The following is a 72,089-nucleotide window of genomic DNA, read 5'->3' on the forward strand; positions in this document are numbered from 1 at the left end:
GGGGGAGTCATATTGACCACAAAAGGAAAAAAGCAGCTCTTGGATTGTGGGGAGCCGGCTAGTGAAGCCTTTTGGTTCGCGAACGACACATGACTAATGGGATGAGATGTGATGTGAGGGGAGGGGAGGGGTCGCTCATTGACAATGAAGCGGCAGCTGGCCGCAGGGAGCCTGCAAACATGGACATGGAGCGATAACGAGAACGCGGCGCCATCTGCACAGCGACAACAGCATCTGCCTCATCTTTTGTCCAACAACAAAAAAATGACTTCGCCCCCTTCAGTAACACCAACACTGTTCTATTTTAATACGTGGTTCCATTGAAGCCTCCGGGAAAGTCTTACCTTCGCCGCAGTGTCAGAGGCGTCCCCAAAAGCCGCTCAAGGCGCTCGCTCGTCGATCTCTGGACTGGCACGCCGGCGTTGTTGGGGATAAGCCGCGGCTTGGTTCTCTCGCTTCCCCCTTTGCGGCATCAGCTAGTCCCGCCGAAGCTCCAGCGCGGCTGGCGGTGCTGAAGTGGACAGCTCACCCAAGAGTTATCCGAGCTGGGGGGCTGGAGTGGGGATGCTGGAGAGGGAGGAAGGCAAGAGGAACGTTTCCGCCCCCACGGTAACGTCTACACAGCGCCCTCTGTCGAGGGGGATGTTCACAATCCTACTGCAAGATCATCCATGATGGCATCATCTACTGGAGCAATGGAGACGTGCAACGGACGGTTGGTTTGGCGGGGGTCGGCAACCCACGGCTCAGGGGGTCCCATGCAGCTCTTCAGCAATGCAGAGTGTCTCTCTGGCACTTTGGAAATATGTTAACAAATTGAAAAAAATGGGGGAAGGAAATATATTTTGGTTTAAATATGGCTCACCAGCCATATATAGCTATTTTCATGAGTACATGCGGCTTTCTTCAATAGAGTTAAGCGTTAGAGCAAATTTTAGCACATGCAAAGCCCGTATGATACTGAAATTTAAAGTAGTTCAGTCCAGTATATTTAGGGCCCAACCTCAATCTTAAATAGATATAACAATATTTGGTGGCTGACTTTGCATCACGGCTTTGGTGGTGGAGTTTGATAGTGTAAGAGAAGGAAGCTTAAGGAGAATGCAGACAAGAGTAAGGTAATGAACGCCGTGTTCGAAAGGTGGTGAGGTAGGCGGTTTAAGGATTTTGTTGAATGGTGTAAAGTTGCAGGAGGTAGATGGTTTTAAGTATTTGATTTTGTATGTGGCAGCAGGTGGTGGTTTGATTTTTAAAAGATCTACATCAAACCTTGAGGAACTTTAGCATTTTTGTAAGAAAAATGTTTTTATATTTCTGTTTCAAAATGTGAAGAACATACAGTGACATACCCAAAAAGACGTGTTACTGTGATTGTGGCAAAAGGAAGTTGCACAAATAATTAACTCAACATGAGACAATCTTTTTTTTGTTAGCACAATGAGAAATGTTGAAAATAATTTGGTTTCTTTTCACAATTGTGTGAATATTTTTTTAATAAATTGAGGTGCCTCTTGGAGGCGCTAAATGATAAACAATGTCTCTTTAAAGGCAAAGACTCACAAACAGATAGCAGTGACAGCCATTCAGGGCACCAACCTATTTTTGGGGGCCATTAGATGTGCAGTGTCTTGCCCAAGGACACTTACACAAGTTGACTGCTCTACCTCCTGATCTACCACCGCAAAGTGGGTGTTGGTTTGATTTTGTATGCCTAGCTCCCCGTCTCCAGAGCGCTTTCCGTTTTTTATGCTTCCGGTTGGTGCTTGTTGGTTGCCCACTGTGTGCAGTTCGGCCGTTTTTTTGTCTTGTCCCTTAGTTTATTCACGGCCAGCTTTGCGTTTATCACCCATAGCTTTTGACACCTTTCGTTGTTGGTTCCGGGTTAGCCTGGCTGTTCACCGTGTGTTTTTTGATCGGCCAACCTGGCGTTAGGACTGTTTTGCCGTGTTCCATGGTTTGTTTATTCCAGGCCTGGCTGCTCACTGTGTAGAGGTAAGATCTAGACCCACACCAACTAACTTTATTTGAGGGACCGAGCACGCGTCAAACCTGAATTTACAGATTTTATTTGTGAGGACTTGGGAGAAGGAGGGGTGATTTAGAATTGACTGAACTAGGAAGAAGAGGTCAAGCAAGACATTATTGCCATCAACTGTGGGGAAAAAACAACTTTTTTCTTCTTAGCATTATTTTGCCAGGTGCAAAGGCCCACAGCCTACTGAAAACTGGTCCGGGACCCACTTTTGGGTCCAGACCCACCAGTTGAGAAACACTGCTTCAAACACACACCTGGTATATTTCTGTTGAGTAAATTATACCACAGATCATTTAAGAACTCAAAGAATCAGTTGCAAACAAAACAGCATAACATTTTATTTTAATAGTACATGATTTAATACAGAAAACTGAAAAAAAAATTAAGAGTACTTGGTGTCGACTATCGTGGCGCCATTATTAAAACAATGCCAAAACCCCCAAAAATGGCACATCTCTACTATATGGAGTGGTCCAAGGTGGAAGAGGCGTCTCCCTGGTTGACTGCAAGGGTGGCCTGCTCGGGTAGCAGTCTCGGGTCACTGAGGATGGATGTCGTTGTGCTCAGGAGACGGAGTGAACCCAGGACCACTGTGTTGAGATATGCAGATAATCAAACATCAGAAGATTGACCAAATTTGGACAAATTGGCACAAGGACACTGACTGGGTCTCAGAGAAGTCAGGGAGCAGTGTTGGTCCAGCCAGGACAAAGTGGACTGGCACAGTTGTTCCACACTGGCGGTCGACACCATCCCGTTGTAGGACTCAAACAGCGGCTCAATGATGATGCTGAACTGACTGAAGGTTAAGGATCTGAGTAAAAGATGATTGAGGACATTTTGCTGATGTTGACGGTTAAGGATACAATCCAGAACTTCCAGTTCTGCAGTGTTTGCGCCTGGACGTATTCTCGGAACTTTTGCCTCATACAGTCGAATCGCTGGCGCGTGATGGGGACACCCGTGGCCGGCAGTTGCTGTTGGCATGCGCTGTAAAATACTCAATATTATAGCGCAGTCTCGGAGTTGTAGTTTCATCTACAGTGCCTAGCGGACGTATTGCCCTCCCTAGAACTTTTTGCCTTATTGCCACATTTCAAGCTTCAAACCTAAAAGGTAAAAAATTGATTTATTTTTACAATGGAAAAACTGAAAAGTAGGTGTTGCAACAATATTGCTCCCCTGTTCTCTCAGCTGAGCCAACTGAATCCAGAAGTTCCCTGATGACCTCTGAATGATCCAATGTAGACCTGCATGACTAACAATGATAGAGTCCCCCCATGTGCCATTAATGCGCCTGCACTGTGATGGGCTCAGAGGTCTGTGAAAAGAAACACTGGAGCACAGACAGCATTATGAAGACCCAAAAAACACACCAGGACTGTCCGGGGTAAAGTTTTGGGAAAGTTCACAGCAGGAGTGGGATAGAAGATTTTGCACCATTTACACATCTCCCATAACACTGTGCGAGCAATGTTATCAAAATGGAAAGAGTATAAAACCACTGCAAACCTACCAAAACCTGGCCATCCCTTTAAACTTTAGTTTCCTCCTTGATTGGGCCTAATGTGGTCGCAATCTGCATAAATCTGCCCTATATGGAAGAGTGGTAAAAAAGCCCTTTTTGAAAGAATACCATCAAATGGCCTGTTTGGTTTTTGCAAGAATCCACAAAAGAAACACAAATAGCATTGAAACAATGTGCTCTGGTAAGATTAGACCAACATTTAACTTTTTGGGCTGAATGCAAAGCGTTACGTTTGGAGTATTAGGAACACGGCACATTAACTGGAAAACACCATCCCCGGTGTCAAACATGGTGGTGGTACCTTCATGCTCTGGCATTGCTTTTCTTTAGCAGGGACTGGCAAGATTGTTAGTTGATGGGAAGGTTAATGGAGCCAAATTTAGGGCGACAGAAAATTAGTTGGCGTATGCAAGAGACCCGAGAATGGGGTGCAGGTTCACCTTCCAAAAGAACAACGAACAAAAGGAGATCTTTAATTGAATGGTCTAAAACTACGATTTTTAAAAGATCACCATCAAACATTGAGGAACTTTAGCATTTTTGTAAGAATGTTTTTATATTTCTGTTTCAAAATGTGAAAAACACACAGTGACATACCCAAAAAGACGTGTTACTGTGATTGTGGCAAAGGGAAGTTGTACAAATAATTAACTCAACATGAGACAATCTTTTTTTTTTGGCTAGCACAATGAGAAACGTTGAAAAAAATTTGGTTTCTTTTCACAATTGTGTCTCCCATTTTGTTGATTCTCAATTTTATGAGTTTTTTATCTATAAGTTTGAAGCCTAAAATATAGCAATATGTCGACAAGTTATCGAGGGGCCCGATACTTTCGCAAGGCACTCTAATTGACCTTCAGTTTTTTTTCCTTTACTAGCACATTTTTGCCAAGCAAAGGACCACGACTCACTGAAAACTTTTGGGTCTCGACCCACCAGTCAAGAAACATTGTATTGTAAGTTTTAACTTTTGAAATAAGGCTTTACCTGACAGTGTAAAGGAATAGTTTCATTGGTTGAGTTTTTGCTAAGGATTTTCTCAAGTTCTTACTTGATGGCGGAATTGAGAAGCTGAATCTCATCGCGGAGCCTCTGAACTTCGTCGTGCAGCAGCGCCCTCTCCTGCTGCATCTTGCCGATGTACTCGGCTGTCTTTTGCAAGGTTGTGGCCTTGCTGATCTAAACAAGAAAGATGAGACATCGCATGTCAGCGCTCGTCCCCATTCGCCAGTTTTTCTTATAGAATTATATGAAACACCGGTGAAAATAGTACATTTTAAGTTCAAATGTATCGATGTAGTGCATTTGTAGAGAAAATGAAGAAGCCAGATCTATGATGAATGGGTGCCCTTGTTAACTATCCAACCATCCATTATCTGCACCGCTTATCCTCAGTACAGTCGCGGAGGTGCTGGAGTCCATCCCAGCATTCGGGCAGTTGGCAGGAGACACCCCAACTGGTTGCAGGCCAGTCGCAGGGCTCACAGAGAGACAACTTACTCGCTCATTCACACCTAGGGACAATTTGGACCGGCCAATTAACCTGACATACACGTTTTTATCTTGAAATGTGGGAGGAAACTGAAGTGCCCAGAGGAAACACACACAAGCACGGGTTTCTTCCAGCCACTCTGTTTTCCGCCCACATTCCAAAAACATGAATGTCAGGTTAATTGGCCGGTCCAAATTGTCCCTAGGTGTAAATGAGCGAGTAAGTTGTCTGTCCCTGTGTGCCCTGCGATTGGCTGGCAACCAGTTCAGGGTGTCCCCTGCCCACTGCCCAAAGATGGATGGGATGGGCTCCAGCACCCAGCAGTGAGGATAAGCGGCACAGGCAATCCATGGACACATATGGATATATAAATTAACACCGTTACAGAAACCACGCATATTAACCAAAATAGAATAAGTGGACAAAAAAGCGTGCAAACGAGCACACCATGGTGTTTACAATATTTTATATAAAGAGATATTTTAATGTTGTTTTGATTAACCTCATATATATAGAAGTTATATTATGAGGAAATTTTACTATATTCTAATAAGAGATTATGTGACCCTGGCGGGACCAATCAAACCCTGGCGGCCAACCAGAGACTTCCTATGCTAAGGGAAACACTGCATTTGCTGTCCCTTTCCTCACACCTTGGCGCTGGGCTGAGAGCTGAGCATGGTCACTAGGTTATGCAGAGTGTCAAATCCCACTTTGATGTTGAAGCGCCGCTTTTGCTCAGCTGAGATGTGCGTGGTCCTCCTGGTGTCTGTTTGCTGCAGGACGTATTAATAGACAGAAAGTGCTGAAAGCCATTTACTTCCATGAAAAGGTGCGATTGATTTGTCCTGACCTTATTTGTTTCGATGATTCCGTATCGAAGGAAGCCGGAGCGTGAAGATTCTTGATTTGAAGATTTCTCGAGCAGGTTTGGGGGTGATGTTTGGCTTAGGTAACCTGGGAAATCAACTACAAAAAACACTCATGTTTATTGGACACTTTTAGAATGTCATATTCTTAGAAAATCTTACCAAAATTACTATAGGAGAGCTTTACTTTACATAAACTATAGGGTCTTAACCACAGCACAACGCACTTCACCACACATTAGGGTTGCAGATATAATAAAAAAGTGCAATATTTGCACATTGATCAATTGGAATATAACTCGTTCTCGAAATTAATCCATTTCACCTGAATGTCTGGCCTCATACCTGTAAGGCTGCTCCTGTCGGTGCCGTAAAGCCGGCCGGGCGAAAGTTCTTCAGTCTTGGGGATGAGATGCACCACATTGCTGAGCCCCGGATCAGGTGCCGCGGACCCAATAGATCTTGAACTCTGGCTGTGCAACGCCGGGATCACTTGCTTCCAGTCAGCGTACTGCTGTGATTGAGAAGATCCTGCAGAGTGCCCGCTAGAGGAAGCTTGCTACAGAACACCCATGATTTCATTTTGTATTATTTTTATTAATAGCTTCGAGGAGATGATTATGGAATGGAGGTAAGATCGGGCCTTTTGACTTTTTTTTTTTAATTATCCACCTGTCATTGTTCCTTGTTTCTTTTTCTTGATCTGCACAAAGGATTCAGGCCCCCTCTCGCCCCACCGAGAGCGCGAACCCAACGAGAATGCGGTCTTAACAAGTGCGAGGATCCTCTCCAAGAAAAAGAAACTATAAACAATGACAGGTGGATAATCTTTTTTTATAATGTTAGCAGGAGAGAAGCCGGGTTGAACCCAAATGTAATGAAAGATATTTTAGTCTTGATTCAACCAGAATTTGGTGTCCGGCTCGGGCTTAAGACCTTACCTCTACTATGGAAGCTCATTCCCGCCAGTCAAAAAGTCCATATATCTTTTTTTTTTCATTTAATGGAAGGAAGAAAATCTATGTTGGCGAAAGAAGTTGATTTATTCTAGGGTTGTCTAACTCAATTTGGCTCTGGGACGGATACAGACTTTCCGTTCTAAAGCGGGCCGGAACAATAAAATGTTAACTTCTTATTTTTAGCTTACAAGTTTTTTGGTTCTATGCCTTATCTAGACCTCAGACCTGTGCTGCGGACACGCTAACCACTCATCTGCCGTGCCGTCCTTGATCTATTCTATTATATTTTATTCCCGCCGGTCAAAGAGTGAATATGTTTTTCTTAACGCAATAGGTCTTATTACGCCAGTGGGGGAAAGAAAGTCTGTGTTGGTAACGTAAGTTTATCTATTTTATTCTCTTCTATTCTATTCCCGCTAGTATGGGGTGGTGGGAGTGTCAGGGACGTTCTTTTTGCTACGGTCGTAGATCTTTTCTATTCTTTCAATTTCATTTGATCCTATCCTCACTAGTCAGTCTTTTTTTTATGTTAGAGGCCTTATTACGATAGTTTGGGGGACGGGGAAATGTCTTTGTAACGGTAGTTGATCTTTTCTGTTCTATTCCATTTTATTTTATTCTCTTCCCGCTAGTCAAAGAGACTTATTACGCTAGTAGGGGGAAGAAAATGGTGTAGAGTATTCAACGTTTGGTCAGAATTCCGTTTCGCTATGTCAGAAAATGATCAAACAATGTCAAGACATGTAAAGTGAATTCTGTGTTTTAGGTCAATCACATAGATATGCTATCTGACAGATACTAGTGGAATGTGTTGGCGTCCGTTTGTAACATAAATTGATCTATTCTAATCCATTCTATTTTATTATATTTTATTGACTTGTCCAAAGTCCATTTCTTAGTCGGCTTCTGGATTTAAAAATAACATCCTTCTTTGCAGACCCCAATGAGGCATGTGCAAACCATCCATTCCGTGGATGTCATGGAAATCTGAAACAGTATTAGTCTGACTCAACTGGAATCAAACAAAAGTTGATTTATAAGGGTACTATACCGTGGCATAATATGACATGATTTGCCATTTATTAACCACTATAATTCAACTATAGTCTTATAAACAGTTTCAAGGAATAAAAAAACATTAACACGAGTGACTCTAGATTCTAACAATACAAAATAAAAACTTTTTTTTATTGCTGGGTATTATTTATATTCACTGCGATATTTTAATTTATTTTTTGGTGGGAATGAGCTTCCAAAGATGACTGCGAAAATTGAGCTTGGATTGCTGACCGGAGAGCTGGGTGATGGTGATCTCTGGCCTTTAACTTTCACATGAGTACTTTCCACTCCAACGGATGACTTCCCTGAAAGAACAAAACAGTTGCCGTAAAAATCAGACAATAAGGCGCATCTGATTTTAAGCTGCACCGATTGCTTTGGTAAAGGAAAACACATTTTGTACATACATAGGCTGGAAGTGCGCACATTGTAGCTTGTGATAAAGATTAATTATATATATATAGATATATATATATATATATATATATATATATATTACAGTGAAGAACATAAGTATTTGAACGCCCTGCTCTTTTGCTATTCCTCCCACTCAGAAATCATGGAGGGGTCTGAAATCTTCATCGTAGGCAAATGTCCACTGTGAGAAGGATAAACTAAAAAGAAAAATCCAGAAATCACAATGCATATTTTTTTTTAACGATTTATTTGTGTGATATAGCTCCAAATAAGTATTTAACCCCTGAGAAAATGAATGTTAATATTTGGTACTGTAGACTTTGTTCGCTATTACAGAGGTCAAAAGTTTTCCAGTAGTCTTTCATCCGACGACAAGATTTTCTCCCATGACTCCTCATCCAAATGGTCACATGCAAACTTAAAACGGGCCTTGACATGTGATGGTTTAAGCAGGGGAATCTTTCGTGCCATGCATGATTTCAAACCATGACGTCTTAGTGTATTTACCTACAGTAGTCTTGGAAACGATGGTCCCAGTTCTTTTCAGGTCATTGACCAACTCCTGTCCTGTAGTTCAGGGCTGATTCCTCACCTTTCTTAGAATCATTGAGACCCGACAAGGTGATATCTTGAATGGGGCTCCACTCTGAGATTGACCTTCATGTTTCGCTTCTTCCATTTTCTAATGATTGCTCCAACAGTGGACCTTTTTTCACCAAGCTGCTTGGCAATTGCTCCGAAGCCCTTTCCAGCCATGTGGAGGTGTACAATTATTTATTTGGTGTCTTTAGACAACTCTTTGGTCTTCGCCATGTTACAAGTTAGTCTTACTGATTGTATGGGGTGGAGAGGTGTCTTTAGGCAGCTAATGACCTTAAACAGGTGCATCTGATTAAGGATGATACATGAAGTGCAGGTGGACTTCTAATGGGCGGACTAACAGGTCTATCAGGGTCAGAAATCTAGATGATACGCTGGTGTTCAAATACTTGTTTGCAGCTGTATCACACGAATAAATCTTTTTAGTTTATCTCTTTCAAAGTGGACATGCACCTACGATGAAAATTTCAGACCCCTCCATGATTTCTAAGTCGTAGAAATAGCAAAATAGTAGGGTGTTCAAATACTAATTTACTTCACTGTATATACAGTCATATGCGAAAGTTGGGACACCCCTGATAATTTTCATGATTTTCCTTTATCAATCATTGGTTGTTCGGATCAGCAGTTTCAGTTAAATATATCAAATAGCAGCATACACACGCCGGGTGGGGTCGGCCAAAATGAAATGAAGTTCATAGGATTTTCAGAAAGTTTGCAAATATTGCTTAAACAAAAGTAGGCAGGTGCATAAATTTGGGCACCCCAACAAAAAAATTCCATCAATATTTAGTAGATCCTCCATTTGCAGAAAAAATAGCCTCTAAACGCTTTCTATAGCTTCCAATGAGGGTCCGGATTCTGGTTGAAGGTATTTTGACCATTTTTCTTTATAAAACATCTCCACTTCAGTCAGGTTTGATGGTTTCCGACCACGGAACGCCAGCTTTAAATCACACCACAGATTTTCAATAATATTTAGGCCTGGGGACTGAGATAGCCATTCCAGAACACTGTACTTGTTTCTCTGCATCAATGCCTTAGTAAAATTTGAGCAGTGTTTGGGGTCGTTGTCTTGTTGAAGTATCCAGCCCCAGCGCAACTTCAGCTTTGTCACTGATTCTAGAACATTGTTTGCAAGAACTTGCTGATACTGACTGGAATCCATGCGACCTTCAACTTTGACAAGATTGTCACTACCCCACAGCATGATGGAACCACCGCCAAATTTCACTGTGGGTAGCAAGTGTTTGTCTTGGAATGCTGTGTTCTTCTTCCGCCATGCATACCGCCTCTTGTTATGTCCAAATAACTCAATCTTAGTTTCATCAGTCCACAGCACCTTATTCCAAAACGAAGCTGGCTTGTCCAAATATGTTGTAGCATACCGTCAAGCGACTGTTTGTGGCATGTGAACAGAAAAGGCTTCTTCCGCATTCCTGTCCCATACAGCAACTCCTTGTGCAAAGTGCGCTGAATAGTTGAACGATGCGCAGTGACACCATCTGCAGCAAGATCATGTTGTAGGTCTTTGGAGCTTATCTGTGGGTTGAGTTTGACTGTTCTCACCATCCTTCGCTTCTGCTTATCTGAGATTTTTCTTGGCCTGCAACTTCGGGCCTTAACTGGAACTGTGCCTGTGTTCTTCCATTTACTCACTATGTTCCTCATATTGGAAACTGACAGCTGAAATCCCTGAGCCACCTTTTGGACCCTTCCCCTAAACCATGATGTTGAACAATCTTGGTTTTCAGGTCCTTTGATAGTTGTTCTGAGGCTACCATGTTGCCATTCTTCAGAGAAGATGCAAAGAGAAGAACAACTTGCAAATGGCCCCCTTAAATACCCTTTCTCATGATTGGCTTCACCTGTGTATGCAGGTCAAGGGTCAATGAGCTTAACAAACAAATTTTGTGTTCTGATAATTAGTGCAAAAGTTTTTCAAGTCAATAAAACAACAAGGTTGCCCAAATTTATGCACCTGCCTACTTTTGTTCAAGTAATTATTGCACACTGTCCGTAAATCCTATGAACTTCATTTCACCTCTCAGATATCATCACTGTGTTTGTCTGCTATATGATTCAGATTCAGATTCAGATCTACTTTATTGTAATTCTAGTACACGTGTATACAGAACGAAATGTCGATACATCTGACCCGCACAGTTTCCTAGAATGTACAGATATAAATAAAATGTTGTATTGAGTTGGAGTGATATATTATGATATATGATATATATATATGATATATATGATATATCTAACTGAAATTGCTGATCAGAACAACCAATGATTTATAAAGGAAAATCTTGAAAATGATGAGGGGTACCCAAACCTTTGCATACGACTGTATATAATTATATATATTCACCGTTCAAAAGTTTGGGGTCACCCAGAAAATGTTTTTCATGAAAAAGTCACCTTTAATTATCAAATGAGTTGTCCAATTGACTGGGTTCCAATACCGATTTTAATCTCTTCTTTTTGTTTGCCAATCTCAGATGGATCCTTTTTAAGTTTCACAAGAAAGTCTTTTTTCTGGCCATTATGAACCAGATACTTGACAAGCTCAAAGTAAGGTCTGTTTTATAATTCAACTTATTTAGTCTCCTTAGAGAAATTCATTTTCACTGACTATACTGAAAAGGTACAGTCAATGTTGTTGCAGCAGGGCGTCCGCCAAATGACCTATTTCCAGCACCTCCTATTACCAGGTAGTATGGCCGTAAACAAATTGATTGCATAAGGGTTTTCCAATCATCCATAAGCCTTCTAACACAATTTCGCAAACACAATGTACTGTGTATTAGAACACCGAAGGGCTGGTTGCTGGAAATGGGTTATACACCTATATACTTGTTGCGTTAAAATCAGATATTTACAGCTAAAATAGTAATTTACCGTATTAAGAATGTATGAGGTGCATCTTTGGTGACTTTAATGTTATCTTCGTTGGAGAAAACAGTAATTTTTATTAAAAAATAAGGACATTTCCAAGCGTTCCCAAACTTTTGAACGGTACTGAGTATATATATATATATATATATATATATATATGGCGGCGCAGTGGTTAGCGCATGTGTGGCACAGTTCAAGTCATGGGAACCTCCTGCGTGGGTTCAAATCCAGCTCCAGACTTCCTGTGTGGAGTTTGTATGTTCTCCCCGTGCTTGCGTGGGTTTCCTCCGGGCACTCCGGTTTCCTCCCACATTCCAAAAACATGCATTTCAGGTGAATTGGCCGGTCCAAATTGTCCCTAGGTGTGACTGAGCGAGTGAGTTTTCTGTCCCCGTGTGCCCTGCGATTGGCTGGCAACCAGTTCAGGGTGTCCCCTGCCCACTGCCCGATGATTGCTGGGATGGGCTCCAGCACCCCCGCGACCCTACTGAGGATAAGCGGTGCAGCTAATGAGATGAGATGAGATGAGATATATATATGTTGCTAGGACCTTATACAAAGTAGGACGTAAATGATCCATGAATTGCCGCATCATAGTTCAACATCTAGGACAAAAATGAACAACTTTAAGGTCTTTTTTTTTAACAGTTGTCATTTTTGTGTTATATTTCAGACTAATTCCTCCCCCAAAACAAATGAAAACAAACTCACGTTCATGGGCACTTGCTGAAAGCAGCTTGGCAAGGCAACTGCTGGTGGCGGTGGACGTAGACTGAAGTGGACTTAAAGTCTTTTCTGCTGATCTCTTTTGCTTGCGTTTCCCCCCAACTTCTGCACTCGACACTCCTGGAAGCGCTAGGCAGTATGAACCGGCGGACTGAGGAGGCTGGATCGTATGAACCTGGTCGGACCTGTAGCTGAAGCTGTGGCATGCTGCTGGAGAATACACATCTGCCGATTGGGGGTAGCCGTGACCCGATTGCAAAGCAGGGCCAGTGTGAGCGATGACGGTAGGGTTCGGGCCGGCATGATATCCCAACTTTTGGCCTAGGTCAAAATAAGGCACAGCAGCAGAGAACCCTTGCTCCACGCCTGAGGAGAAGGACGCGGGTAGAACGGAATCAGCGTACGACTCGGGCTGATACAGCATGCTGCTCGGGTGGTAGCCGCTGCAGTCCTGAATAAGCCTGCTTTTTTCCGTTGCAGCTGTTGATGTTGACGCGCGAGGCAGGTCTTCAGATCTTAAATCAGCCTGGAGAAAAAGCCCCTAATGATTATATTTTTCAGATTGCAATTTCCCAAAAAAGCAATACCTGGGTTTCAACTAGGAGTTGAGGAGCTGCATGCGCAGTTGTTGCCAGTGCGATGCCGGATGAACTTTCAAAATAGGCCGAGTTGGCAAAAGCTGTCTGGTCACACGGTTGGATCCCAGAGTTCAAAAAAATGTCTGGGAAAGTGCCCAAGAGAAAAAAGTATTACTACAGTGCGAATTGAATGTGTGTGATGACTAAGCACAGATAACACAAACTCATGTGATTCCAATCATCAGGTTCACAAATATTCATTGAAATATCACATTGCTTTAGAGCAGCGGTGTCAAAGTCAGACGACCAACTAAAAATATGGCTACATGCTATGGATGATCGAATGTTGACAGTTTTAGAAAATGGTGCTGTGGTTCTTAACTGGTCGGACTTCAGAACCTACCATTCCACCCTAATGACAGGCTGCGACTCAAATCGCGAAAACAATTCCACTTCTCAAATGTGTCCAATGAAAGGATTGTGACGTTTTGAGTAGAGATCGAATATATTCTATGCACATTATTTGAACATATAGACATTCATTAAAATTCACAATCTTTGATTTATCATAAACCTGCTGTATTTCAATGCATTTCCAATGATTTTGATATTATTCTCTTCAGTGCCGTGGAGTCAATTGTTCACACCACTACACCAGCTGGTAGCGCCAAATAATTGCCCAAATAAAAATTTAGCATGCAAGCCACCTATTGGTGTCGTTTTACAGTCAATAAGATTGGCATGAAATAAAAACTAAATTGTGACCACTTTTTGACAAATTCAATAAAAAATTGAAAATCGACATTTGTATGGATAGGTCTATTGATACTGAACTTTTTGAGTGGTTGGAAGTAAAAACATTAAAAAATTGCTGAGTCATTAAACTTTAGATCACGTCCAAATGATGTACAGACATGGCATAGGGTCACACAAAGAACGCAAGCCACGAGGGTTAATAATCCCAAAAAAAGGACATGCATGTACCTGGTACATCCATGAAATCCTCCAAATTGGGCTGGAGAGGAGTAAGGCCTGGCTGAATCATATCAGCATTAGTAGTGTATGCTGAGGAGACAGGGAATATTAGTAATACATTGAGTGAGAGAAAATGTTTCGTTAGTGGGCAAATGCGGGATTCACATCAAATCATGTTTATTTGAATAGCCCAGAACAAAAACAACATCCCGTGATCTTTAACTTACACGAGGGCAAGGAAAAACTCAAAAAAAAAAAATCACAGGATGAGGAAAATTAAGAGACTTCGAGAAGGGGCTGTGCATAAGGTAATACCCCTTTTAGGATGACCAGGTTGCAACGGATGTTGCAATAACAAACACAATAACATACACAGGCATCATCAACATTAAATAGAGGTAGTAACAGAGTTTCCAGTTGACAGCTTCCTGGCCCAAAATCTTGACCAATGCAGAAGACCCGCAAATATATCTGCAATTTACATATGTGATTTTAGATCTTGCGGGTGCATTCACTAAGACATATTATTTTGGCTGCACATATCACGGCCGCTATTGGGAAATGTGAAGCACAATGTAAAGCGCTTTGGGAAGTCATTGACTTGAAAAGCGCTATATAATTGCAGATCATTTCATTTATTTTCAGGTTTTGAGTAAATCATGTGGCCTACATTTTCAGTTGCAGGAAGGTCTTAACATTACAATTTCACACTAGGAAATGCTACCTTAATCTTTTCCATGGCCCATAATAAATGTCCATAATTGATATGTAATCCTTGGATTATACACATTCCATAGTGCCCTGTTTAGGTGTAGCATGCACCAGTCCTCTTGAGTGCGACAACGCTTCATAGGAAAATGCCATACCAACTAATGCCAGCTGACGTTAATCATGAGGGAAGAAGCAATTCAATGGCAAAGCAGCCACCATAGAGCAGTGTGCGTCATTTTCAAGCAGACTTGCTGTGAAACTGTATATGCTTGCAATAATTGTCCTAACGCTTCAACACTTTCCAACCGTTAAACACGCAACACCAAAAATCAAGGATTTCCAGGTTTTCATGCACCTGTACGAACCCAGGCACACTGTGAATGAGTTAAACATGTTATTTTAGTTTTTTATGGCTACTACTCACTGTTGTGCCAATCGCTACTGGCCCAGGGGAGCGGCTTCTGTGTCATGGTGAACAAGGTGTCAGAGATGTCAGACAGCAGGTAGTCCAGGTCAAACATGTGGGCCTCCTCTGACGTTGCCTCAGGCTCCGGATACATCTGACTGGACCATTTCTCCAACTTTGCCTGGCAAACCGGACCCTTGGGTACATCAGAGAAGAGATGGAAGCCAAGGTCAATTCTTTCTTATCCAAGATGCAGAGTCCAGTCAACCGACCTCTCGCTTGAGACCGTATCGGAAGCTGCATAAGAGGTCCATGCACAGCTCTTTGCTCCTGACAAAGAAGAGCGGCTTCATTCTGACAGTCCACGTTTGAGATGTCTTTTATAGGGAAGCCCGGGCGAGCTGACGGCCTGTTATGATTAAGCACCACTTCCTCCTGTAATTTATTTTTGGCCTCACGATTGGCCGCCATTGAAGAATAGTGTGCATGTGCAAGTCGAAAAGTGCAAAGATTACTCTGTGTGTGTGTGGTGAAAAACACAAAAGTGGTCAACGTGTTCAAAAGCAAACGCCCCTCCCAGGCCATCATTACCCCAGGTTAGCTCTTTTTTTAATGATGTCACACCATTACAATAGGCAGGAATGCAGTCTTTTATCCCTGACCTAATTCTGCCAAAGTGGTCGACCTCACGTGCGGATAAACTTAAGGTCCCCATCAACTAAAATGCCAAGTGCAGGAAAACAGACGTAAGTGAGCAGCTTGCAATTTCCCACTTCCGGTCATCGCCTTTTGTGCGATTTTATGAATGAATGTGGGGATGAGAGAACAACAAAGATGAAGATGAAATCGAGGTTGGGTTGCAACACAACACTGAGGCATTCTCCACAAAAACAAAAACTTGTCACACTTAAAACACTAAACTCAACACGTAAGCGAATCTGGTGATTGCCTTGCTAGGGTGCCGGTGTACCCAGGATGACGAGACAGGTGGTCTTTAAAATGCATTACATCTGAAATTAACTATACGGATAAAATAGATATAGATTTTATGCAAAAACCTATTTCCTCATATTTTGTATGTTACAAAAATTGCTAATAAGAGTATGAATTCTACGTGGGTGCGTTCATAAGGGTAAGAAGACTCATACTATTCAAATGTGTGACATAGAAAGTAAGGCAGCAAATTTGGATATTGATGAGGTCAGATGGTCACTGAAAGCCTAGCATAGGCACGTGTCGTCACTGGAATACGATGGCGGACGAGGTGCTTCGCGAGTGATCGTCCCTGTTGCCGCCAACAACCCACCCCCTCCACCACCGCATTGCCTTTCACTCTGTTGATTTCTACCCAGCGCTTTGTCACTGTTCAACGTGCACTTTACTCTTTTTTTTTCCTCTTTGATCAGCGATCTACAAAAGTAGGTCAAACTTGATGAGATTTGAAACCTTTTCCATCACAAAATAAAGACGAGGTCTTAAGAAGACGAGGTGTATTGTCACTGCTTGCAGTGAACCTGCGTCAATTGCCTGCACATGTTGGCCAATGACGCACGTACTGTTGTTCACGTTTTTTTGTTTTTGTTTTTTTATCTCAAACAACAATTTGCCTTTACAGTTATCCGGCAGATGCTGAACCCGGAAGGTAAAAAATCCGAATGGGTGATCGTACAATATGCTGTTGTAGTCAAAAGGTAAACAAAACTTCAAGCCCAAATGAGGTCCATGTCGACAGATCCAATTTAGTTTTCTGGGGTCAAACTCCATATTTGTGTTGCAGTGCATACTTAGTGGTCATATTATTAGTTATTCATTGAAAAGTCTAGAATTTATTTCAAAATACATTTTGGCTTTTGACCATATATAAGTATATATACATACGTGTGTTTTGCCTCAGTAAAAAGAGCTAGTTTCAGTATTTAAAAACAAAGAATTTGGAAAACATCAGGAAAAAAAAAACTCAAAAAGGAGTTAACCGGACCGAAATTGGTATTTTTACAGCTACATGGAGTAACACAGTTTATTATTTTCAGTACCTTACATTTTAAACCTTCAAATGTTTTAACAATCCAGGTCAAATTTCAGCTACCAAGTGTTTTTTTTAGGTGCTACATCTTTGAACCAACCTATCAGAAAATTAAAAATGGGGAAAAATATTATGTAAATGAGCTAGAATTAAGGATCAGGCATATTAGAGCTGCCTCGAAAGTGTGTTATGATGGTCCACCTACCCAGACTTGCTACAGTCACTAAAGCAAGTTATCAGCACAGCCCAAAAAAGAACATAGCCCACAGTGACTCATTGACATCATTTTACAAATAAAAATGTTGGTCGGATTGCATCACTCCACGTAGTTTTTAGAACGTCTGGATTTGTCATCAGAATTGTGAGCCGGGGGCATTAAACGAATGATTAAGCATAAAAAAACATACATCATAACATTAATATAGTAATCCAATTTACTTGTTCAGTGCCATAATGTGTAAATATGTTTTCACAATTTTTGTCTCCGAGTGCCACAATGTCAAAATATGTTTGTATTTTTAAACTACCATAAAAAGGTTTGTCAAAGTCCATCACAGAGTATCAAGCCTCTAGAAAGATTTTAGTATGAAAATATCACAATTAGATGGCAGGAGTGGCTTTGATCAGATCTTTGTCCACACATCGAGGGAGGCCCCAGTTTGTTGTACCCGGCCCCCATTTGGCGAATAGGTATTGAAGTAGTGTGCGGTCCCTTCTCAATGTTTCTTCATTTTCCTCATATTTAGGTTTTTAAGTTTTTCCTTGCCCTCATGCAGGTTTTATATCAGGGGATTGTGTAACAATACTCTAGTTTGCAATAGTCAGTGGTCTGTGCAGCCCTTTGAATCTCCTTGTGATTAAGTGTCACAAATAAACATGACTTAAGAGACTTAAGTAAGTGAGTATATGGATCAGTACAGAAAGACCCGTTTTCTTTCTAAAAATAAAAAGATGTCCTTTCGTCATCATCGGGGCGGAGAGGGATGACGTTTGTTGCACGCCTGCAGGAAAGCGATCGCCATGGGACCAAAATCGAGGGATCACGTTACAGAAAACAAAGTTCTTGCAGAGTTCCTGCATAATTACAAATAGGGATAAACTGGCCAAAACAATATTTGTTGCAATAGACAGGATTCGTACACCTTTTTCATGGCCAATTTTTAATTTCTCCAGTACCTCTCTTGTGCGTAAAGCCATACAAAATATTGCCTGCTGCCAATAGTCACAAGGAAGAAATGCAATGGTAAACCAAAAGCCATCAGAGCAGGCATGTAGGCGTCATTTTTAAGCAGACTTGGTTTATTTTTCTTCTATTAATGCATAGTCTATCGAGTCAGACTGCTGGGAAAACAAGGCAACAATTTCAAGCGTTTACAAGCACTTCACCCAAAATCAGAGCACGTTTTAAACATGGAAAGCGCAGCATTAAAATGTAAGCATTTTCAAGGATTTCAAGCACTTGTACGAACCCTGATTAGGAATCGAACTCGCATGGCAGGTAAAATAAATTACATTAAATCAGATGACTCTGTCATCAATCATAGGACTTTTTAAGGATGGCGTGCACGCAAATTAATTCCAATCTTTTTACTATTTTAGCTACCTATCTAGCTCCCTTTTACTTTTTTACCCGTTTACCTTTCTAGCTAACTATAAAGGTACCATTTCTCCATTTAGCAAGCCATTTAGCAAAGTTGGTATTTTGGAAATACATTTGAAATCGGGTGGCCTTTCTGCTAATTAGTAAAAATAAAATTGCTTACAGCTTAAAAAAGGTTCGAGATCCCTGCCCTTGGGCAACTCCGCTCCAACTCTGCCCACTGCAACATACTCTGGTCGCTATTGAGACGTCATCACAGCGATCTGCGTGCCAAGATATTATAAGTCAAAGTCACCAAATGAATTAATAATGTTTGATGGTATTGTAGTTCTCAATGTGGCGATTACATGAACTGCTACAATCGATCTTGTCAATTGGCATCCTAGTTTTACGATATTTACTATATATCATGACGTATGGGCTGCAGGTGACAATTCTCCACCCTGATTGGCTAGAAATGCAGAACTTTGTTTTGATTCATCCTTTGCTGTATCTTCCATAGGTGGTGATTCTTGCTTTTAGAGTTAAATGGACCTATAGACAACTACTCCAGCCTGCGCAAAATCCTTATAAGACCTCACCCCCTAAACTTTTCTTTGGCTCTACACAATTCACGCAGGTCACCCTTTGTTTTCTTCTTTGAAACAGCAAATTTGACAAAAGGTGAGATCTTCATGCATGAATTAATGAACCTCATCATTATCCATACATTATAATGTACTTACTTTTAGTCATTTGTCGCCAAAATATATTCCTTTATCTGGTCATTGTACAGACTCTACATTCTTATCAAACCACTTGCACGATTCAATCTGGACGTAACACTCGTGTGAAGCATGTGCCTTGGAAATTTGCCGCTAACTTTTGTGTTACGCCTCTTTGGTGTACTAGGCAGGCATTTTCGAAGCACACTTGTGAAGCTATTACAGCATCGTTCTGTACTCACACCAAAGAATATTCAGTTTTATATGTTTAATTTGTTACACAAACCTCAAACTTCTCACTACATCCCTTGTTTTTACCCATCTTGTCTCGCAACCCGGATATTTATTCAAACACGCCGAGGGAGAAAAGGTCTGTCCTCCATGAGCTATCGCTGTTTTGTGTTTTACCTAAATCTTTGCTTTTGTGTATTTTTGGTTTAGCAAAGTTTATTGTTAGGTGACTTTATATCGACAGCAGAGATTTTGTTACGAGCTTCAAAAACCAATTCCAAAAGATACGTTTTGTGTCAGTGTTTGGAATGTAAGCTACATTAGCTAATTGTTCATATGTGTTGGTTTCAGCTTTTACTGTTGAATCTGGAGAAATATGGTAAACCAATACGACTTAAATTATACACTTTGATTCACGATCAAACAAATGGATAATTATGGACTACAGCTCATTGAAATAGGAAATGGGTTTCTGCGCAAGTTCTATAGTAGAGTCAATTTTTTTCACATTGCTTATTGTACAAATTAACATTACTGTGTGTTTTTAAACAGCATTGAGGACATTTATTTTCGTACCAATAACCTTCCCAAAATATTGTGATATAAAGTATATTGTCATGTGAGGGTCAGATTGGGGATATGCATCATTTCAGAAGTTTGAATGTTTTTTGACAAACCAATCAAAGGAATGTTGAGAATGGGCGCTTGTATTGTATAGTCTGTATGTGTAGTAACAAACAGGACTTCAACTCTTCCTACCTCTTGTAGCATTGATATGATGTCCTCTTTCTCTTTCTGAAGCTGAAAAGGAATGAAGAATAGAGGCCAAATGTAAAGGTGGAACCGGAGAAAAACATTTAACTGAAAGCAGAGGAATTAGTAATGAAAAAAAAATACTCTTTTCTTGTAATAAATCCTCCACTTGTGATACTCCTTGATCACCACCTCGATTTGCCTCTTCCAATAGCTGCCTTCTAATACAATTGCCTGTAAATGAATCACAATATGGTCAGGTACTGACATGCTGTCCACCAACATCTGTATGGATGCCAAACGCTAAATGCTAGGATACTTGTCAATCACACAGTGCCTTGCAAAAGTATTGGTAACATTTACACATCTCCCAGAGCACTGTACAAGCGATAATATCAAAATGGAAAGAGAGCATAACAACTGCAAAGCTACCAAGACCTAGCCGTCCCACTAAACAAGGAGGAAACTAATCGGAGAAGCAACCAAGAGGCCTATGAACATATTGGATGACCTTCAGGCATACACAACTGAGGTGGGAAAATCTGTGCAGTAGAAAACTATTAGTCATGATTTGCATAAATCTGCCCTTTATGGAAGAGTGGCAAGAAGAAAGCCTTTCCTAAAAGAATACCATAAAAATGCCCGCTTGGTGTTTGCAAGAAGACCCAAAAAACATGTGGATCAAGGTGGCCAATATTTTTGCAAAGCCTGCAGTTTTTTATTTCTTATTACAATATAAAATGTTAGCAAAATTTGCCCTCCCTTTCATGTTGTTCATTCTTATAAAATATTTTGAACTTGTATAAGGTTGAAACCTGAAAAATGGCAATAGGTCAAAAGGTTCTTGAGGGGCCAATAGATTTGCAAGGCACTTTAAATTTTGTATGGAAATGAAATCGACCATAAAAAGGAAATAACCTACTGTACAAAAAAACAAATATCTTACTTCAGGTTTTCGATGAGCGTCGGCCTCAGATCCCTCCAGTGGGGTGACAAACCCACACACAGGATTTTTCCTCTTTTCCACATCTAAATGGCATTTAGATATTCCCACTTTAAGTTCTGAATATATGCTTTATTAACAAATATAGGGGACTCACACTGGATGAACCACGCTCTCCAAATTGCGTTGTTCAGGCGGATTTTATCTCTCCACAGTAACCGCAGTCCCTTGAAGGACTTCCACTTAGGAGAGACAATCTTGCCACTAAAAAGTGAATAAAAAACAACGACAACATTGATGCTTTCCTTCACAAAACTTGAAAATGAAAATTTGCAATGTTTAAGAAAAGCCCCATGAACTATTCCAGATGTTCTCAACCTGTATTGAGTCAAGGCACATATATGCATTAAAAATATATTGGACCACACCACCACGTAAAAAATAAATAAAAAAATAAAAGATCTCGGATCCAGTTTCGTTTATTAATGTTTGAATTATCAAACAAGGCTATAGTGTAGCTTAGGTTGACAATAAACATCCATCCATCCATTATCTGTACCGCTTATCCTCAGTAGGGTTGCGGGGGTGCTGGAGCCCACCCCGGCTATCTTCGGGAAGTGGGCAGGGGACACACTGAACTTGCCAGCCAGTTGCAGGGCAGACAATAAACATGTTTCGTGTATTATTTAAGGTGCTTTTCTTGATTTGAAATGTTTCTGCTTGTTGGTGCCTACTTCTGGCTTTAATCCTCATTGCAGCTTCTGCCATGCTGATTGTGTGGCGTGTGCAAGCCAGTGCATATCTGAAACGCTTGAATAAAATCTTTTTTTCCATATTTTAGAGGGTTTGGGTTGGCGTTTGGACTATTTGAATCATTACTTTCGTTACATCACGTTCTTGCTACACCAACAGAAAACTGAGCACGAGCATGAAATCACTCTACACCCCTCTTTCCTGCGTCCTAATGTGTTGCGAGTCGCGAACAGCTCTGATAAAATATCAAAGCAGATGGGCGTGGTGGGAAATGATGAAGGCTGTTTGAACTCAGTTGGGCATTTCAAAGCACTTATCAGGACACCCAAAGTTGCTGTACACAGAACATACAACATCAATTAAACAAGAATAAAACAAACAATGACTAAATACAATAATACAAAATAAAGTAGAGTTAAGTCCAGGATGCAAACATGTAACAATTATTGCAAAAAAGAAATGAGCGCCAAAATGCTCTGGCATTGTTTAGGAGGCCGGACCAAATGTGGAAGCAGGCCGTACCCGGCTACCAGAGCGTAGTTTGGGGACCACTGTGTTAGCTGAGACACTTTCGTGATGTTGACTAATAATGGCTGCCTCTTTTTAATTTTCCGGAGTGAGAAAGTGCAGAGAGTGTCTCCTAATGTGAAGCACTCGTGGAGTTGCTAGGAAGCTGTGGCGAAAAGTACATTTTATCTTCCTTCTAATGAAAGGGGGAGCGTCAGGGCTTCTCACGCGCATGCAAAAACAGGACAGATGGCAATTTGTTGAGGGGGGAAAAACTGTTTACTCCAATCTAATTATTGGGAACATACCAGTATATGCAGCCGACCACATCACAGGTGAAAGGTAAAAGACACTTTATGATGGAAAAATTATCCTTCATTACTTGGTAGTAGAGCAGGTTTTGTATCAAATAATGTAATTCACCCTGGTCATCCTGAAAGGGGGATTACCACTTGTGAGGTCCCTTCTCAAGGTTTCTCTTTTTCCTCACGCTGAGGTTTTGTGTTGTTCCTTGCCCGCATGTTGGTTTAAGATCAGGTAATTGTGTCATTGTAATCCTGTGCAGTCCTTTGAGACATTTTTTGTGATTAAGGGCTATATAAATAAATGTGACTTGACTTGAAATAATCTCTCGGCCAAGAAAAACACATCTTCATTCATTCACTACCATAAACGGACAATTATATATTTTCCGCCGTAGTAAATATCCACAATTAAATCAACATTTGTTTTAAGCCAACATGAGTGAAAAAATAATCCCCTGGTGCACTGAATTGGAGACCCACCAACTCACCCTAATTACAAGGAATAATATAATATCATATAATATAATATCATATAATATATAATATCATGTATGTCAGCAGACACTAGCATGGACTCTCTGGCGCCCAACAGCATAAACCATCAGCCCAGTCCCCATGTAATATGAATACGTCACTGTTGCCGCGCATTTGAAATAAAATAAATTAATCTTTGAGAAAGAGAGGGAGTTTTTGCTACCTTCCATTTATTCGTATGGATATACACAAGTGGTTTAAAAAAAACACAGTCAGACTCGGCTACCAGCCCACATGTTGTCAGTGGAACAAAAGGAGGAAAGGTGTCTGAACTCGAGGACAGTGCTGCCTCCACTCAAAGTAGGTGCCGCGTATTGAAGTGATGGAAATTCTGTCTCTTTTACGAGAAGCGGTTCTTTCGCCTTTGCTCACTAAAAAGAGATGTCTCTTTCGGCTCCTAAAAAGCTCTTCAGATTGTCTTTGTTGCTAGATTTTATATAGTACCGATTTTTATTTAGTCACATAATGCACAAAATACCCTGAAAAGGGGGCAAAATTAAACTAAGCAGACAAAAATGAAAAAAAAAAAAAGAATTATGGAAGAGAAAAAAGAAGAAAAAGGCAGGGAAAAAAGGAAGAGAAAGAAGAAAAGAAAATGAAAAGCTATGAGAAAAGGATGAAAAAAATGAAAAATAAATAATGCAGGAAAAAAACAGGGGAAAAAAGAAAAGAAAAGAAGTACATCAAAAAATAAAAGGAAAAAAAAGACATGTTTTAGGGGGTCTTTTTAATCAGGATACTAGCAATAACAATGGAATATTAGGCAAAAGTGAATAACTTTTTGGATTTATTATTGTACTAAATTATAATAGCATTTATTTTTTACACTCTCCTGTGATTTTTTTAGCTCATCTAAATGTTGAACCTTTTTATACAAAGCAAATTTTAAGTCATAACTGGACTCCCTGTGCGAAACAACAGCAAAAAAAATACAAAATATAAGAATAAACAATACAGTTTAAGAAAATGCCAAGCATAATACACACTGTCCCTGAAAAACACAGGAAGCATGAATAAAAGAATATTTACACATTTTAAAAATGAGGTAAAAAAAAACAATAGGAGTGTCTTAAAAACTCAGCAATTTAAGTCAACAACACAGAGTTAATGGGAAAATGCATGTTGACCAATCACAAGAGGGAAAAATGGCATCTATAAGGGGCTGCTTTTGGTTTTACTTATTTTAATTCATATATTTTTCAGAGGATTTGTGTCTAAATTGGTTAAAATAGAATTATGAATTGCTATTTTTTTGCGTTTTATCATTTCTTTATAGCACTGAAGAGTTAATATTTTAAATTTGTATTACATTGTTTTGTGTTGTTGTTCTACTTTAAACCTGTCCAGTGTGTAAAACCCTAATTTGTTTTGTATTCTACAAATATTTTGTAGATCTGTGAATATTTTAATTTATATTTCATGTGTTATTCAGGGATCCAAATGAAATTAATGAATACATATGAAATGACTAATAACTAAATAATTTGGTGCATAATGTTTTGTCATTTTTGAAATGCATCATTAAAAAAACAAAAATCTGAGGAGCCATTTGCGAGAGAAAAGTACCGTTTTTCTAAATAGAGCTATCCTCTTGAGTGCGACCAGTAAGGCACGGCTTTACATAACAGCTTCATAATGACAAGCCACCAGAGCAGGCGTGTCCGCATCATATTCACGCACTTGTTTTTTTCTTCATACGTGGTCCATACTGCCGAGTAACATGGCATTGACAACAATTTCAGGCTTTTTCAAGCACTTCACCCAAAATCCGAGCATTTTCCTGACCTTGAAAACACAACATATTATTTCAAGCATTTCCAAAGATTTCAAGCACCCTTACGAACCTTATATGATGTATTCAGCACATTATGTATATGTAAATATAGTTTTAAATAACATTACAATCCTACTAAGTAATTCTAATTGAATTAAATGTAAATGCATTTTGATTATGTCTTTGTTTCTGAAACTAACAAAACACAAATACATTGTTTTGGTATCCTAATGACGTAACGCTGTTACATGTATTCCGTTACTCCCCAACCTAGTCCGCCAGTTGAGAAACACTTCCTTAGTCAATCTTAACAAAAGGCTGATAATAATATTGCATCACCTCAATTAAACTCAAATTTCTCCACAACAGCCATCGAGAATCAAAGTCCAGTTTAAGGTCAGTTTTCAAGCAGTTGCACAAGCGAACAGTGCAAAACATTCTCAATTTCCGCAATACGCATGAGACCACACAAACAGGCAGGAATGGTTTAAAATAGTCGGGACATATTAAAAAAATCAATATTAAATCATATTATTAATAGCTTGGTGTATGTATAGCATAAATGAAAGCATGATCAAAAAGGTGAATGCATTTAGGTTATTTTTAGGGGTGTTGAGTAGCAACTTTTTGCAGACTGAAACAGATAAGAGCACAATTATTGATTACTCAGAGAGATACTGATTCCAATTGACAATACTATTAGGACTTTTGACGGTCCAACATATAACACAATAAAACACCTAGGTAGCTGAATACAGCACATTTAGTTACATGACCTTAATCCAAATTTTCAAAGATTTTTGTCAATTTTTGCATGGAGAGTGATTGAATGCCCATCCCGAGGTTTTTTGTTAGTGTAGCCTGAAAATGGTAAAAGTAAGAAAATGCCTGACACAAACATAGTCCAAACACCACCCCAAAACCCAAAAATTATGAAAAAAAGAAGAGTTTATTAGTACTTGAGAATTGGGCAAACTTAGGCTGCGTTCATGAGATAGCGACAGAGAGAAGCAGGATTTCAAGTTCCAGAAACCACATTTAAAACACATTTCGTCCAGAACACAATAAAATGAGCAAGTATCAAGTTTTGATACTATTAGTCTTTTTGACAAAAATAGTATGCCAGATCCACTGTTATAACTAGACCACAAAAGATCTCGATAATATATGAAAAGAGATTTTATTTTATTTCATCATCACACTAGTTTTGCTCATAGTAACACGTTGTTTTGGCTTAACTCCTTCCCATAATGCTCCATTACAACATTGTGCAAAGTGGGACTAGAGTAAAAATAGTGTGATGAAGAGATAAACTATAAAGCCTTTTCCTTGGTCATCTCCCATCATAGCGGCCTAGTGGTTAGGATTTATTGCTCTCAATGTCGTAGTATTGCCCTTTACACATTGGTTAACTGCTGTTAAAAGTGTCGATAAAAATTGTTCAAACCTCATATTGTTATAATATGATATAATGAAATTGTGAATGTATTTAATTGCTGTTAAGAGTGTCGATAAAAACTATTGTTGGAATATGCTATAATGAAATTGTGTTAAAAATGTCGGAAAAAATTGTTAAAACGTCATTGTCAGATATAACAAAATTGTGAATATGCTTAATTGCTGTTAAAATTGTCGAGAAAAATTGTTCAAACCTCACATTGTTTATTTGCTGTCAATAGTGTCAATAAAACTGTTCAAACCAAAAAAAACACTGTCGCAGTCAAGGTTTCATTCATGTAGTATTCACTGACAAGCAAATGAGATAACTGTCGACTTATTAACCAATGCTTAATTACGATGATGTACTCGGTATAACTTCCGACCATATGTACTCGCATCCAAGCAGTATATTTAACTGTACATTAAAATGCTCAATTAAGGGTGTCAGTTTGTATGTGCATATGTATTTGGTTGTGTGTCACCAAAAGCAAATAGTAGTAAGGAAGGGGTGTGGCTTATACAGGAACAACAATATCAATGGCCCAAACATGAGCGCAGAATTTATTGTAAAAAATTGCTAACTTTGGGTGATTTAATTTGTAAAATTAGTCATGAAATAAACATTGCCTGGAGAAAAAAAGAAAACGTCTTGGACATTCCCAATTAGTAGGAAACATTTTAGTAGTTTGAAGACAAAATAAATATGATGTGCCTCAAATATTAGTTTGCAAGCTCTCAAGATTGCACAAGCCAAGAAATGCTTCCACAGGTTTGTGTACATAATGTTTTTTATATTTCTTTTACTATGTGGGTATTTTCAAGCAGTTCTAGGGGATCAGCTTCAATGTGTGTATACACTGTACTGTAATTTGCATCAAGATAGTTACTTACAGAGTAACGCACCACTTTTGGGTGTCAGTAATCTGGGGCGTAATGCAATTACTTTTTAAAAGAAGTAACTAGTAACTGCAACTAATCCCTTTTTTCAGTAATGTGCCCAACACAGGAAATAAGGTGATATTTTATCTTTCTGTGCGGCCCGGCACCAAGCGACCTGCAGCCCATTACTGGTCCGCAGCCCGATGGTTGCCGACCACTGCTTTCGAGTTTTTCCAGGTGCGTAATTCCAGTGGTGGGTTGTGAAGGCCTGCAAGGCATTCTCTGCTGGCCGAAAAAAAGTATCTGAATCATGGGATGTTGATTATATTTTGTCCATTAACACTTGTAAAAAATTCTGAATTATCTGCTTTCTTTCATTGCTTCTCCTTGTGCTGCTTTGAGATGTGTGTTTTCATATTAAAGCATTTAACGAATCACATTTCAGCCATTAGTTGTTGCTGGGCTAAGAAATCTACCTGGGGCCTTCAGAAAAATCCTGATGGCCAAGAACCTTAACATCAGTCTCTGAGAAATATGTTGGTTTAGGCCAGTGATTTTCAACCACTGTGCCGCAACACACTAGTGTAGAAATCGTCAGGTGTGCCGGGAGAAATTTTAAAATCCAAAATTTTATAAAACATTTATGAATCATTTTCTGCAAATATTATGTAATTGTCAAGTGTCTGTGCTGTAAAAACAGGGGGTATTATAAAGTATATTGTAACTAAACATACTATTCAGTGTCATTTTATAACATTTTTGTTAGTGGTGTGCCGCAAAAGTTTTCCTATGTAAAAAAACGTGCCCTGGCTCAAAAAGTTTGAAAAACACTGGTTTAGGCAATCAGATTCGGAGTTGGCGTCAGAGAGCCTGCTAGCGGGCCTTGAGAAACGTAACTGGTTTAATCAACTATGATTGTCTAAGGGGCAAAAACTAACGGCACAACAGAATAAGGTTGAAATTATCAAAATAGGCCTTTCGCGCCCTCCTGCAGTTTAGTGTAAAAATAACATGTGAAGTAATATACACTACCGGTAATGAAAATTTGAAGAAAAGAAACCTCCATGATATAATGTAATGATTTCCCAAAAATATAGATTAAAATGTTGTCATTGTGGGGCAGCACGGCGGCGCAGTAGTTAGCGCGTGTGCGGCACAGTTCTAAGGTCTTGGGAACCTCCTGTGTGGGTTTAAATCCAGCTACCGGACTTCCTGTGCGGAGTTTGTATGTTCTCCCCGTGCTTGCGTGGGTTTCCTCTGGGCACTCAGGTTTCCTCCCACATTCCAAAGACATGCACTTCAGGTGGATTGGCCGGTCCAAATTGTCCCTAGGTGTGAATGAGCGAGCGAGTTGTCTGTCCCTGTGTGCCCTGCGATTGGCTGGCAACCAGTTCAGTGTGCCCACTGCCCGATGATTGCTGGGATGGGCTCCAGCACCCCCGCGACCCTGCTGAGGATAAGCGGTGCAGCTAATGAGATGAGATGTTGTAATTGTAACCTGCGCAGTCCTTTGAGAGTTTTTGTGATTAAGGGCTATACAAGTAAATGTGACAAGTCTCACTGGAGTATAAATCGCACGCCCAGCCAATCTATGGAAAAAAAACTGCGATTTATAGTCCAGAGAATACGGTAAGTCAGAGCTGAAGTCCTAGATGTGCAATGCACAGCTTGCGAATGTGTAATTCAAACTAGTGAGCCATTTACCTGTAGGCAAGGGACATGCACTCAAAGAGGCGTGTGAGCGTTGGGTCGATGCTCAGGCTGCCGGAGCGGAGTGGCCCATAGCGGTACGTCTGGCACCAGGTCCGGTTGACCGTGTCAAAGTCGTACCGCGGGCAGCGGCCGCCTCTCACGCCGCCCGGCGAACCGTCGCGGTGGGGTGACGACACCATAAAGTGTCCGCTGTGGATGACCTGGCTGTAAGCGAGAGGTCCGCGGGGCGGCGCGCCGACAGCCTCCCGGCCGCCTTCCCCCTCAGCGTCGGAGAAGTCGCGGCGAGTCGTCCCTTTCACCGCCATGACCGGTCCTCTAATTTGTGTAACGTTCAGATGAACGTGACGGCCATGGTGAGATAGATACTCCTCTTATTCTTTCAACTTCCAAACTTCCAGAAGAAGGAAACTTTTGGGAAATAAGCGACAGGAAAGCTTCCGTTCGCTAAGTGACTTTCTCCTCTGAGCAGAGGATTGAGCAATCTCTTTGATGGTGTTAAAGTCCTGTAGGGAAGCCCAGGTGGTAATTATTAATAGAACGTTTTTTCAACCAGGAGCTTCACTAAGAGGTAAGTAAAGCATTAGTCCACCAGGTGGCGTTGTGTTGAAGATGGTTTATTGTATAGTACATGTGTACATCATGGGTATCAAATTCATTTTTAACGAGGGGCACATCAGCATAATGGGACAGCTATAACTTATAAATGTATTGAATGTATATAATTAAATCTAATGTCAAATCAATTGAATTACTCTTTAGCTCAGTGTTTTTCAACGAGTGGTCCGGGGTACACGAGTGCGTTGTGACACTTGTCTCGTGTGCCACAGGAAGTTGCCCAATTTCATTAGTATTTTGTTATTATTTAAAAAAAACAGCTTTTTGCCATTGATCGCCCTGCTGTGAAATTCACCCAATCCGGTAGGTGGCAGCATATACTTTCTCTCTTCTTATAAAGCAATGATCTGCTCATGAGACGGACAGGTACATATATTGATCACTTATTTTGTTTTTAATGAAGCTGTTTAACATAAAATAACAGAAAATAATAATAATAAATTGATTAAAGTAAAAATAATGATTTAAATATTATCTTGATGTTTTACACAAAAGACTGAAAGAGTTAGAACATAATGAAACATGTTTGGTTCTACTAGAAAGTCATTTCTGCTCATTTTTAGGTTGTTATTTTCTTGAAAAACATCATAAAAATACAGTCAAACTTGAAAACAGATGAAACATGTACTGTAATACAATCCCAAATCACAGCAAAATTATTATCCAGAATGAATAACTTGGTTTACTTCCTTACCCACGGTGACCACAAATTATGAAAAATAAAATTTTAATGTAAAGTGTACAGTAGTTTTTTTTACACCGCCTTTACAAGAGTCCTCTCAGTCCTCAAGGTGCTTATACTTTATACAGTCATTTTGACAACATGATAATTTAAGTTGAAAATCAACAACATAAAACTGATACTGTCAATTCATCTTTAAACATGTTCTATGGGCGGTGTGCCTCAATTTTTTTGATGAAAATAAGTGTGCCTTGTGTCAAAAAAGGTTAAAAAAAACACTGCCTTAACTCACTCAATGACGGACGTTTTTTTAAATGGGAATGACAGCCAATTCTTCCTATACAGGGCATATCAAAAGAAAGCTTCAACTCTCATCTTTCATTAGAAAATGAAGTGCGTTTCTAGCTTTTACCTTTGTTTAGTAAACAGTTGAACATTGAAAATACTACTTTCCAAGAAAATTGTGAAAGGATGAATTTCTAACATTCATTAAGGTGTTTTTTTTTGCATTTGTCAAGACATGTTCATTTGTATAGCCCTTAATCACAAGGAGTCTCCAATGGCTGCACAGGCCAAACTATTGCAAACTACAGACTATTATCACACCATCCCCTGATCTAAAACCTACATGAGGGCAAGGAAAAACTCAAAAACCTCAGCATGTGGGCAGGGGACACCCTGAACTGGTTGCCAGCCAGTCGCAGAAGGGCTATCAAAAAGGCATTTATTTAATATGCGCATCAAACACTGTAGTGTAGCTCTTACTGTAGTTTTAAATCCATGCGCCTTACCCCAACATAAACATTTCATTGATCTACCTCGTAATTTATTTCAATTTTAGATAGATAGATAGATAGATAGATAGATAGATAGATAGATAGATAGATAGATAGATAGATAGATAGATGGATAGATTTAATTAACTCTTTCTATTTTTCATAGGTTAAAACAGACTCAGCAAACCACCAATATAATTTAGACTGGCCCATTAACCTGATATGCATGTTTTTGGAATGTGGGAGGACACTGGAGAGTCCTGAGGAAAACCCCACAGGCACGGGGACAACATGCAAACTCCACACAGGAAGGTTCAATTTCATGACCTGAGAACTGTGCCGCTCATGCACTAACCACTGCGTCGCCATGCTGTCCTATGTGCAATAATATATATATATATATATATATATATATATATATATATATATATATATATATATATACACACAGCGAAGAAAACAATTATTTGAATACCCTGCTATTTAGTTATATCACCCACTTAAAAATCATGGAGGGGTCTAAAATTTCCATCGTAGATGCATGTCCACTGTGAGAGAGTTAAACTAAAAAGAACAAATCCAGGAATCACAATGCATTTTTTAACGATTTATTTGTGTGGTACAGCTAAATATAAGTATTTGAACACCTGAGAAAATGTTAATATTTGGTACAGTAGCCTTCATTTGCTATTAGAGAGGTCAAACGTTTCCTGTAGTCTTTCACCAGATTTGCACACACTGCAGTAGGGATCTTGAGAAATAGCAAAATAGTTGGGTGTTCAAATACTTATTTTCTTCACTGTATATATATATATATATATATATATATCTCATCATTTCATCTCATTAGCCGAATCGCTTACCCTCATTAGGGTCGCGGGGGGGCTGGAGCCCATCCCAGCCATCTCCGGGCAGTGGGCAGGGGACACCCTCAACTGGTTGCCAATCGCAGGGACAGGGACAGACAACTCATTCACACCTAGGGACAATTTGGACCGGCCAATTCACCTGAAATGCATGTTTTTGGAATGTGGGAGGAAACCGGAGTGCCCGGAGGAAACCCACGCAAGCACGGGGAGAACATACAAACTCCGCACAGGAAGTCTGGAGCTGGATTTGAACCCACGCAGGAGGTTCCCATGACATGAACTGTGCCGCACAAGTGCTAACCACTATATATATATATATATATATATATATATATATATACAGGACTGTCTCAGAAAATTAGAATATTGTGATAAAGTTCTTTATTTTCTGTAATGCAATTAAAAAAAAAAAAAATGTCATACATTCTGGATTCATTACACATCAACTGAACTATTTCAAGCCTTTTATAATTTTAATATTGCTGAATTTGGCTTACAGCTTAAGAAAACTCAAAAATCCTATCTCAAAATATTAGAATATCATGAAAAAGTATACAAGTAGGCTATTCAACTAATTACCTGAATCATCTAATTAATTCGAAACACCTTGCGAGGGTTTCCTGAGCCTTAAAAACACTCAGCTTGGTTCAGTAAACTAAATCACAAGTATGGGGAAGACTGCTGATCTGACTGCTGTCCAGAGGACCATCATTGATACCCTCCATCAGGAGGGTAAGACACAAAAAGAAATTTCTCAAAGAGCAGGCTGTTCACAGAGTGCAGTTTCAAAGTATATCCACAAAAAGTCTGTTGGAAGGGAAAAATGTGGCCGGAAACACTGCACAACCAAGAGAGATGACCGCAGCCTTAACAAAATTGTGAATAAGAGCCGCTTCCAGAATTTGGGGGAGCTTCAAAGACAGTGGGCTGAAGCTGGAGTCCAGGTATCAAAAGCCACAGTTCACAGACGTGTCCGGGAAATGGGCTACAATAGCCGTATTCCCATGGTCAAGCCACTTCTGAACTCAAGACAACGGAAGAAGCGTCTGACTTGGGCTATGGAGAAGAAGCACTGGACAGTTGCAGAGTGGTCCAAAGTCCTCTTTTCAGACGAAAGCAAGTTTTGCATTTCATTTGGAAGTCAAGGCGCCAGAGTCTGGAGAAAGGCTGGTGAGGAGCAAAATCCAAGTTGCTTGAAATCCAGTGTGAAGTTCCCACAGTCAGCAATGGTTTGGGGAGCCATGTCAGCTGCTGGTGTTGGTCCACTGTGTTTCATCAAGTCCAGAGTAAATGCAACTGTGTACCAAGAGATTTTAGAGCACTACATGCTTCCATCTGCTGAAAAGCTCTATGGAGATGAGGATTTCATTTTCCAGCATGATCTGGCACCTGCCCACAGTGCCAAAACCACCAGTAACTGGTGCACTGACCATGGCATCACTGTCCTTGATTGGCCTGCTAATTCCCCTGACCTGAACCCCATCGAGAATTTGTGGGGTATAGTTAAGAAGAAGATGAAAGACACCAGACCTACAAATGCAAATGAGCTGAAGGCCGCTATCGAAGCATCCTGGGCATCAATAACACCTCAGCAATGCCACAGGCTGATTGCCTCCATGCCACGCCGGATTGATGCAGTAATCCGTGCAAAAGGATTCCCAACCAAGTACTGAGTGCATCAATGGACATTTTCAAATGTTTGATTTAGTTTTGCTGTTATAAAATTATTTTTTTACTTGGTCTGAGGAAGTATTCTAATATTTTGAGATAGGATTTTTGAGTTTTTTTTCAGCTGTAAGCCAAAATCAGCAATATTCAAATAATAAAAGGCTTGAAATAGTTCAGTTGATGTGTAATGAATCCAGAATGTATGACATTTTTGTTTTTTTAATTGCATTACAGAAAATAAAGAACTTTATCACAATATTCTAATTTTCTGAGACAGTCCTGTATATATATATATATATATATATACATAATAAATTATACACTCATAAATGTATTTACAACTATGAATGTTTTTGAAATTTATTAGTTACAAAATCAGAGACAGTAGTTCTCTATTGTGAAATTTTGTGAAAAAACTGCTAGTTTGCCTTTTAATTCTTGGCCAATTTTTTCCTTTCCTTGCAAGCTTTCTTGAGCATACTTAGTTTTGTGTAAAATTGTCCACGCTGAATGTACCCTTTGACAATTGACATCGCCTCGTAACACAAAATACATGTCTTCTTGAAGTACAACTAAGCATCCATCTTGAAACAACTGGTCTCTTTCTGTATATTTTGGGATCTATATTTATAATCACACACACACATTTGATTCCACTGCCGTTGGCTATTGGAGTCAAAAGGCATTGTGGGAACAGTGAAATCACCTTGTTTTGCCAATATAAACAGCTTCTAACCAAATTCTGTAGCATCCAAGAACTCTAGAATATTATGGAATATCAGTATTAATGTTGCACACATCTGCGATTACCCCTGTTCAACATTGAAAAAAGATCCACTAAATTTAATTGGATATTTCTCTATGCATCCACTTGGTTAAGGTTATTTTACAAAAAAAATGTGACAGGCAATGACTAAGTTCAATGGGTTTGTACCCAAGAGATGCTTAATAACAGGTACACAAGATGATGGGAAAGTTTAATTTTATTTTGACCTGTAAAAAACAAAACAAAACATCCTTTTAAACTGCAGAACACATCCTCAGTCTAACAATACTCCCAAGTCTAACCTGTTCATCCCCAAGTGCTGCAATAATTTTTTTAAGTTGCGGTTAATATGTGGATCTAGACACAATTGGACAGCTGGCTTCAATAAATTAGTTGCATTTCAGAAAATCTTTGAGTTCTTCCAGGAACTTGATGTAGTGTTGATGCTCAATGGCAGTGCTCAGCTCCATCAGTTCATCTGCGAAAGTGTTGTCAACGCCACGGTCAGCCAGAAAGTCCATCATGTGGTCATACAGGGACTGAAATAAACAGAAAATTGCGTTTTCACAGAAATGTTTTGTAGACATCACCAAAGATTGGTTGACAAGTAGGCTAATAACTATTGTATCCACATAACTTATGTACAGACGTAAACAGTTAAATAATTGGCCGATTCTTAAACACCATCAAACACCAGTAATCCCTCGTTTTTTTGTGAGAGTTGCGTTCCCAAAATGTCTGGATATTGTCAAAGCCCACAAAGTAGAAAGCTTTTTTTATTCAATATATGACACATAGTAACCACTGAATTTATAATACCCCCAACTCTGAAAAGTTGCCTGCCCAGCCATACAGTCGCATGCCCCATTTTTCACAACTTGAAACACAAATTACAAACAAAAAAACAACAACAACAAAAACAAACAAAAAAATTGTTGCAAAGTATTAAGGATTGATAATCAGAAATGTTATTATCACCCTGAATAAAAGCATCACCCTCTGCCTTTTGGGTTGGCTGCAGATGCTTTTGTGGTTCAGGAACATTTTGGTGACTTGATGTCTTTTAGAGAAACTCGAAAAAGATTCTGGCATATTTAATGTAGGTTTGTCAATTATTTTCCCAGTAAGTGTACAACAAAGACTGCAAAAATATCTAGACACAGGATAGCAGAAGTAAGAAAGGGGTGGGTCAACCCTCGAGCTAATCAGAATGTAGAACAAAAGGCACGACAAAAATCTGCAAAGTATCGAAACAGCAAAAATTAAATCGCAGTACAAAGAGGGATTTCAGTATTGGCAATGATATTTTTTGTGAAAGATGCCGTCCAACAGTTTGGTTGCTACGAATCCATCGTGTGCAAAAACTTACATCATTCAGAGAGTCCTTTGTGAGCGTGTAGCTGGTCTCTTTCCAGTCCGCTTCGTCGCCTGGCTGGAAACTGACTTCAAAGATGCCGAAGACGTCATTCTCCCCCTCTTCGCCGGGCGCCATCTAGCCAGAGCAGATTACCATCACGACACAGCAATTTTGCTTCGTGTTGCCACTTTGGTGGAGTGTACCTCGTCTTGAAGGAATTGGCAGTCGATCACCAGCCTATGTTTTGGAGACGCTTTTGCAACTTCAACAACAAAGTTTGGTGTGGACAAAATTTCAGGCTACAAGAGGGATAAAAAGGACACTTGAATATGTCAAGAACTGGTCATGAATTGGTTTCAGTTTTCATTTCATTACCTCTTCCTCTGATTTTTGCTCCCCTTGATCTGCTTCATCGTCAAAGTTTGGTAGGATGCTGTTATTGACATTGAACGTGACCGTGACACTGTAAAAACAAGATGTGTTATTTAATTCCAGCATTCTGAGACCAAACGGTAGTGAGCACAACAACTTACGTTTCTCCACCAACGTGTTTTGTCAGTAGAGCCTCAGTGCCGTCCATCGACAGTTCCCAGCCTCCAGACATCTTGGGGAGCGTTGCGCTTTTCTGAATCTTTTTCTCCTCTTTGATTTCATCGAATAGAAACTCCGCAAATGCCTTGTCTCCTGGAGAAAGCAGGCAAAAAAAAAAAAAAAAAAAAAAAATCAATGGGACAATTAATTTCATTTAGGTTCATTCCTCCATTTTGGGATATCTGAGCAAGTGTACTTGACAATCAACTTGCGTGCCTTATTCCAGTGTTTCTCAAACTTTTGGAGACAATGCACACTCTTTTCCAACAAAAAATCTCCAACCACATTGTTAGTTCCTACTCATACGTCGGCATTACTGTAGTGTGTTTTGGAGTAAATATTTACACGTTTGTATTCTATGGATTTCGTTGATGTAACTAAGCCATTTTTGTAGACATTCAAAGAAGTTGAAAACGGCCAGGGGACATAATAAAGTTACCCCGGCAATATTTTTTTTCTATGTTGTTTCAGACTGATCAAGATGTTTCTCTGATGAATATATTTTGAAGTATTCATATCTTGAATCCCAAAGGTTTAAGTATTTTATTGATGTATGGTATCAATGGTCTGCATTTATATAGCACTTTTCAAGTCACTGAAGACCTCCCAAAGCGCTTGCCAATGAGCTTCACACTTACCCATTTATACACACACTCACGCACCGATAACAGCGTCGGCCATGCAAGGCGCATATTCAGGGATTTTTTGTTGTTTGATGTTAGGTCTGTTCAGTGAGAAGTGTAAACATCTAAAACTGTTTAATATTTTACAATATTTTTTGTAAATCTGTAAATATTCGAACTTATACTTCATGTGTTTTGCAGGGATACGCAGCAAAACATGCAATATTACTAATTACTAAATAATTTGCTGCAGGTTTTATTAATGTAATGATAAATTACAAAAAAAAAAAAAAAAATCTGAAGAGACATTTGGGAGCCAAAAGAGCCCGCTTTCCTCAGTGAGGGGGGGGGGGGGGTTTCAAGGGTTATTGTTCTATCTTCTTTATCCATTATCGGCCAGTTCATAATACGCTACAAAGCCTAGGAGCCGGGACTCTTACTCTCAGCCAAAAGGCCAAGCTAAGGTCCTAGCCTTAAAGCCTTGCTGCGATCATGGCAATTGCACCGTTCCCGGAAGGAACTGCAATACCAAGCTGATGCGTGGACAGAGCAGCAGTTCAAATACCACAGCCGTCCAGTGAACCAAGAGAAAAGAGCCACTTATTGAAAAAGAGCTGGAATTCAGTGACACGTATTTGTTTATTAAAAGTTCAGAGGAACATTAAGGGGTCAAGGTACCGTATATTATCAAAACTCTGTACTGTCTTTTTTTTGTAACTATCTCATGTTTCCATGTGGGCACACATGGATTATAGTCAGGTGTTGCTTATGCATGTACAAACTATTTGTACTTTAAAAATGTACTGGGTGCAGCTTTAAAATACTGTACATTTTATAGTGCAGAATTTACGGTAAACATGACTAGTCAACTGATCCCATTTTCATTAGTTTCCACGAGTTGCTGTTCTGAAAAGAAAGACCCATTTTTCCAGCAATAAATTTTGTAGGATGAATTCTTCTCAGACTCCTCAGGTCCAATTTTAGAGGCAACCTGCTGATGACACTAAAGCCAAAGAAACGAAAAGCTTTCAGTGTACCGGTGTTCTGAATGCCAATGCCTAGTGCGCATGCGCGAAGGGCTTATGGCAATTTCCTACGTAGAATACTTACAATTTTCGTTTGCAATTAAGACTTATCTGACCTTTTCGCCTCTTCAAAATATTTTTCTGTTGTGGCTTTTAAGCCTGGCATGTTTTTCCTGTGGTAGCATTTTATCATCGTTTTTAAGTACGTTAATCACGCACTGTATGTATGCATGCATGCCCACCCTCTTATATGTCATGAGTACAAGTTCTGTTTGCAATAGTTATGAGTTTTAATGGTTTGTTTGAAAAGAAAACAAAATTCTTTGTAGGACGTTTCGGCAAAACACCGGCAAATAAAAGCATTTCCGTTGAATGTCTCGCTTGACTTCTCGGCAACTCTTAAAACAAGTATATACCTGCTGTGTGCATTGCTCCGCATCCACACGAAGCCAAAGGATTCAAGGCTTTAGACGTGAACAGCTTCGGTCTGCACGACCCTGACGCTCCGTTACCGTTCATCATCCACAGGGAGCGGGTGAACGGTCTGGCCGTGGCCGCGTTTGGAGAGCATAACGTCGGGCAACTTAGCGGCAAAGCCCGTGCCGTGGATGTGGAGACCGTCGGAAGGCGGAAAGCAGCTCCTACTGCGCGGACAACAGACTTGAACATGATAGAATATTTTGACTAGGCAAACTCTTCCGACTTGCTTAATATGTGTCTAGTGATGGTAGATGCCGCAACGCACGTGTGTGGAAGGACACATTGACCTGTCGTAACGCCGCACTATGCACCGGAAGTATAAATTATGACGTAAAGGAAGTGATAACATTTGGCTTATGTTCGCATCGTTGATTTAGCCACAGATATGTACACAATACTAGATAAGTCGGCCCACTGTAGGAGCCGGCTAAGTAGCGTGCCTACATAGCGGCCACATTGGTAGGGTCAACGTCCCCATGAAGGCAATGTATGTTCATTGAAAATGAATCATAACTTCCTCATTTTGCAACCGATTTTCATGTAGGTAACTATTTTGTCAATCTCCACACGTGCTGTTATTACGGACAGTTATTTAAAAATATATAAAAATAAACAAAATGCTTTTTTTTATTTAAATAAACAAAGAGCTCTTTAAACACGTTATGAACAATTACACAAGTTACAAAAAAACCTACATTGAAATTTCAATGTTTTGAATGAAACTTTTTTTTTTAACTATTGACAATTCAAAATCAGTGTTGGGGGGGATATTTTAGTTTAAAAAAACTTTTTTTTTTAACGTTTAAAATATATATTATTATATACATGCACGTTCACACAATCACTGGCCAGTTTATTAGGTACACCATGCTAGTAACAGGTTGAACCCCCTTTGCCTTCAGAACTGCCTAAATTTTTGGTGGCATATATTCAACAAGGTGCTGGAAGCATTCCTCAGAGAGTTTGGTACATTACGACCTGACGGCATCGCACAGATTTGTCGGCTGTACATCCATGATGCGAATGTCCCGTTCCACCACATCCCGAAGATGCTCTTTGGGATTGAGTTCTGGGGACTGTGGAGGCCATTTGAGTACAGTGAACTCATTGTCATGTTTAAGAAACCAGTCTGAGATGATTCCAGCTTTATGACAGGGCGCATTATCCTGCTGAAAGTAGCCATCAGACATAGGGTACATTGTGATCATTAAGGGATGGACATGGTCAGCAACAATATTCAGGTAAGCTGTGGCGTTGCAACAATGCTCCATTGGTACCAAGAACATGCAAACTCCACACAGGAAGGCTGGTAGCTGGATTTGAACCCATGACCTCAGAACTGTGCTGCAGTCGCACTAATCACTCATCCAACAATGTAAGCCACCAAGAAAGACTCGAGCAATTGAAGCTCTCAACAAGATTAAAAAATCAAAACAAATCGAGCCAAGAACATTCTTACCAATGAAAGATTATTCCAGCTTCCGGGACTCTGTGGTACGGCATCCATGGGCAGCACAATGAGCCGGCATTCTATTTTTTATTATTTTTCGCTCCCTCCACATGTACTGGAGAGTCTGATAGTTTGACCCAACTAGCTTAGGCACGCAGTAGGCACGCGTATCGTATCTAGTGTTTTATACATATCTGTGGACTTACCCAAAACAAAGTGAGATACATTTCGTTTGAATTCATTCATCGGATTTACCTCTCCAAAGTTCACATTGCAAAAATATTTATTAAAGATGTAATTTTTTTTGCGTGTCCTGTAACACATTATTTTTGGCACTCGACCTTGGTCAAAATATTCAGTGAATTCTAATTTTATAGTTGATAAGATTGACAATGTTTTCAAACTATTTTGGAAGGATGTAATGCTTGGTAGGGTTACGTGATACTTGGAGTTAATGGTATCGATCAAGTAATTACAGGTTACAGTACTATCGATTCAATCCTTTCTGCTTGGCAATGGCATGATCTTAGTTTATAATTGCACTCAGCAACGCAAAGATATTTAAGAAACAAAAAATGCAATTGTTAACAGTATTATAAAAATATATACAGTAACCTTGAATGAATGAAACTTCATTCCGAACATAAGATAGATAGATAGATAGATAGATAGATAGATAGATAGATAGATAGATAGATACTTTATTCATCCCTGCAGGGAATTTCACATTTCCAGCAGCATCCCTGCGCTGAGAACAATACAATAATAAAGCAAAAAGAATACAATATACAAATACCCAGTGTGACGTGCAAATGCCCACTGTAGCGTGTTGTATAGAATATCTAAATAGTGCATGAGAAAACAATAATAAAACAATGTGAACGTAACATGTCCGAAAAGGAATGGGAAGAAGCATATGCTTATTTGATCCTACCCCACTTCCTTAATAATAGTGTGTTATTGCTAAACATCCTGTGTATTTACATGAGATAAACACCTCAAGAGTATACATGTTTACATATGTTTTGTGGTTGTACAGTCACTCCGTCGTCGTCATCATTATCATTATCATCACCACGTTCACCGTCATTATCTATACTGTCTCAATCCATTCTCAGCATAGAATATAATAAAAGTATATTATAATAACAATAAATCTCATTGGTGCTTATAGTGACAACTGACTGCTATGTGGAGTGTGTTTTCCGTTATATGAGTATCTTTGAACCTGCTGCCTTAGGGGTCCGCCCCCAAGCAGCAGAACCACCATTCTTGAGTGTCCTGATCTTTGCATTGAAAAGACAAGGTATGGGAGCTTGAGCCCGATACCTCCAGCATTAAAACTCCCACTTGTCTGCGCTAACTAAGAAATGTGCAGGAATGCCTGTTTTGTGTTCTTATTAAAAGTTATTAACCTTGTGTTACAACTGTTTCAGTAACAAAGTCAAGAGAGACAAACAAAAAAATTAGCAATGTAATAAATAAACAAAATACTTGATAACAATGTAAAAAGTTAACTAAAATACTTTTCATTGTATAATATTTTTAAAGTCAGTAATGTAATTAAAGTGTAATTTGGCTCTCATTCCCAGTATTTGGCTCTCTGCTCCATGGAGGAGCCCTTTTGGCTCTGTTGTGTCTATGGATTAACGAGTTTTAGTTCTGGAACAGTACAACGTAACCATTTCTGGGGACAGATCGTTGCTCTCTGTGGGTTGAGCTTTTATTTTAGGTGTTTATGTAAATTTGTAGTGCCACAGTAGCACACAACTTGAAAAGTCCACGCTGCAATTTGCTTCATGTTCGCCTCTGTCATTTTTTTATTTTCTGGTAGGGGTGGGCAGATCGACCTGGCTGCTCTTTCACTTTCTTATTACCTTCTCCTCAGAAAGCAGCAGAACAGCCAGTGGCCAGGTAGGGGAAGGGACAAAGAGTGTGCCTGTCAGTCACTCATTCGGGCATTGAAGTGGCACAGGGCGTTGGGCAAGAGAGGGGCTGGCTATCTACGAAGAGAAGCAGCACTTTGGGCAAATTTGTGGAGGATCGAAGTATCAAACCCAGGACAATAGTATCACTATGCGCCGAGTACTTGCCTAGTATCGACAATATTAATATATGGATCGATCTGCCCACACCTACTGTTTGGACTATATTAGAGTTGAAACAAACGATTAATAATATTAAAGGAATCGGTCAATTATTTTTACAGATTCACATTAAATTTGGACTTATCATGCAAAACAAAAAAGAAAAAGCATTACATTTCAATTTGTGTAGATTTTTTTTTTATCCACAAAAAAAAAATCAAAAATGTAAACCAACCCACTTTTCAAAATTTGTTTTGGGGGGTTATTTTGGAATTTGATAACTATTGCCAATATAAAAACGATTTATGCTCAAGAATTTGCCGCTTGTGTAGAGGTAAACATGTCATCATTCTTATTTTCGTTTTTACTTTATTCATTTAATACTTATTCTCTTACTGTTTTTCTCTGTATTTCTGTTGTTAACTTTGTTTCCTGATGAAACAGTCAAACATTGCAAAGTTGAAACTTTCATGTCAATTCTGTTTGTAAATCATGCAATGTTCAATATGTAGTACAGTCTATAAAAAATGTAACGGAGCTTTTTCATAAAAACGGTCTTGACGCCCTTTGCCGGACTAAAGTGGTACTGCAATTCCCAGCGTCACAGCGAAATGGTGTGTACTCTAATTTGCATTGATTTAACGTTATTGGAGGCTCATAAATCACATGATACAACAAGTCGATGATCTAATTAATTGCCAATGCTTATAATTGTATTTCATTTTAATCGATTTTGTCGATTCGTTGTTGCAGCACTATAATAAACTGTATGCCTCTGAGAAATGAAATATTTTTTTTTATTATTATTATAAATCTTATTTTCATTATAGCTAAATTTTACATTTAAAATAACTTTTTATGTAAAGTTGAAAAATACATTTTATCAATAAAGCTTCATTCCAACTAAAGGGCTATTAAAACGAATAATCTATGTAAACATTTTTTTAAGTAACTTATCTGTTCCCCCTGGCATGTTTATTTATACATCTTGTTATTTGGATCGTTTGTACAGTCTGTTTAAATTGGTGCTGTAGATTATTTGTATTGAAGTGCATATGCATTCTGCTTGATAAAGCATTATGAAAACTTGCAGGTCGGCGCCACTGTCATGTTTAATATGAGTAAGTAATTTCTAGTAAAAACAAAGAGTTGAGCACTTTTCACAAAACATAATGCAATTGCTGGCTTGCGATACTGCAAAACAGCCATCAAGATTATAAAGGACTCTTTCCAACCCCAGCCACCACCTCTTTGACCTGTTGCGATTTTGTTGCTTTATTTGCTACTGCCAAATGTTATTGCACAAAACTGTGAATAAATATACCGTACCTTGCAGCTAAATGTTACTGCACTTATTTCCATTGCACTGTTGTTACAATGCACTATTCTTATTAATTGCAGTATTACAATATTTTAGGCCAGTCCGGGTGGAAACATTTGTTGACCTGGAGAGAGATGGGCGCCACCAGACTGTACTTGCCTGAGACACACCACAGGAAATGGTGCCACTACGACCCTAGTGGTTAAGGGATCCACCCACCTCTAAGCACTACATTGTAAATATTTTACATATTTATCCTAACGTTTTTTTTTCTTTTAAGTCTTTATTACATGTTTACCATGCCTAATCTCGTTGGATACAAGGTTTCACGACATTAATGCCGATGACAATAAAGACAATTCAACTCAAAGTGCACAATAACCCCTTCTCTTATTTTGAAACCGAATCTGTCAGGGTCAAGAACACATAGCTTGCATCATATGAATAACTAAATCGGCTGTTGATTCTTCACAAAACTTTAAATATTCCTGTGATTCAAAACACTAAAATCTAATCTCACCTATTATCTTTTATTTGTCAATGACTTGTTTTGTTTAGTTATAAACATGCTTCCTTCTGGGCAAGGTACATCTTAAAACTGAGGTCAACATAATCTGATTCAACATTGACAAAATGAAAAGTCAAACGACAGAACAGCAATTGTAATGTGATGACTACATACCGATTTTAGTAGAGATATTCTTTGCCCACTCCGTTTCGGTTCTGTTGCCTCTGTTGATTAGTTTTGCTCGTTAGAATAGTATCTCCAAGGCCATCAGAGAAGTTGGACAAAAAGTCCCTGAGACAATCACTTGCCCTTGTTGGGAACTCTGCTAAACTTTATATGAATCGGTGAGAAACACAGGACAAAAACCCTATTATCCATTTTGCCCACCACAATTACAATCATTTTATGAAGGATGGCTAGTGTTTATCCCTCAAGTCATTTTGGAGTGAAATAATGGGAAAATCCTGAACTTAATGTACTCCATAAAAATGATGAACTACTGAAACACAAATTCGAGCACTTCAAATGCATCCTTTTTATTGGAATAGGACATGCAACCGTTCTTAGTGTTCAAAAGTGCAAAAATATTTCTGTCATTTATTGTACAATCCTGAGTCAAAGTGTACAAAACCTCAAAAAAGCTCAGATACACAATCTAACTTTTTAACAAGTGTGAAAAAAAGTGTTTGGATCATTTCTGAAATTTGGTTGTCCATGCATAGCATTCATTTTCTGAGTCTACTACAGAAGATATGAAACATAACAATGTAGATACGTTCATGCTTCTCCAGAAAGGCCAGTACCCTATTTGGAAAATATGCAAGAAAAGCATGCAAAAGTCGGTGCGGATATTGCAAACGATTTTACATTAATGAGCAAGAACATTTTGTCAAAAACTGTTTTGAAAAACAAAGTTACTGAATCGACAAGGGCACTTTTGTTCTAAATCAGTACAAGGTCGGTTTAGTCAACAGCCTCAGCATGGAAAGTATTTGGAATCTGCATGACTTTTGCCATAGTTTGGTTTCTATTTCTGATGACTTGTTATTCCAATTAAATGTGTTGCTTCACTTTAAAATATAAGCACAAGCAGGATAAACCAAAGTGGGATTGACAATTCAGATTTGTGATATGGCTATTTGCAGATACATGATGCAAAGTGTGACTTTGTGATTAGTGTCTCAAGTGAGAGGTAATGTAAATTTTCACAATATAGTATTTCACTATGCTTTTTTTTTTGACGGTTACAATGACTTAAGGGGTTGTACAAATGTATAACCATGCTGTCGTTTAATTTTGTATTCTATAAAAATAAAATTAACAGTATACCAAGGGAGAAAAAGATCAGTCTAACTTGAGGTCCCCTAGCTACCGCCCATGCCTGTAGGATAAACCTGCAATCCTGGATTAGTAAAGTGCCCTAAACAAGCATTTAGCTTTTGGTCGGACGCAGTTTGCGGCCAAAGTAGTCCGGCGCCGCGTCCAGCAACCAATCGGCGTCTACTAGACACAAGTCCCTCATGTAGCAGCGTGAGGTGTGGAGTAGCTCATTGAAGACCACGTATGCTGGTTTAGCTTGGAAAAGGACAGAAGATGGGTGGATGGTCACCGCCTGGTGGGTGTCCAAAGCCAGGTAGCTGCCGTCGGGTTGGAGCTCCGCAGCGTTGATAAACATCCCATGGGCAAGGCACTGGCGGACCTTCCCAGTGTCTGAGCCACATGACTGCAGCTTTAAGTTCAGCTGGAGGTAGAAGTCAGAAAAAAATTCATTACAATATTAGAAATAAAACAATACAATATTATTGGTAATTTAAATGAGAACGCCTGACTTTTTCAATTACCGTATTTTCCGCACAATAAGGCACATCCCCGAAAAACTTTTCTTATGTCATATATTTTTATACACACAAGGCGCGCCAGACTGTAAGGCGCATTAAATTAAGACTACAGTAAGAGCTACCTACAGATTAAGGCAAGTTAAATTCAAATTTAAGCCTTTTTTTTTTTTAAAAATACCTTTTGAAATCAAATTTAAGACCAAGTCAACAAAATTGAAAACACAAACCAAAAGAACACCACATGAACCTGAGCCAATTTTAAACAAAAGTTTGTTTTGAATATTTCTGGGAAACAAGAGACGAACAGAACTGGCAAATAGCTGGCGTCTGTTGGCAACTCGATTCTGAAGCTGTGAGTGTTTTGCGCTTTACACTTCCCCATGGTCCAAAGTTGAAATCTGTATTGTGAGTAGACCTGAGACGTGTGCCTGCTTCGAAAGACTCGACTGAAACGGTTTTTGATAGTTACATTATTTTAGTCAGGCGATGTTGTCACGAAAGTAAATCGGTGAGGTACTTTGAAAAATAAAATAATAAAAACTATAAATGTTACAAATATTTTTTAGTTCGAAGAAATACACTTATTAACAATTACACATTTTTTAGACTTTTGAATTTAATTTGATTTAAGACATTTTAATGCAAATGAATGCGTTTTAAGACTTTGCAAGGATCCGTGGGAACCCTCACAATAGTGCATAGTGCAATGATAAATAATCCATGACAAGTATTGCTGGGTATAATCGCAAAACATCGCTTACAACCGGAATCGAATCCAGATTGCGCCGGTGACGACGTCATGATTGTTACAGATGAGATATGAAAAGGCAAAATAGTTTGTCTCATTATCGTACAATTTTTACTCACACTTATTTGCATAGTGCAATCTGTTTAAACAGTCCCTCCACCTCTTTATCCCTGCATCAATAACCTATCGGTTTAATATGTATACGTACGTTAAGGAGCTTATATAGTATTTTGTTGAAAGATTTTCTGATTCTGTATTTTGCAACACAAAGGTGAAGTGGAGAGTGTTTAACCTATAGGAATCTTCCATGAGAATTAGTAGTTCTGGCACCATGAGTAAAAATTTCTAATGTCTTTTCATGAGTTAAATGTTCTCGCTGTTGGTAAAGTGTCAGCGCCCTCACACCGCCACAACTCGGGTTCGAATCCCGTTGCATACAAAGTCTTGCAATTTGGGCCAGCGATAATTATCGCTTGATCAATCATTGCACAAATATGGAAGTATACTGTAGAATTTAATGTAATAACACACACCGACAAATACAGTATGAATTTCCTATCCTATCCACTGTATTCTGCAGTTTATAAGGCCCACTTTAGAATTTCTGGCCCATTTGGTGTTTTGAAGTGAGACGAATAGTCAGCAAAATACGGTATACCTTGTCTTGTATAGATTTTAAAGGGACATCGTGTAATATTTAGTGCCTTATGTGGTTAGCACATCGTGAAAGGTCCCTGGTTCGAGACCGGTTGGAAACACATGTTGGCCTGGAGAGGGATGGGCACCACCAGGCTGTACTTGCCCAAGACACAGCACAGGAAACGGTGTCCCTACGACCCTTGTGGTTAAGTGATCCATCCAACCAACCAACCAACAGTGGTAAAAAAGGCTGCAACAATTAGTCGCCGTTGTCGACAATAAGTTCTATCGGCGACTATTGTCTCCAGACACCTTTTTCCAACATAGTGGGGCATCTCTCCATGAAGTGAATATTTGCCGAGAGTCACACATGCACAATAGCGTCTCTTGTCTCAAGGGGTAACAAACAGAAAAGATGGCGTAAATGTCAAATCCAGGTACCAAAACTTCTAGAGTTTGCAATCATTTTAGCCTGGATACAGCCAGTGAAAAGACTAGTGTTTACAGCACTTTAAGATGCACCGCCCAATTAAATAGTCTTGGACGAAGATTTTCTATACATAAGGCGCACTGGGCTATAAGGTGCTACGGTAGGAACGTAAAAAAACAGTCAGATAGGTCGGTCAAACATCTTGCTGCTACGGTTATTCAAAGACCCCAAAAACCTTATGCTTAAATCAGTGAGAAGTAAATTGGCACTGTTTGGTCACTTTGCATCTCAGTAGTTTGTATTCTTGCTACTTTGTAGCACTCGGTTTCAGCTGCACCAGACAATAGAGTGACATCGAGTGTTCAGATTAGACAGCATCCCTTTAACTTCTACAGATGCGAATCTATTTCTTTGACAAGGTTTTAAAGTGGAAAAAAGGTTACTTTAAACCAGGGGTCTCGACTTATTTTACTGGGGGGCTACCAGAGTTGGGATCTGGTTGAGGTTGGGATGAATCAAGTTATTCACGAGAAAAAAAGATAACATCCCACTGCTCTCAAATATATAAAAAAATCTACACCTAGATGTAAAAATTAAAAGAAAACATCAAGAATTAATATGAAAATATATCAATTCATCAGTGAGACTCAAAGTGGCCAGACCACACAGTTTTCTTCTTTTTTTGCCCATCACAAGATTTTTATTTTTTGGGGGGGTACCCTGAGCAGCATGATGGCAGACAATTATGTCAACTCCCTTTAGGTGAGCCTTGAGTTGTGTACAAAAATGCAATTTTCTTGACCTAAAAGTAATTTGTGAATTGTGAATTTCCCTTAGGGGATGAATAAAGTATCTATCTATCTATCTATCTATCTATCTTTAAAACAAGCATGTTTAAATCATAGTTTGTGTAGTTTTACTTATTTTTTTAAATTATTATTGTCATTTTCAAAGAGAACTCAAAGTTTTCAAAAATTAGAGGTGCTTGTTATACACAAGTGTACAGAAAAAATATGGTATGACAATAGAAACGCATTATTTTTTTTAATAAGCACCCATTAATTGAGAAATCGACAGATAGCATAAAATAATAATAATAAAAACTTGGTGGGACATACCTTAAGACAGATTTCTCTGATTTGACCTTGGACGTCTTTCACGAGACCCATGTTCCTGCTGTTGACAAAGTTCTCCCGACACCACTCCTTCACAAACAAAAAACATTCATCTGTCAAGCAACTCGGAGAAATCTGAAAACTTCCAAAGGATAATCACGCAAAACGTGCCTTATTCCCGCTGACTTTCTTGAACGCTCTGTAAATATTGAGGAGCGTGATGTGATCTCCTTCGCTGGTTGTGAACTTCTTGCGTGCAGCGAGAACCTCTTCCCGCCTTGCAGGAGGATTGTACAGCACCGTGTCGACTGACAGCAGTGACACGATGCTCAAGATCTCCTCGGAGCAGCCAAAGTTGGGGGACAGCAGGATAGTCTGTAAACAGGGTTTGTACACCTATTTCATGGCCAAATTCAAGCACTTTTTGAGCACCTTCAGTTTCTCCAGTACTTTCAAAGGACGAAATCCAGCGCCAATCAAAAGAATGTTTTTTTTGTTGACTTTGATGACTAAAATAAAGTTGCCATCTTGCTGCTAGTACATACCTTTTGAGCTGTTCCTATCAATGAGCTGGTATAAACTGACAAATTCTGACATTCTCCTACAACAATGCACGCGCAGCTTGGCTACGTCACAATTGTTTACAGGTGTTGGGTAATAATTGAGTTTAATACAAAAGACAAAAAAAGGAAAAGTACAGTATGTATAAAAGACAAAATTAGCCAAGTTTGACTCATTCTAATTATATTGATTGCTCCAATGCAGAGTGCATTCAGTCTTTCAATCAACTGCTGATCTTTTGCTTTTTGTTTTACTCATTTTATTCATATTTTTGCGTGTTTTGCAGAGGATCTGCCTCTAATTTGGTTAAACCGAATTATTCTTATTATATTCTTTATAGCAATGATTTGATATTTTTAATTAATACTATATTTGTTTTGCATTTACAGGAATTTTGAGTTGTTGTTAAACTTTAAATCTGGTAACAATATAGAGAGCTGAAATTTAATAATAATAAAATAAAATAAAATAATTTTATTATTATTGATAATACAGTGGGACCTCGGTTATCGCGGTTAATGGGGACCAAAACCACCCACAATAAGTGAAAATCCGCTAAGTAGAGGCGCACCTTCCCAAAAAAAAAAAAAAAAAAAAAAAAAAAATTATATATATATACAGTAAAACTCGGATAAGTCGGACTCGCATAAGTCGGATTCTCGGATAAGTCGGACAAATTGCGTGGAACGTTTGTTCTCTAGGCTTTTCTGTAGTATTACACCTCGCATAAGTCGGATTTTATAAGTCGGATCCTCGCCTAAGTCGGATGGATTTTTCCGTACAATTGACCCTTTTTAATGGTTTTCGCCTCTGATAAGTCGGATCGGTATCAGGTCGCCTAGGACATCTCCCAAATCTGCCCTCCCAGATTTTCCGGGAAGATTTCTTGATGTGACGTGGCGTTCCGTGATTGGCAGAGGCTATTCATCAAACTCCTCCTCAGTGTTGAATGATAGCACTCTCAATCACAGCACGCGGTCATAGAACAAAGCCTCGTAATCATAATCCCATTGTTTCTTATTACAGTAGTGCTAGCATTCAAATTGAATTTGTGTGAATTTCTTTGGACTTCCTTGCGGTCTGTGCGGTCTACGGTGTGGCGATGGCCTCAAGTTCTAAAACCAAAGGCAGGAGTCTCAAGACTAGAACGTATGAAGAAAAGCTCGCTATCATTGAATTCCAAGAAAAGAATCAGCACATGAAGCAAAAAGACAACGCGGCGAAGTTTGGAATGAGCCCTCAAACTTTGAGCGACATTCTGAAAAGCAAGAAGAAGATAAAAGATATGTGTGCGACAGATTTTAGAGCTCCGACCGCTAAAAGGCAGAGGGTAAGAACTTTTTTGATAATAAATCACGTTCATGTTACAAGATATCATTGCTTGGTATTTCATTTTACATATACAAGTATGCACTTTTCTAAGAGTTAAATTTCTTCTTAGTTCGAAATTTTGCGACCTCGGATAAGTCGGATCCTCGGATAAGTCGGATGAAAATGACCGGTCCATCTGGATCCGACTTATCCGAGTTTTACTGTATATATATATATATTTTTAGACCCGGTTAATGGGGACCAAAACCACCCGCAAAAAGTGAAAATCTGCGAAGTAGCGACGCCCTTTCAAAAAAAATAAAATAAAAAACCATCTCATTAGTGGGCAGTTTCTCCAGTACTTTCAAAGGGGACACCGAAACCGCGCGCCGGGAAAACGAGAACGGCGCGCCGTGCTAGGGTCGTCGGCCCAGGGGGATTCCCGCAAAAAGTGAAAATCTGCAAAGTAGCGACGCCCCTTCAAAATAAAATTATTATTATTATTATTTTTACCTTTACAGACCGCGAAGCTCTGAAGCCGCGAATGTCGGACCGCGAAGTAGCGAGGTCCCACTGTGTGTCATTGTATGCAATGAGAATAGAGCCCGAGTAAATGAAATGAATGAAATGATCCGCATTTATATAGCGCTTTTCAAGTCAATGACTTCCCAAAGCGCTTTACAATGTGCTCCACATTTCCCAATAACGGCCTTGCAGCCATGTAAGGCGCTAACCTGCTTATTGGGGGTATTAGGGGTTTAGTGTCTTACCCAAGGACACTTCGACATGTAACACAGACGAGCCGGGATTCGAACGAGCGCTCTACCTTCTGAGCTACTGCCGCCCTAGTTGAGTAGTTGCAGTGAGAGCGCCTTCACATTAGCACTACACGAGTGGTACAGAAGACATATGAAAAGGCATTGGAGCTTATGTCATCGTTACATTATTTTTACTCACAGTACCATCATGAGTTGTGAATTCACTCATTATCCATTGCTTCCAAGTTTATGGGGGGATTAACACATGTCTGTTAAGTATGGGCTTGTATAGCCTTCTGTAATTTAGGACAACTGTATACAAAAAAGGGAGCTTACTTGTCATGATTTGGCTTATCAACTAGGCAAATCTTTTACTTGGGATAATTTTTACCCAGTGGTATAGTCAAGTCAAGTCATGTTTATTTGAATATCCCTTAATCACAAAGAGTCTAAAAGGGCTGCACAGACCACAGATTATTGCAAACCACAAACTATTATGACACCATCCCCTGATCTAAAACCTACCTGAGGGCAAATAATACACAGATATTGTCAACATAAAATATAGGTTATTCGTATAGCAAGTTCTCTTGCATTTTGAAACCATAAGTACTGACACAACAAACCACAATTTTCACTTTGATTTCTTGTATTGGGCTGCAACGATTCATCAACGTTGTCACCAAAAATACGATATGGAAAAAAAATCGTTGACAATGAATTTAGTTGTCTTTTATTGTCGCCAGTCACGTTTTTCCAACAGAGAGGCATATTTACATGAATAAAATCTCTGCTGAAAGCCGCGCATGTGGAATAGCGTCCTTCAAGTGGTAAGAAACACACAAAAATAATAATGATAATCATTTCAATAGTCTGTGACTAGTCGACTATTTAAATAGTTGTGAATTGAAGCCCTACCTTGTAGTAAAATATTTGTTTTGTACCTTGGCGTATCTTGGCTCCAAGGGGAAGCTTGCCATCTTTTTCCCCAAAGCGGTGAGAAAAGCCTGCCCATCCTTCTTCCCCACTGCCCCGAGCATCTCCAAATGTTCCACAGCTGAGCGAATGGCATCTGCAGCAGTGCAAGAGGACATTGTATGAATTGCCCGTTGGCTACGCACCCTGATCGGTTTGCATCTTACCCGGGGACGGCTTGGACATGAAATCAAAATTCACAACATCTTGAATACCGAGAGCCATGAGCTGTAGCATCACACTAGCCAAGTTACATCTGCAAAACAACAGACATGTCTGTCAGTGTGAACATGTGGCTGTGCGTGCTTGCATTTTTCCAAAACCTAAACAAATTTCACCTCTGAATCTCAGGGACCGTCATGGGGATGAACTGATCGAATTCCTGTTCCGTGTAGAGACGGTAACAAATTCCCGAGTCTTCCCTGCCGGCCCGTCCTGCTCGCTGCCACGCCTGGGCTTTGGAAACCCGCTGCACGGCCAGGACCTCCAGCCCGCTCTCTGAGAACCAATTCAGAAGCGGGGATTATTTTAATACTTACATCATATGAGCCTTTAGAACTTGCTCGTGTATTTGAACTGCGCAAAACTCAACGCATAGGACATGGCGATGGTCCATAGCAGAGTTTCCCAACCTTTTTTGATCCAACGCACAACTTTTTACATTTAGAGCATTACGGAATTGGGAACTTTTTTACTTGCTGCTGCCATCTCCTGTCTTCATTGCAGCCTTAGTCAGCTTGTTTATGATGCGCATGCAGGTATATGCATTTCTTATATGCGCTTGAATCAACTCATCTTTGTTCATCTTTCTTGGGGGTTAGATTCCCGTTTGAACTCTAAATGCCTTTTCTTACTTTCGCCATTTTCAGGCTACACTAAAAAATTAAAAAGAAAACGCCGGGACTGACTTTACGTCAGTCGACAGCAGTCGACAGCAGTCCACCCACCCCTCGTTACTCCTACCTAATCTGTTACGCTCCAAACAGCTATTCTAAAAGATAAAAGAAGATAAGCACAGTAGAAGATAAAGCATGAGGGCTCTATGAAGTTAGATGGGCATTGTTAACACACACTAATTAGACAAAATATTGAATTTTTTTAAGATCACCTCAAACAGCACACTAACTTGAAATGGTCTCAACGCATACAATCCATCAAAATTGTTCAAAAATTGATTCCCAGCACTACTTTCACGTTTTTTTAAAGCTTTAATTATCATGTATCCCAAATTGTCCCTATAAAGTATTAATCATCATTTGTATTTACTGCGTCTCAGGGGGTAATAGAGGTTATTAATTTTAGTTAAAGTTTTGCTTTTATTATCCAGTTACTGTTTTTTTTAATCAATTTTTTTCCAAGTTATATATTTGTATCTCAAGGAAAATATCAAAAATAATATTGAAAATGAGGAACAATTTACTGCCAACGTTTTAATTCACTATGATCTAACTTTTTTCTTTCTTTACTGTTAGTAAAATAATTAATATCAGTAAAAGATTAATTTTGATTCATATTTTGCGGTGTATTCTTACAGTTTCATAAAAAAAATGAATTATTAAATATATTTCCTTTTGCTACCTCATCAGCAGATAATTGGTTCTTACAAAGAAAAACTTATCTGCTACCGCCTACTGAATGGATACATGTTACAGATGTTGGACTGAACATTGGAATAATGCCTTTTGCAAGGATAAAAATGGGCAATTTCCCGCAACACACAAGACAATGTCTCAGGGCACACTAACATGCCCTGGCACACTGGCTAGAAAACACTAGTCCATCGATCATCAATGAGCTTACCTGGATTGAAACGTTTGGCCTTCACCATCCCTGTGTCAATGACATATTTGATTCCAGATATTGTAACTGATGTCTCTGCTATGTTGGTTGACAAAATAACCTTCCTGCAACCCTTAAACAAGAAAAGTGTGAAAGAAATAAACAGGTTTTTCATCTCTGTTATTTTTGCCTATTACAGGGGTCAGGAACGTTTGGCTCGCAAGACAGGAATCTGTATTTTAATGAGTACATCTGGTTTGGCTCGGAGATGAACGCCATGCTACTCTTCTTTGTATCATTCCAAGTTTAGTAGATGACAAGCAGAAACAGCACATTCGACAGACACTATGTTCAGTCCAGCATATATAGTGAAGAGTCCCAACTACAGTATACAGTCTCAGAGTTACAATGAAGGCCCCCTTATGCTTTTACGGCATTATGGAATCATGTATGCTGAAGCTCATTAAACAATATATGTTCACAGTTGAGACACTTTATGTTGAAAACCCAAAGAACAAACTGTAAACACCTAAAAAAAAAAACAGTCAAGCACCCAGTGCAATTTGTTTGGGTGAGTAGTAAGGGTGGGCAGGTCTCTGCACACATAGCGCACTCCTCTTTCTTTCATTTGCTCTTTCTGTCTCTCACCCAGGGTCCCCTGCACTCTTTTCAATAGTAAATCTGGTTTGGAGATGAGATTTACTACTTTAACGTATTTAGGTAAAGAGTACAACATCAAGTATCAACCACTAGCAGCAGAGGCACTGTATCTTTGAGGCGGGTAAGAAAAACTGTCACTAGGATTTTTTCCCGTGTCTTTGAGGCTATAACTTCTCTGGGTTTTTTTTTAAACATAGTTAAGTAATTTTAAATGGTGGGTTTGTAGATTAAGTATGTAGAAGATTTGCATCAATAAAAAGAAATGGCAGGTGAATGACCAATCGATTCCCAAGCTTATAAGTGTGACTATGTCAGATAGCTAAAGGTAAATACATCCGTATATTTCTCAGTTGCAGTATTTTGTGATTTATTTTACATAAAAACTGCTCGCACATTTTGAAACCTTGATTTACGACAAAAATCATGGTCGGAACAACCTCAACGGTCTTGCAGCAGGAAAATCAATTTTAAGTGGTATATTTGTTGATTATGGGACAAGGGATCTGGCATTATTATTATTATATTCCTTACGTCCAAAAGGTTCCTGACCCCTGGTCTGTATTTTGCACTTGTCTGCCAGTTACTGGTGACCTTACCTTTGGAGCTGCCTGAAAGACCCTGAGCTGTTGAGTAGGAGGCAGAGACGCATACAGAGGGACAACTACCATTGGTCCGCAATTGTCTGGTAGATGCTTGGCGATGTCCCGGCACGTTCTCGCTAGAGCCTCGATCTCCTCTTGGCCTGTCATGAAGACTAAGATATCATGTGATGCAGGGGCTTCCTGTGGGAACACAACATTTTAATATGGTGTCAGAGCAGACATGCACAAATAAACATTGTATCCATGGGTGTTAAGTTTTCAAAGTAAGAACTAAGTAATGACCAAAATGACAAATATTGCAAATAATCACTATTACTGTATTTTCCTCACTATAAGGCGCACTGGATTATAAGGCGCACCCCCTGAAACTTGGTATTTTGTCATATACTTCTCATCTATAAAGGTGCACTGACCAATAAGGGACTTTTAATTAAAACTGCAGTAAGAACCACTGTATTTTTTCCTGAAAAATCATTGAGCATATTATACACTTACAGAATAGATGAGTGCAGGGGTCAGGAACCTACAGCTTGCGAGCCATATATGGCTCTTTTCATGAGTACAAATGGCTCAGAGATAAAATGCTAATTAAGCAAATTCCCTAGCGTTCAGATTTTGATATGGACAAAGTCAAATTAGGTGCGTGCATGGACAAAGTAACACTGAAAACTAAAGAAGTTTGATGCAGTATATAAAGGGCACAGTATTACCTCGAGCTTACAGTCAAGGTGTCACATCAATAGACAAATTTGGCTGTACGTCACTAAATAATCCTTTATATGGAAGGTCATTATATAATGTATGTTCACTGTTGAGACACTTTATAAAAAAAACCCACAGAACCAAGTTTAATCACCCATAAACACTAGCTAAGCACACAGAACTATTTGATTGGGTGAGCGGTAGGTAGGGGTGGGCAGAGCTATGCACGCACAGCATGCTCCCCTCTCTCACACGTGCCCACTGCGCTGGAGGGAAAACACATCCAAAAACTTTCTTTGCTGTATTTAGTGACATTTTTACAAAAGGACTCTGCTTGTAGTTTGTTTTCAAACCATTACTTATGAAAAAAATAAAGGTCAAATTGAGCCTCAGAGATCTTAAGTAACTGTGTAAGGGAGACGGGTTTAAAGTGGTAAATTTGTTTGTATGGGACACAGGCTCTGGCATTATAGTCTTTTCATAATTTTTTATCAAATCACCTAATGACGGAGAGAAATAAAATTCTCTGAAAAATTAACTTTTGTCTCAAGAGCGGGTTTGGATTTTGTCTTACAATGTCAAAAAAATAGAAAAAAAGTATATATGTAAAGCTATAATGGCTCTCTGGATTAGTGCAATGATTAATCTGTCGAAAAATGTTGATTAAGGAAATCGACAAACATTGTATGCATCGAAATCAAACCAGGGTCACGGCAGTCAGAGTGCCGAAACCTAACCACTAGAGCATTAGTGATACAGATGACATTCAAACAGGCATTGGATTTTATCGCATTGTCACAAAAGTTTTTCCTTACGGTGCCAGAAACAAATGTTAGAGAATGGAGAAAAAAACAAAGATGTCTTGAATTATATAAATAAAAGCAAAAACACATGGTGAGGGAAACAACTGTTTAGTGTATCTGATGATGAATTGGACTTTGCATTTATTCATATCTTTTGCGATGAAATTTCTTTTTTCTCCATTCTCTAAGATTCTTCTCTGGCAAAGTGAGTAAAAATAGTGTGATAATGAGATAAAATCCAATGTATCACCATGTTTTACATGGCTGATTTAATAAAATAGATTTTTTTTTTCTAAATTCAAATAGAACCTACCTGATGTATTTGGAACACTGTGACGAGAGCAGCTTGCAGGTAGTCAGACTGAGCCTGCTTGGTGTAGTAAATCTGAATGGGATGCTGCCTGCCCTCCAAGTATAGCACTGGGGACTTGTTGAAGTATTCCGAGAACAGGTCTACGTCCATTGTGGCCGACATCACGATGATCTGGTTTGGTTACAAAAGAGGGAAAATAATAAGACAAGAAATAAACCTAAAAAAAAAAAAAGACTATGATCACTTTTCATCGTTTGCACATCTCTAAATGTTAGTTCAAGGCACATTTATCATTTGTTTACAAGTGACTGTTCCAGCGCAGGCAAACACCTCTTTGACCTGTCTGTAGGCGCTACAAGTCCAAAAACAAGGACCAAAACCCTAAAACGTCATCACCACCCTAAACAAGCGCGTAGTTGCAGAAATTCCTTCCCATTACAATTTACCACTGGGAAACGCTACCTTAATTTTTTTGCATGGCCCTTAATAAATGTCCATAAATGATAAATCATCTTTGCACTAAAACACATTTCATAGTGCCCTTGTTAGGTGTAGCATGCACCTTTCCTTTTGAGCACAACCTGTAGGGGGTGATGACACATCATAAGGCAATGACAACAAACTAAAAACAGGTTCCGTTAATCACGAGGGAAGAAGAAATGCAATGGCAAAAATAAGTCACCAGCAGGGTTGGCCTCAATTTTTAAGAAGACTTGTTGCGGAACATGGTAACAACTTCAAGCAATTACAAGCGTTTTGTGCAAAATTCAAGTAGTTTTCAATCTTTGAAAACACAACTTTTAAATTCAAGCATTTAAGGATTCCAAGCACCCATATAAACACTATTTTGGGGACAGCTCTCTTATAATCCTAGGTTTAAACCGGTCATCCCTTTAACCTGTTCAAGTGATTTGTTCATTTTATGATGGTTGAACATAAAAACATAAACAAGCAAATACATTACAAAATGTATATCTTGCAACTTATTTGGGAATTTTTGTGGCTGATAATGTTATCGCACTACTTTTCATTGCACTTTTGTTATGATGCACTATTCTTTCATTGCACAACTTGAGGCAGTCTCTAAGCACTATGTTCCAAATTATTTTGCCTTTCAAAAGTCCTATTTCAGGAACAGTCCAAACGCCAATACACAACCCCAAAACAATTAAAAAAAGAAGAGTTCATTTAATCGTGTCTAAGAAATGCACAAAATTGCACGCGCCACACAAGCAGCTTGACAGAGGCTGCAATGATAATTTAAGCCAGAAGATGGCTTCAGCGATCGGAAAAGTTTCAAAATCAGTACAGCACCTTTAACCCCTTAACGTTTTAATAAAATTCCCTAAAATCCTAATCCAAGACATACCCAAAGTAAATTCAATCCTGTTCTTGAACATTTTGAGAACATGGATGGTTTTGGTCTCTTTTGAAAGGTAAGACTGAAGATGTGTCCCAGTATGAAAAAGGCACTGCACGTGCTACCAACATTAAGCAATCCTAGTTCGAACACACAAAAACAGGTTTTTATTCTTGCCTGGATTTTTTGCAATTAAATTCCTACAGATGAGTGTAGCATGGGCATATTAGCTAGAAAACAAGTGAGACAATAGCTTGAAGCCTTACCTTGTCAAAATTGATCACAATCTGAAAAACTAAATATTGTATTTTACAGTTTTCTCAGGGTAGGTTTGGCCATTTGGAGACGACCAGTTACAACAGTAAAACCTCATCGAATGTGCATTTTACTTTGGCCAATTTATAAGACATTGTGAAAGAGTTGTAAACGTTTGATTTCTCTTTCCGCATCTCTATCGCTATTGTGCACATGTGGCTAAAAAAGGTGCATAAAAATGAATCAATAGTGGCGTTACGCAAAAATATTCCAGGGTATTATTTGAATACAATAAGGAAATCTTCATATTTATTCAAAATTTAATGAGCTAACCAATGAGTCAATCATCATTTGAATCAGTTACTGTTGGCTTAAGTTAATTGTCCAAAAAGAGCCATAGAGAGCAACGCTTATTGGACAGCCACTTCTCATTAAATTTACCTTTTCCCATGGTCCGAAGTAAACGACTGTCTGAAGTTGCTATATATATCGTGGGTAGACTTAGGACATGCTTCTGCTCTGAAAGGCCCGAATTGAGCCGCATGACCTTTTCGATGTTTTCTCGAGTTTTTAGAAGTCACGCAATGTTGCTACGATAGCAAAAAGGTGAATTATTAAAAAAAAGACAGTTGATACACGTTACTTCATCTTTTTAGTTCAAAGAAATCAAACTCTTATGAATGTGTTCTAATTTTTTAGACTTTTAAAAATAGGATTTAAGACATTTTTATGACAATTAAGGCCTTATTTTTAGAATAATACAAAAAGCCCTTTAAGACTACTAAGGATCCGCGGGAGCCCTGTCGTTAAGAGGGTTTTAATAGTTTACCCTGGTGTACAGTGTCTAATCTTGCAATATTTTATCACAATAAAGACAATTCTATCCTAAAAAAACATACTTTCAGGGGAATCTTGCCGAGCGCTTTGCGTCTGCGTTGGGCCGTCTTGACAACTCCGAAGAGCACGTCTGTGTGCATGGTGCGTTCGTGAGCTTCGTCCAGGACGACCACAGTGTACCGAAGCAGCAAGGGGTCGCCGATAGCCTCACGCAGAAGCATACCGTCTGTCATGAACTTCAGCTTCGTCTCGGGGGACGTGACATCCTCGAAACGCACGGTGTAGCCAACCTGAAAATGATGTGTGGAAATGATCTTCTGGTTGTTGCGGATCCCTATTTCATTTTAACCACAAAAGGTACCAGAGGTGTAGCTGTTATTCTGAAAATCCCGCAGCACATGGTTTTAATGAATGCAAAGATATACCGTATTTTCTGCACTATAAGGCACACCATATTATATGCGCACAACCCCATCTCCCAAAAAGTAGTCATTTTTCATACAGTTTTCATACATAAGGTGCACCTGCAACAGACAATACCTACAATAGTAGCTTCAGGAACATATTAGTATACTTAATTAAATGGTGAAGAAGTGGAGAGACTGGTTACTCCATCAAATAGAATAATATGCTCTATAAAAATAAATAAAGTTAAGTTTAACTTACTTTTGGAAGATGAGCTTCAAGAATTAGCCGACTTCCTCCTCCGTGGTAGAAAGTGGCCGAAAAAAAGCGCTCCAACCATTTTCTCAACCGCATCAAGCTTTCTTATTCTACTTTCATTTCAAATGAAACTGCTCTCCACTTCTTTACAGTTTACACCAACCATATTGAATGGATGCACAATATATTGAACAATAAAAATGTCGATGTTCTTAGCGCGCTATAGATACAGTATAGAATGTTTACACAAGGGCAGCACTGCGGCGCAGTGGTTAGCGCGTGTGCGGCACAGTTCTAAGGTCTTGGGAACCTCCTGTGTGGGTTCAAATCCACTTCCTGTGCGGAGTTTGTATGTTCTCCCCGTGCTTGCGTGGGTTTCCTCCGGGCACTCCGGTTCCTCCCACATTCCAAAAACATGCATTTCAGGTGAATTGGCCGGTCCAAATTGTCCCTAGGTGTGACTGAGCGAGTGAGTTGTCTGTCCACGTCTGTCCAAGTGCCCTGCGATTGGCTGGCAACCAGTTCAGGGTGTCCCCTGTCCGCTGCCCGGAGATGGCTGGGATGGGCTCCAGCCCCCCCGCGACCCTAATAAGGATAAGCGGTACAGCTAATGAGTTGAGTTGATTTGAGATGTTTACACAAGAACTAGGAAGAGGAAGCTGGATTTATTCTTCGGGGTGGATGCTGGGTGAGCTCTCACAGCCCCACATACCGGTAGCGGCGGAAATAAGCACTACAGTACTGTCCTCTACTCGGGAAAAGGTGCACGATACAAAATCTAACATACACCAATGTCCGGATATTTTTCGACATCCCGAAAAAAATGTTCGTATCTACCGTTTTTCGTAACACGAATGTTCGGAAGTAGGGGAGCGTCTGTACAGTGAAACCTTGCATGGAAACACATACCAATACATTTTGCATGCAATTCCAATCTCATCAGCCATATTCTGCGGTATTTAATGCAAACTTTCCAATTTCTAGCCAATTTGGGGTTTATAGGTGCACTTTATAGTCCAGAAAATGAGGTAGGTACATTGTAACATTTCAATAATAGAGATAGTGATGAATTTTGTTATGATTGATAAAGGTCACATACAAGCTTGCCAAGTTGCGTCCCCTTTTCTTCTGCAACCCTCCCAGCCAATGATATGGCTGCCACTCGGCGGGGCTGAGTGATAGCAACCAGACCTTGTCGTCCAATTCCAGCCTCATAGAGATATTGGGGGATCTGGGTGGTCTTTCCAGAACCGGTCTCCCCTAAAAACACAGATTAGAGAGAAAAAAACACTTCAAAACAATGACTTGCCGTTTTAAACATGTTCACTGAATGTCGCGAAAGACCAACGCCACTCGCAAAGCAAATCCACTGTGGCTGTATTGGCTGACTATCATTCATCAACCAAAGAGCATCTGAGGAATCAAAGCATTCCAATGGCCACATTCCAAAAATGGGAAAATTTTTCTGTACTTGCTTTTTTCTATATTATTTTATTCATAAAGATTTTAGAGTTCATGCAATAAAACACTTATAAAGTAGCCCTATTTCATTGAGTTTTTCACGGCAAATGATCACATTGTTTGCAATTTATTTTTGCGACCAATATGATCAAATGGTCCCTTTCAAAACAAATAGGCAAAAAAACATAACTCGCAAACGGGAAAAAAATTATTTGCTAATGTTATTTTTTTACTCATGTATTGCCAAGGTATCGGACTTAAGACTATAGGCAAATACAAAACATTCTTAAAAAGAATCAATCAGACAATTTTTTGGGCACGCATGCAAATATATGAAACAATATGGCCTGCAACTCAAAAAGTTTGCCCAGCTTTTTTTGTTTATTCCAACAACAGATATCTGAAGGCATGCAGTGGTATAGTGTTTGATAGTGTAGACCATTGGTTCTGAAATGGGTACACAAATGTTATGTTATTTTATATATCCTATAATCATATTTTTTTATGTTTACCAACAGTATTTTTCGGACTAAGTTTTTCTGGAGTAAAAGTCGCACCAGCCGCAAAATGCAGAATTAAGAAGGAAAAAAACACTTTGAATTCGTACTTGTAGTACAAGTCCCATTTTGGGGGGGACATTTGTTTGATCAAATCAAACACCCAAAACATCCTTGTCATCTTGAAACGCAATTTAAAATAATAATAAAATAGTGAACACGGTATACTAACATTACATGGATGCACATATCTTAAAACATGCTCATCATTACCAACGCAACATATCAGGAGTTATTCAGATAACTGTAGCATAAAGAAAATGCTTATTGAACTATTATCTTCACTCCAAATCATTAAATCTGTATCCTTAGTTTCACTTTTACCAATAAACAACTCCTGGTAGGTACTGGAGGTAGACAAGGCGTCGTCTTCCTTCCCCCGTTTTTATGTAGGTACAAGGTTGAAATTATCAACACAGGCCTCGAGTGCCCTCTAGCGGTTTAGTGTAAATGTAACATGTGAAGTGATATACATTAACGGTAAAAGACATTTCAAACTAAATGGTACAATAATGGGTTGATCATTTCACTTTCACATATAAGTCTCAACGGAGATAAAGCGCACCCCCGGCCAAACTATAAAAAACTGCGACGCATACATACCTGTCAACCTGTACGTTTCTGCCATACAAAGTACGTTTATTATGCATTTTAAGATATGTAAGACGTACAAGAAAATCTGTAAGGAAAAACGCAAATTTGTCAATTATGGGTACCATCCGGTAAGAACCGACTATCAAGAAACAGCAAATTAATCAAGTCAAACGAGTTCGCCGCGGTAGCCTCTATCTAGGTATCATTTTTTACTTTGCAAACGAAGTGACCGGTTTGATGTAGTGAAAGGAAGTCCGTCTCTTTTTAGAGAACCGGCTTTTTCGGCTCAACTCATTAAAGAGAGCCGGCTCTCAAACGGCTCACTTTCTTTGATGCATTATATTACGAAATTATTATGTTGTATAAAGAAGTTAAGAAAAAAAGGAAGTATAAAATAAGAAAATGAAAAAAGACAGGTTTGCGGTTATCCCTTTAATTAGTATATTAACAAAAATAATTTCATGCAGAAAATGAATTCATAATTTGAATAAGAAAATGTATTATTCTACTTAATTCCATTTGCATGTATTTTTTCCTTCTACAGTGAACGTCCAAGCTACTTCATTTTCTAACTTTTTAAATAATAAACCTCATTCATGTCGAGCAACTCAGTATCTCACAAAAAATGTTCATTAACAATACATATGATAAAACGAAACACATGTACAATATAACATGTTAAACTACATTAATAAACACGTTTGGAAAAAAAATATGGTGCAAGATGGTTTTGTATTTTGAAAGGGAAAATACGAGTTTGTATGGGCATGGAGCCCTGGAGGTTGTAAGGTATGCTTATACTGTAGTTCAGAGAATACTGTGGTATTTAAATGAACTTTTAGTGATCAGGAAGATGTGTTTTATAACTATTCAGAGTTAACTTGTATGCTTTGGGGAGGTCAGGAGCGGACCAATAAGGTTTGAATTAATTCATATCGGGGAAATTCGAGCTACGAGCTTGATCCTGGAACGAATTAAACTCATAATAAGAAAAATAGTTTCGCAAATGTTTCACCTACGCCACAAAGCATGCTAAATAAACCAACACTATCAAAATAGTGGACAAGATGGAGTTAGATGCAGTAACAAAGTAATTGCATGCGAGTGCAAGCGAGACACTTCACCTATGAGAATAGCGTTGTGGAGCTGTCGGAGTTGGCTCAAAAGCTGAGTCCTGGCTTGGTAAATGGGAAGCTGTTTTCGCTGGACTTCGATCGGGGTGCTAGCTTTTGCCTTCCCAGGCAGCAGCATGCCAGCTTTCTGCTTGTCCAGGCGAAAGAAAACTGAACCCGGCTTAAATTTTTTGGCCGGAGGATGGTCGGGATCGTAGGGCATGGTCTAGAAGACGAGATTTCCTGAGAAATTGTCGCTGTCACGTCTGTGAGGCTCGATTTGGTGTCAATAAATGAAAGCAAAAAGGCTTTTCATGATGGGGGTGATGCTAAAAACAACCACTGCGGGTGTTTTGCCCACGCCTAAAAGAATGGCCCACGAGGAAAAGCTGTCGCATACTATGACGTCTAGTGATGCGTCATCTGCGAACGAGACGGCTTAATGAGCCAGCTCTTTGAAGTGGGGAACAAGAGCTAGCTCCCTACCAATCAAAGTTTTTTTTCATTTGTGATTGGCTAATATGCATTTGTCCGTTTTGACAACTTTAAATTTGTTGAGTGTATAAAAGGTTAAAATTGTTTTTCATTGTATCTTTTTTTGTAGCTGTGAAAAGATTTTAATTAATGTTTTGTATGATTTTCAATGATATGTATTTCACATTTAGCTTTTAAGTAATGTTTAGTTTATTACGGTATTTAATAGTTTATTTGCTGTTGTACTGAAAAGCAGAAGCTACATTAAAGCCGGAACTTAAATCCCCTCCATGTAAGTACGCATCTGTCTGTCTCACGCATGAGTCACGTTTCTTTTACAATGGAACCTCGGTTCTCGACCATAATCCGTTCCAGAACCCTGTTCGAAAACCGATTTGTTTGATCACCGAAAATCGTTTTTCCCATTAAAAGTAATGTAAAATAATTTTAATCCGTTCCAACACCCTGAATGCTTACCATGAACGTAAACCCAGGCTAATCATACGTTCGCGTTAGCGTAATCTCGTTCGAAAACCGAGGTTCCACTGTATTTAGATTTGTTTAGAGACCCAAACAACCACTAGGTAGCACTTGTGAGTAGGGTTAGGGATTTTGTTTCTACTGTACTGTATGTCCAGTGGGCAGAACAGTGGCGCAGTGGTTAGCGTGTCTGTGGCACAGTTCTGAGGTCATGAGATTGAACTTTCCCGTGTGGAGTTTGCATGTTTCCCCCATGATTGCGTGGGTTTCCTCTAGGCACTCCGGTTTCCTCCCACATTGCAAAAAAGTGCATGTCAGGTGCATTGGCCTGTCTAAATTGTCCCTGGGTGTGAATGAGCGAGTGAGTTGTCTGTCCCTGTGTACCCTGCCCACTGCCCAAAGATAGATGGGATGGGCTCCAGCACCCCCACGACCCTTACTGAAGATAAGCGGTCTTTAGGCTGTGTATATTAAAAACACAAATTAACTCAAGGGAAAAGGTTCAGTTATTCAATGATAATTATCGGTACATTTCTAAACAAAAAGTTGGTATCGGATCAATATCGATCGATACTACCCTGTATTTACTCGGATCAGATTGATACCAACATTTCCAGTGTTGCCCACTTCTAGCTGATACTTCCCAATTGATCTTTGCTATGTTTGGGCCCTTGACAATTCCCAGCAGTACTGCTTTCACTTTTCTGCTGTTGACCCAAAGGTGATAAAGTTAACATTTACCAGTCGACTCAACATCTTGGAAATGAGTATCGGAAAACAGGACCTTGTGACATTTGAAGTGTCATAAGTAATGGCGACCTTTTTAATGCTCAGTTTTTTTGTCTTGGATGATAGCTTCGTTTGGATATGGAGCCAAGATTTTCTGGAATCGCTCAGTAAATAACCTTCTCTTGTTTTCAGTGAAAATACTTTCCTGCCTGGCTTGAACTCAGTTGCATTTGTCTTCCAGGACAGCAATGTTTTTGTTATCGTTCTACAATCATTAGATATCCAAACCATTGAGTTAAGTAAAAGCTTCACTTTACTTGGCATGCCATCTGTCATTCGTTCTTTTTCTCAGTAAATATTCAACAAATGTGCAGGGTTCTGAACTAAGTCTTTATTGGATGCCTTGGGTTGTCATCAATCCCAAATACTGATGCCACTAGTACATAAGATTGCAAAAATGAACACATTTCTAGTTCTAAATCAAGCGAACATAGGTATCGACCACTATTTTTGTGCTCACATATCAAAACCCAAACTGGACTCATTCAGCCCAAAAGCTTTTGCATTGAAATTACAGTTCCTCTATGAGACACATAAACACACCATATAACCATATAGCCTTGAACAGGGGAGGGTCCCTCAGCTGTGGAAAACATCCTGCATCATCCCAGTCCTAAAGAAATTTAGACCTGAGGAACTCAACGACTTCAGGCCGGTCGCCCTGACATCACATGTGATGAAAACCATGGAGCGGTTGCTGCTGCACCACCTGAGGCTACAGGTCCGTCACGCTATCGACCTTCTGCAATTTGCTTACCAGGAGAAGGTGGGAGTGGAGGATGCTATAGTCTACATGCTACACCGATCCCTCTCTCACCTGGATAGGGCTAAGGGGGCTGTGAGGATTACATTTTTGGACTTCTCCAGTGCCTTCAATACCATACAGCCTCTTCTACTGAGTAGGAAACTGACAGAGATGGGAGTTAGCTCACACCTTGTAGAATAGATTGCGGACTACCTGACAGGCAGACCCCAGTATGTGAAACAGGGGGGCTGTACATCGGACACTGTGGTTAGCAGCACAGGATCTCCGCAGGGGACCGTGCTCTCTCCGTTGATATTCACTCTGTATACATCGGACTTTCAGTACAACTCTGAGTCCTGCCACGTGCAAAAGTTTGCTGATGACACTGCGATCGTGGGATGTATCAAAAGTGGGCAGGAGGAGGAGTACAGGAAATTGATTCAGGACTTTGTCCGATGGAGCGACGCAAACCACCTGCACCTGAACACCACCAAAACCAGGGAGATGGTGGTGGACTTCAGGAGAACTACAACTCACCCGGTTCCTGTAACCATCAAAGGAGAATGTGTAGAACTGGTCCAGACCTACAAATACCTGGGTGTGCAGCTGGACAACAAACTGGACTGGACTGCCAACACAGAAGCTCTATGTAGGAAAGGTCAAAGCCTACTTTACTTCCTCAGAAGACTGGCCTCCTCCAACATCTGCAAAAAGCTCCTGAAAATATTCTATGAGACAGTTGTGGCAAGCGCCCTCTTCTATGCGGCAGCGTGTTGGGGAGGCAGCGTCATGAAGAAGGATGCCTCTCGTCTCAATAAACTGGCGAAGAAAGCGAGCTCTGTTGTGTGCACAGAGCTAGACAGCCTGACAACAGTAGCTGAGAGACGGACACTGAAAAAGCTGCGGTCAATCATGGACAATTCATCACATCCACTACACAGCTTTATATCCAGACAGAAGAGCAGCTTCTGCGACAGACTGCTGGCACTGTCTTGTACCACGGACAGACTGAAGAGATCTTTTCTTCCTCATGCCATGAGGCCCTTTAACTCCGCCCGGCAGAGTAAAGGCCCACATTGAACCACACCCCCTACATTGCATAATTACCAAATTCTATTGCAATATGTATTTTGTGTAGGACTATCTAGATACTCTATATAACTGTCATGTATTGTTCTCTGGTCTGATGCCTAGCGTTAAAAGCTTGGAGCTGATGCAAAAGGCAGCAGTAAATCTTTTGACAAAGATGATAAATTATGATCATATAACACAAATTTTAGCTAAGGTGGACTGGATCCCTGTCCTTTTAAGATGAGTTATTTTCCTAACCTACAACAGTTTGTATGGTTTTGCCACCTCTTATTTTTCTGATTTAGTTGAGTCTCATGTTCCTGCCCAGAGCCTCTGCTCGAAATGAAAACTTGTGATTCCAAGAGCCAAGAAGTAATCTGCATGCTCAAGAGCTTCCTCAAGAACCTTCCACATCCCCTGTTGCTAGTGGCTAATATAAGGTCTCCTCAGCAGCTTCTGTTTGCTTGCTTCGGCAGGTAAGGACTAGGTCCTTTCGCCGCCTCTGTTCCCTGTTACAATGGCAGAAGACAAGATCCCTCAATCACTTCCTTCATGTGTTAAGGGAGGGAAGGACAAGAGTCCTCGACCTTTCTGACCAGGAAGGACAAAGCCCCCCAGTCACTTTCTTTCCCTGGTTCAATGGGGGAGGAGAATGTTCCTCGGCCGCTTCAGTTCCCTGTTCCGGGGGGGGTCAGACAAGATCCCTTGGCCGTGTCCGCCCCCTGACATGGTGGCAAGGAGAGGGCCCCTGCCCGGCAGCGAGACAAGGGACCTCTGCAGCTTCTGTCTCCTAGTTTGACAGGGAAGGATAATCGGATCATATTCCGAATGTGGAAGGGGATCTTCTGGAGCGGGAGATCGTGGTGTCGAAGACGCAAAAAACAGGTCGATAGCCTAGACAGGAGAGCAAAAAACAGGTCATAGCCGGAGCCAAATGGGGAAATCAGGAACAGACGGGTGGAAAACGGATGCAAAAAGCGGGACGGCTTGGGTCAGAGTCAAAGTGCTTGCCTTGTAGACACAGAGGTTCGCTGACGGACTGACAACAGGCAAATGAAAGGACTGAGCTTAAATAGGTCGGGGAGCCAATCAGGAAGCCTGCAGCGGCTGGCGCCAAACGAGCAGGCACAGGTGAAGTTAATCAGTCATCATGACAGACAAGATCCTTCCTACCGCTTCCTTTCCCTGTACAGCCAGGGAAGGACAGGGGCACCCATCACCTTTTCCCACAGGAAAGGACAAGATCCCTCTATTGATGTCAGGATTCGGCACACCACCTTCCATCATAGGGCTCCTACCAGAGAGGTGCAATACTGAGAAGCCCTGCATTAAATCTCCCTACATCTGCCTCTCTTCCTCCCTGAACTGAATCTTGACTGCTTAGTCAACACACTGAGTCCAAACATTGTTTTTCACTTCAATTGTCAGTTTTGTCTACTACTTCCATGTCAGGTTTGGTCTGTTTTTAAGTTTGTTTTCTCAATTAAATTGTTTGTCTAATTTTATTTTCTGTCAGTGGTTACTTTGTTCATTATTTTGGTATGAAATACCACTTTTTTTTCCCCCGAGCACTCCAGCCTCCGGTCATGCTTCCGTTCATTTGGGCCCACCTGTTAATCGTAAAAATCTGAATGGTAAAAATGCTGCCCTGGAGTAAACTAATGAGTATATAAAAAAAAAAAAAGAATCACAAAAAGGTTATATTTTATAATTTCTTAGAGTGTTCACAAAAGAACAAAAAGCTGATTTATATTGGTCCTTTTTCCAACAGAATTGAATTGTCTTTATTGTCATTGATATCAAAGTTGTGAAACACTGTATGCAACGAGATTAAACATGGCACTCTAGGGTAAACATGTAATAAATCCTGTCTCATTCTCATGGATTAGATGAGTTGTGATAAGATCACTCGTCCCATGGGATTTATTCCTCATCCCATTCTCAATATTTGCTAAAGGCCCTCCGGCCTTGTTCCGTACTTCACAGCCACATTCAGGATGTTCTTATAATGACTACACTGAAAATAAACTACTCCACATAACAGAGCAAGCTCTACATATTATCCTCACACCAAACTGAGAAAATTGGTTAAGTTCATATTACTTTACATACAGTCAACAGTGTTCATTTTACCTGTGAAAAGTGATGGGTCCAGGGGATTCGCATGCTCAAAAATCCATGGGTCCCAACAGAGATCTATGGGTCCCCAAAATTTAGTGTTATCGAGGTTGAAATTGTAAATCTGCGACAAATATATAAATAAATATATCAATCTATATATTCATTCAGTTTTAATCATCACACTTAATTGATAATACAAAGCAGTTATCATAATGTTGCTGAAATATTAGTCTATATATTCATGCAGTTTTAATCACTTCAGATTTTTTTAGTTCATATATTCTTCGTGGTTTGCTGTCCCGCCACAGTTGTAATGCCTTCTGAAGGTCCAATTGCAGCAACGGAATATCCATAGCTAATTTGTGGTTTTCATTGTCGTTGTGCCGATCCAATGTGCTTTTCTGAAAGTTCGTATTGCGAAATGATTTATGCAATCCATTTTTTTGTCACGCTGGGTGCACACATCACAGAACATGTAGCCTCCATTATCATCCTCCTCATAGCGTAACCTGGAATATAATTGAGTCAATTTGGTCAGAAAAGTCCTTTTCTTGCTAGGAGTATTCTTTTGTTTCTCTTTCATTGAATCGTTCGCTTCAAAACACGTGTTTTCCCTGCCATCGCAGTCTTCTGAAGAATTTCTCCACCGTTTTTCCGTGCCGGAATTTTTGGCGTTGTTACCAGTTTCTGTATTATGTTTCGACTTATTACCGACACTGAAGAAATTGCCAATTTTTTGTTGATTTGCACCTAATCAATACCAACTGTTTTTTACGGAGGCATACTTCTCTTTCACTCGACAACCACCAAAACAATGACGTCATCTCGAAGCAACGAGATCTCGTTTGCCGAGATCGGCGCGAGACCAAAACAACAATGGCGAATCTGCCTGTCGAAAAGTTTGGAGTGCTGTAAATCCTTTGTTTAAAAAAAAAGTGATCGGGTAATAATGACAATCTGGTGTCAAAAAAGTTGGGTCCCGGGACGCACGTTGATTTGACATAATGCGTCCCCAGCAAAAATGATGCGTCTAGGACGCAGGGACGCGGGCAAACGAGAACACTGAGTCAACCCAATGGATTTCCTAGCATATGTTATTTGGGTCTACATTAGCCTAAACTAGTTGAAACAATCTTCCTGTTCCAATACCGATCTAGAGGAGGACATTTTGTGAATTGGTGTTGAGGGACGATGACAATGAAATGTCTAGACCTTAGGTAACAACCAATCATGATTCACTTACCTCCTGAAGCGGACCCACTATTGGTCATTAGTTAAAGCCTGAGCATATTCGATGTCATCATCCATCCATTATCTGCACCGCTTATTCTCAGTAGGGTCGCGGGGGTGCTGGAGCCCATCCCAGCAATCCTCGGGCAGTGGGCAGGGGACACCCTGAACTGGTTGCCAGCCAGTCGCAGGGCAAACCAAATACATATTTAGATTACAATACTCCACAATAAACATAAAACAAGAGGAGTATGATGTAAAAAAAAAAAAAAACAAGAATAAAAGAAATTAAAAAAAATATTAATATTGATTTATGCTTTAACTGGCCTCTTTGGTCCTCAACAGTGTTTTTTTTGCCTTGCGTTACTTAAAAACTGTGTATATATATATATATATATATATATATATATATATATATATATATATATATATATATATATATATATATATATATATATATATATAATATATATATATATATATCATCTCATCTCATCTCATCTCATCTCATTAGCTGCACCGCTTATCCTCAGTAGGGTCGCGGGGGTGCTGAAGCCCATCCCAGCAATCATCGGGCAGTGGGCATATATATATATATATATATATATATATATATATATATATATATATATATATATATATATATATATATATATATATATATATATATATATATATATATATATATATATATATATATCACCTGAGAAAAGCCACTTATATTTTCTATTTTCTATTTATTACCCTCAAAACATAAACCACAAATCTTCTTTCATATGGGTACTTGCCTAGTATCAAAATTATCGATATCTGGATCAATTTGCCCACCCTCAGTGTCCATAAGGGTTCCATTCCTCATCTTGTTGTCATTCGGTC

General features: G+C 39.5%; 3 protein-coding genes across 3 annotated transcripts; all 3 read right to left on the reverse strand.

Moving 5' to 3' along the window:
- Positions 1–2,348: 2,348 nt before the first annotated feature.
- On the reverse strand, positions 2,349–29,939 carry mlxipl (MLX interacting protein like). Its single transcript, XM_088321350.1, has 17 exons — positions 29,404–29,939; positions 21,665–21,771; positions 21,511–21,593; positions 20,709–20,798; positions 20,571–20,612; positions 15,272–15,449; positions 14,146–14,226; positions 13,171–13,304; positions 12,569–13,109; positions 8,174–8,247; positions 6,270–6,483; positions 5,909–6,024; positions 5,709–5,831; positions 4,615–4,742; positions 2,902–3,025; positions 2,701–2,830; positions 2,349–2,625 (listed from the first exon to the last, which is right to left on the reverse strand). The coding sequence occupies exons 1-17, from the start codon at positions 29,715–29,717 to the stop codon at positions 2,495–2,497; spliced, it is 2,610 nt and encodes an 869-aa protein (XP_088177476.1). The 5' UTR covers positions 29,718–29,939; the 3' UTR covers positions 2,349–2,494.
- A 5,048-nt stretch (positions 29,940–34,987) lies between these two features.
- On the reverse strand, positions 34,988–39,196 carry c1qbp (complement C1q binding protein). The gene is made up of 6 exons (XM_088320974.1): positions 38,801–39,196; positions 36,679–36,829; positions 36,521–36,608; positions 36,349–36,444; positions 36,158–36,280; positions 34,988–35,327 (listed from the first exon to the last, which is right to left on the reverse strand). Exons 1-6 carry the CDS (start codon positions 39,051–39,053, stop codon positions 35,178–35,180), a joined length of 861 nt encoding a protein of 286 aa, XP_088177100.1. The 5' UTR covers positions 39,054–39,196; the 3' UTR covers positions 34,988–35,177.
- A 5,545-nt stretch (positions 39,197–44,741) lies between these two features.
- Positions 44,742–64,716, reverse strand: dhx33 (DEAH (Asp-Glu-Ala-His) box polypeptide 33). Its single transcript, XM_088321146.1, has 12 exons — positions 64,316–64,716; positions 61,679–61,839; positions 59,979–60,206; positions 57,465–57,635; positions 55,641–55,826; positions 54,406–54,517; positions 52,944–53,103; positions 52,773–52,861; positions 52,575–52,702; positions 49,172–49,375; positions 49,004–49,090; positions 44,742–45,971 (listed from the first exon to the last, which is right to left on the reverse strand). Exons 1-12 carry the CDS (start codon positions 64,524–64,526, stop codon positions 45,663–45,665), a joined length of 2,046 nt encoding a protein of 681 aa, XP_088177272.1. The 5' UTR covers positions 64,527–64,716; the 3' UTR covers positions 44,742–45,662.
- Positions 64,717–72,089: the final 7,373 nt, after the last annotated feature.

This window comes from Urocampus carinirostris, chromosome 17 (assembly GCF_059441175.1).
Source record: "Urocampus carinirostris isolate Australia breed hairy pipefish chromosome 17, RoL_Ucar_1.0, whole genome shotgun sequence".
Lineage (NCBI taxonomy): Eukaryota > Metazoa > Chordata > Actinopteri > Syngnathiformes > Syngnathidae > Urocampus > Urocampus carinirostris.

What these genes read in the sequence shown, in the direction of transcription:
- mlxipl (XM_088321350.1), bottom strand. Translation starts at nt 29,717, where the DNA reads ATGGCGGTGAAAGGGACGACTCGCCGCGACTTCTCCGACGCTGAGGGG. An exon ending in CAGTAGCGATTGGCACAACA is followed by an intron (nt 14,227 to 15,271) that starts GTGAGTAGTAGC and finishes CTGTCTCCTCAG; the next exon opens with CATACACTACTAATGCTGAT. An exon ending in GAATCATCGAAACAAATAAG is followed by an intron (nt 5,832 to 5,908) that starts GTCAGGACAAAT and finishes TACGTCCTGCAG; the next exon opens with CAAACAGACACCAGGAGGAC.
- dhx33 (XM_088321146.1), bottom strand. Translation starts at nt 64,526, where the DNA reads ATGCCCTACGATCCCGACCATCCTCCGGCCAAAAAATTTAAGCCGGGT. An exon ending in TCGGCAAGATTCCCCTGAAA is followed by an intron (nt 57,636 to 59,978) that starts GTATGTTTTTTT and finishes TAACCAAACCAG; the next exon opens with ATCATCGTGATGTCGGCCAC. An exon ending in AGAAAGTCAGCGGGAATAAG is followed by an intron (nt 49,091 to 49,171) that starts GCACGTTTTGCG and finishes TTGTTTGTGAAG; the next exon opens with GAGTGGTGTCGGGAGAACTT.
- c1qbp (XM_088320974.1), bottom strand. Translation starts at nt 39,053, where the DNA reads ATGTTCAAGTCTGTTGTCCGCGCAGTAGGAGCTGCTTTCCGCCTTCCG. An exon ending in AAACACGTTGGTGGAGAAAC is followed by an intron (nt 36,609 to 36,678) that starts GTAAGTTGTTGT and finishes TTGTTTTTACAG; the next exon opens with TGTCACGGTCACGTTCAATG. An exon ending in GCCAATTCCTTCAAGACGAG is followed by an intron (nt 36,281 to 36,348) that starts GTACACTCCACC and finishes TGCTCTGGCTAG; the next exon opens with ATGGCGCCCGGCGAAGAGGG.